We start from the raw sequence: 72,089 nt of genomic DNA on the forward strand, positions 1-72,089 counted from the left end.
CTCCACCACAAGTCGGGCACAAATAGTCCATTTGAACATTGGAGACAGAAATATATCTAGATTTGTTTATCTCACATTTCCTTTGTGCTGCTAAAATTCTTCTTTGCACATAGAGTACAGTTCCTTCTTTGATGCGGACACACTATGCTGGGCAGTCCTTTGCCAGCATCTCCTATGTATCACAATCAATACTAAAATTCTTCAGAGAGACTTTGAGAGTGTTTCTTGTACCACTTCTTCTGACCTCTACGTGAGTACTTGCTTTGTGCGAGTTCTCTGGAAAATAGTCCTTTAGGGAAACAAATGTTTGGTATTTGGGCTACATGGCCAGCCCATTGGAGTTGCACTCTCCGTGGTAGAGTTTGAATGTATGTCAGTTCAGTTTGAGAGAGGACTTCAGTGTCCAGTACCTTATTCTGCCAGGTGATCTTCAGAATCTTACTAAGACAATCTAAATGAAAGCAATTCCATTTTCTGACCTGGTGCTGGTGTATTGTCCAGGTTTCACAGGCATGCAATGAAGTCAGCACAATGACTCTGTAGACCTTCAGTTTGATTCACACCCTAATACCTTTTCTCTCCCACACTTTCCTTCAGAGCCTCCCAAACACTGAGCTAGCTCTGGCAATGCTTATGTCAACCTTATCACCTACGTGTACATCCCTGGAAAGTCTCCTGCCAAGGTAAGTGAACTTATCCACAGCATTCAAAATTTCTCCATTTACTATAACCAATGGCTCCACGTTTGGGCGGTATAGAGCTGGCTGATGGAGAACCTCTGTTTTCTTGGTGTTGATTATCAGGCCAAAATTAGTAGACGTCGAGATGAGGGGACATGAGAAACTTTATCACAATGCAACAGAATAGTTTTAGGGATTAGGTAACCCTGAGTGTCTTTTGTCTGGCAAACCAGGCTGCTGACCTGGTCAAGGAGTTCAGTGAATATGAAAGGACCTTGGTGGTTATAAATCAGTGTCACAAGGTCAATTAGCACCATTCTCTCTTCCTTAGGGTATGTCAGTGTCAGAGTTCATAAAACCCTGACAAATATAAAGAATGAAAAGGTAGGCTGGAGGTCATATTGTAGAGGATCTTGAATGCCCAACCACGGAATTTAGACTTCATTTGCTAGGCAATTAGGAGCTATGGATGATTTTGGACCAGGGGAATAAGATGATCAGTTGTGCTCTAGAAAGACAACTGATTCAGGTAGATTAGAGGTAAGGTTGGTTAAAAGGAAATTGCAATAGTCTGGGCAAGAGAGAATAGCAACTCACATTTTCATAGTGCGTTAAGGTTTATCAAATATTTTCACAACAACCCTGTGAGCTAGGTGCTATAAAGATTACTACTCTCATTTTATAGATGAAGAAATAGAGTCTCAAAGATGGGAAATGACTTGGCTAGGGTCAAACAGCTAATATAACCAGAACTTGAACCCACCTATTCTGACTCTGGATCCACCATTTTTTCAACTATACCATGCTACCTATGAGGACTTTAATGTTGATGGCAACAGTGGGAGTAGAAAGGAGGAGACAGATCAGGATTTGGTAACTTATTAAAATGGGAAAGTAGGTAAAGAAAAAAGATCCAAAATGGCACTAAAGCTTTTAATCCAGGCAAATGAGAAGATGGTGTCACCAATAATAGAAATTATTGTTGTTGTTTAGTCATCTCAGTTATGTCCAATCTTCATGACCCTATTTGGAGTTTTCTTGGCAAAGATATTGGAGTGGCTTGCCATTTCCTTCTCCAGCTTATTTTACAGGTGAAGAAACTGAGGCAAATAAGGTTAAGTGACTTGCCCAGGGTCACATAGCTAGTATAGTGTCTGAGGCCAGGTTTGAACTCACAAAGATGAACCTTCCTGACTTCACTCTCAGTGCACTATCCACTACACCACCTAGCTGCCCCATAATAGAAATAGAGGTATTATTAGGATAGGCAAGATTTTAGGGAGAAGATGGTGAATTTGGTTTTAGCCATGATGAGCTTAAGATGTTGGCAGCATATCTAGGTGAATGTATCTAACGGGTAGTTGGAAATATGGATCTGGCGCTCAGGAGAGAAATCAGGACTGGAGGTACAGACCTGGGAGTCCTTCATATAGAGGACTTATTGAAGCCATGGAAGGATTGGTTTCAAAGAGAATTGTAGAGGAAGAAGAAAAGATTCAAAAGAAAGAGCCTCAAGGAGTAGTGATAGGTCATCAGGCTGCACTGCAATAATAATCAACATAATAATAACAACAACAGCTTACTTTTATATACAGCACTTCAAATTTTATAAAATCGCTTGACAATGACTGAAGTGATTAAGAGAATTTATTTTGGAGTTCTCATTAGAATAGATACAGAAACACACATATCATCCCCATTCACACAGAGCAAGAAGTCTCAGACATTGGAAGAAATCCAATTACATCTAACTCCACAGTCCACAAATCAGTGTATGAATTTGAAGGATTCCATCACAGCACTTTAGACAAGATAGCACTTCAGAGAAAATGGTGCCATCTGGTGGCCATTGATTTTATTGAACAGTGCAATTCAATTTGTTTTGAAATCGTGAATCTACTCACAGAAAATTATTAAAGGGAGCATTTAGTATAGCCACAGAAAGGGGACTGATCTGGGTTATGCCCAAATCAATTTGATGAGTTTACAAGGAGGTGAGCCTTTTGTGGGGGAAATGACTACCTGTCTTGACAAAGGTTGTAGCTATGCCCATTTGAGTCAGTATGGATTGATTGGAAATGCCCATGCCCTTCAAAAGGAAATGCAATCAAAGTCCAAAGCAACTGGGACTTGAGACAAGCTTAGGTTGTTTGCATTTTCTTTGAGCTAAAATCCTCACCCTAGCAAGGTGTGAGTCTAGTCAGCTTATCTGGGATTATTTGATCTTTTTTTTTGGATCCAGCCTATTTGAAAGTCAGGATGGTTATGGGATTCTTTTGTTTTAGGATTGGGATAAGGTAGACTACTTGCCTAGTACTATGTGAGTTAGGAGGACTCACTGAGGACTATTTAATTTTTCTTGGAGCTAGACCATGTGCTGGTAAGGCATGAGTCAGAAAAAGAAGAGACACCTTCAAAATTGAACCACACAAGTATATCTTAGGAACTTGTCCAGCATATCTATGAAGTATAAGTTCATGAAAACATTGATGCCCTAGATGTCTTTAGTAATTTTTGTGGGCTTATTTATTTTTACTTTTTCCTAATTTTTTTAATGGAGAGATGGGTGTTGTAGGGTCAGAATCTTGCAAACACCAAGACAGGCATGAACCTAAAGGAACTTTGAACGATGTGTCAGCATGAGTATAAAACCCAGGTCCATTTAGCTATGAGAGATATGAACCTTCACAAAGTATTGACAATTTAGGAAGCATCTAAGAATTTACTACGTCTGTCTTTTATTAGCTTTGTCAATTTATTGGGTATTAAGAGAAACCTCAGACTTGTTTTTAGCTTTATTTCTATTGTTAGTGATTTGGAACAGGCTTTCACGTGGCTGTTAATAGTTTATTGATTTTTCTTTTGAAAACTGTTTGTTCATACACTTTATAATTTATTCAGTCAGGGATGGTTCTTGATTTAATATGCTTGTGTTAATTCCCTATATATCTTGTCTATCAGACCCACATTACCAATATTTGATGCAAAGTGTATGTATAGTCCTTAGTCATGGAGACCTGGAACAAGGATAGGCAAAATGCTCTTTTTTTGTGACTCCTATATAAACCAGTACTGAGAAGATGTGGCTATATGGATCCAATGGACTTTCTGTTCCTGTTTGGGCTTTTATGATTGACTTGGGCTAATTTCCATGGGCAGGGATCTGAAGAACTGTACCTGTCAACGTATAGTTTTCCTGAATATTTGTATGCAGTAAAAAGTTTGTTTTGTTTTGTTTTAATCTACCTCATTGATGCTATCTTTCCAAATACTTACCCTGTGAACCATTTTGAGCCCCCCATTACCTGAAAAAGGCCTAAAACCTGGATTGGCCAATCAGAAGAAAGACATTTTTGGCCAACTCTGAGCTTAATCTACCATAATGCCTTGCATGCTCTGGCATAACAGACATGCTTTGCTTTGCTCTCTGAGTGAACTCAAAATGCCCCTTCCTGAGTCAGCAGCTACAAGACTGGATGAAGCTGACCAGGAACATTCTTCTGTTTATGACTGCCAAGGACAAGGTGATTTGAACTGAACATTATCTTGAATAATAGGATTTTTCTTATGTTTTCTTATGCTACATTATGTCATGTTAATGATAGAAGAAACACAGACATCCTGAATCTATATATATATTTTTTGAGGCAATGGGGTTAAGTGACTTGCTCAGGGTCACACAGCTAGTGAGTGTTATGTGTCTGAGACCAGATTTGAACTTAGGTCCTCCTGACTCCAAGGCCAGAGCTCTATCTACCGCGTCACCTAGTTATCCCCTGGATCTATAATTTCAATTGACACTTTGACACTTATCTTATAGTATTTACAATCTATCCTATTAAGAAATTCCCTTCTCACTATGACCAGGTAGGATTTATACCAGGAATGCAGGGCTGGTTCAATGTTAGGAAAACTATCAGCATAATTGATCATATCAACACCAAAACTAACAGAAACCACATGATCATCTCAATAGATGCAGAAAAAGCTTTTGACAAAACATAACACCCACTCCTATTAAAACCATTAGAGAACAGAGGAATAAATGGAGTCTTCCTTAAAATAATACATAGCATCTACCTAACACCTTCAGCCAGCATCATACACAATGGAGACAAGCTAGAAGCATTTCCAATAGGACTGGACATCCATTGTCACCAATGTTGTTCAGTATCGTATAACAAACGTTAGCTTTAGCAATAAGAGAAGAAAAAGAAATTGAAGGTATTAGAATAGGCAAAGAAGAAACAAAGCTATCACTCTTTGCAGATGATATGATGTTATACTTAGAGAATCCTAGAGAATTGAGTAAAAAATTACTTGAAATAATAAACAACTTTAGCAAAGTTGCAGGCTATAAAATAAATTCACATAAATCATTGGCATTTCTATATATTATCAACAAAGCCCAACAGCAAGAGATAGAAAGAGAAATTCCATTTAAACTTACTGTAAACATTATAAAATATTCAGGCGTCTAACTCCCGAAACAAACCCAGGAACTGTATGAGCACAATTACAAAACACTTTTCACACAAATAAAGTCAGATCTAAATAATTGGAAAAACGTCAGTTGCTCATGGGTAGGCCGAGCTAATATAAAAATGACAATTCTACCTAAGCTAATTTGCTTATTCAGAGCCATACCAATCAAACTACCAAAAATTATTTTATAGAGTTAGAAAAAATAATAACAAGCTTCATTTGGAAGAACAAAAGGTCCAGAATATCAAGGGAACTAATGAAAAGAAATGCAGGGGAAGGTGGCCTAGCCATTGTAGATCTTAAATTGTACCATAAAGCAACAATCATCAAAACTGCATGGTACTGGCTAAGAAATAGAGTGGTGGATCAGTGAAATAGGTTAAGTATGCAAGACATAGTAGTCAATGACTATAGTAATCTATTATTTGATAAACCCAAAGACCCCAGCTTCTGGGATAAGGACTCACTCTTTGACAAAAACTGCTAGGAAAACTGGAAAAGACTATGGCAGAAACTAGGCATAGATCAAAATCTCACACCACATAACCAAAATAAAGTCAAAATGGGTTCAGGATTTAGGTATAAAGGCTAATACTGTAAGCAAACTGGGAGAGCAAGGAATAGTTTACCTATCAGATTCATGGAGAACAGAAGAATTCATGACCAAACAGGAGATAGAGAACATTATGAAAAGCAAAATGGATAACTTTGATTACATTAAATTGAAAAGTTTTTGCACAAACAAAACCAATGCAACCAAGATTAGAAGGAAGGTAGAAAATTGGGAAAAAATTTTGCCAACCAGTCTCTCTGATAAAGGCCTCCTTTCTAAAATACATAGGGAATTAAGTCAAATTTCTAAGAATACAAGTCATTCCCCAATTAAGAAATGGTCAAATGATATGAACAGGCAGTTCTCAGGAAGAAATTAAAGACATCTATAGTCATATGAAAAAATGCTCTAAATCACTATTGATTAGAGAAACGCAAATCAAAACATCTCTGAGGTACCACATCACACCTATCAGATTGACCAACATGATAAAACAGGAAAATGATAAATGTTGGAGAAGATGTGGGAAAATTGGAACACTAATGCATTGTTGGTGGAGTTGTGAAACGATCCAACCATTTTGGAGAGTAATTTGGAACTATGCCCAAAGGGCTATAAAAATGTGCATACCCTTTGACCCAGCAATAGCACTTCTAGGGCTATATCCCAAAGAGATCTTACAAATGGGAAAAGGACCTACATGTAACAAAATATTTATAGCAGGTCTTTTTGTGGTGGCAAAGAATTAGAAATTGAGGGGATGCCCAACAATTGATGAATGGCTGAACAAGTTGTGGCATATGAATGTAGTGGAATAGTATTGTGCTATAAGAAATGATGAGCAGGCGGACTTCAGAAAAACCTGGAAAGACTTGTATGGACTGATGCTGAGTGAAGTGAGCAGAACCAGGAGAACATTGTACACAGTAACAGCCATGTTGTGTGATGACTAACTTTGATAGACTTAACCCTTTTCAGCAATACAAGCATCTAAGATATCTCCAAAGGCCTCATGATGGAAAATGCTATCCACATCCAAAGAGAAAACTATGGAGTTTGAATGCAGATCGAAGCATACTATCTGCTATTTTTTTTTTTGTTCTGTTTTGTTTCCTCTTTCTGGTGGTTCTTCCTATTGGTTCTAATTCTTACCTACAACATCACTAATGTGAAAATATGTTTAATAGGAATATATATGTATAGCCTAGCATGCCGTCTTGGGGAGGGAGGTGGGGAGAGAGGGGGAGAAAAGTTTAAAACTCAAAAGCTTATGGAAGTGATAGTTCATAATTCAAAATAATTAAAATAAAATAAAATAAAGTAATGAGTTATTCTACAAAAAAAAAAGAAATTCATTTCTCATGTTATGGTTAACACATATGGAGACTATAGTTTTGGTTGACATAGGCGTCCTGAGTTGGGACTGTTCTAAATGTATAAAGGGTATCCTTCAGCTTGTTTATCTCTGAGTTCAGAATTATTTTCTGACCACTATGCAATACATGATTCTCTGGTTTAATAAGAATAAATAAGCACATCATAGCACAGGTACAGCCTGATTCTGTTTGTTTGTTGGTCAAACCTTTGGTAAGGTAAATCCCATTTTGTTTGTTCTTTGGACAAACCTTCAGTTAAGAGGGGGAACCCCATTCTGTTTGTTCTTAGGACAAACTTTTGGTTAAGGGAGAAACTGATTCTGTTTGTTTCTTTGGACCAAACCCTTGGTAAATGGTGACAACCCTGAACTTGGGACCAGCATGTACTGACTTAAACATTTGGTGTAGCCAGCAGGATCTGGTAAGATTGAAGATGAATTGGTTAGAATAAGATTGAATGACACATGTGTTCTGTGTTCAGGCAGAGGGTGGAAAGCTCATTAATTACCTTTGTGATGACCCAAAGTAAGGATAGACAGAGAAAGTATTGGATGGTATCAGTTCCCAAACCTATTTTGATTTTTTGGTCATCCCAGGAAATTAGAGCTGTAGGAAGGAAGACTCCGGAAGAGGACAAAGACTGAAGTGAAAATGACTTCTCTTGCACTGAATCCTACCCTCCTTGGCTCTAGCCCCTGCCTTCGCCAGGGATTGAGACCTAAAGGGTATACTGATTTAAGGTTTCCTTGATACTAGGCAGATCCAGATGGGGCCGCCCTCCCATCTGGCCTGTCCTAAAAGAGAGAAGAGGAGGCTTTGTTTGGGAGCTTTGTTTCTGGTTATTAAAATATGATCTAGATAAGAAGAGTATTGATGGCCAGATATTTAACACCTTACTTAGGAAATATGGGGGAAAGAGGGAAAAAAAAGAGAAAGTAAGACTTTGTTTTGGGCTGACTCATCCCAGACTTTATTTGACATTGAAATATAATGAGGCATTCGTAGGTCATTTAACAGTTAGCCAAAGAACAGTTACTTGGTTGTAGCAAGAGAATTCAATTGTTGTATTCAACAGGAGCTATTCAACCAGTATAGGCATTAGATACACCTTAAGTTGATTCAGCTGAGCAAAGCTCCATTGCCCGGTATTTTCCACCAGCCAAGCATCAAAGAGTGCCTGATGTTCCTCATAGCTATTTTGTACTCAAGTGATCAGGAAATTATTCCAAAAGCCTAAACCTTTAGTTCCCCAAGCCAATCAAATCTTGAGGTTAGTTCCAATGCCTTTTAAGGAAAAACCAGCCTACTTTGCAAGGGGCAAGAGAGGTTAGGATATTGCTCCCACCACCAACCTCCTTCCCTGCCACCCATTCTCTTGTATTCTGATTTCATAGAATTTAAAATAATGTCAAAGTTAGGACCAAGCTCCACAAACCTGTTCAGTTTTTACCATTGGACCAAAAATAAAATTGGAGGCTCCATCCCCACATGACATATTTTTAGGAAGAAAGCAGGGTGACTATGGAAATTCCACAGACATGGAAAGTTTGGAGGAAACCACTACATGGAGGACAAAGCCACCATCCAGATAAAGGTAGGAAGATAAATGACAAGGCATATCATAGTTATAAATCAGCCTGAATATACAGTTTGGATGGATTTGTTGGATTTGTGGAGGGTAGTTTTGGTTCATGCTGTTGTTGAGTTATGCCTGTTATACTAGGAAAAACTTATTGGAAGTTTCTCATTTCAGTCAAATTATCCTTGATTATTAACATCAAGCAGTGCCCTATTCCTGGAGGAATTGCTAAGATGTCTATCCTTAAAATGGTAGACAGGGCCCAGGAATGTGTTAGGCTGATTAAAGTCCCTTCCATGCAATCTGCCCTGGCTACATGGATACTTTCTTGTAAAAATCTGGACACTAAGATTGCCTTGGTGCCTGGTTTTTTGATGGCTCTGACTATATAGGCCTATTATCTGCTGGTAGTCCTTAGATAATTTCAATCCAGTTTCCCATGAATTCTTGAAGGATGAAGGACCTGCATAATTCTAGCAGGCAGAGCTTTCAGCTCCCTGAAAGACCCTGCGATGCTGCCCTATTTATTGAAAGGAACAAGTCATCATTTTTCTTTTCTTGGGCTATTGTTCAGGGCCTTGCTGAGTGATCAGGATCCTGGAGGCTCAATGGTTGGACCCACAAGTGAGTGCCCTTTTGGGGCAGAATTAGTGCCAAAATTTTACTAGTAACCCATTTCACCTCTTGCATTATGTATCCCATAATGTCATTTGGTCCTTCTAGCCTATCACCCTTAGGCTATTGAGGACTTCACTGAGCACATGAAAACACTTAAAGACCAGCTTTATTTACCCACCTGATCCTCTTACATAAGTAGTGAGTCTTCAGGCATAGCCAAGTTTATAAAGAAGATGGTTCATTGCATTCTTAATGTCCCTTAAAAGGACAATTGGGTGAATAATGAAGGTGAAAATGTTTTTGTCACTAGTCAGGCTTTGTTGAGATATATGACAGTAAAAGTATAATAAAAAAAAAATAGTAAAAGCACTGGATGCAGTTACCTTACCCTGCTTAGAGAAAGGGAAGACATTCTTCCTACCCAGCCTATGGCTAAAAGTCAGGTGTGAGCAGTAGAGCCCCTGGAAAAACTCAGGAATCATTATACTCTGTGCAGAAAGTATGGTTTCACTGACCTACAGATGGATATCCTCATAAAGGAGAGCTAGTAGGCAAGAAAATATGGAATAGATGGTGGAATGAAGGTAAGGAAGATATCTCAAACCTTCTCAAAGAGGACCAATGACACCCTCAGGGTGATGACTTGACTTGCATGTGTTTTGGAGTAGATATGTCCTTTGAGTCCTCCTGGTTATGGTAACCAGCTTTCTATTCCTAATTGCTGTCCACCTGATATTACCTTCAATTGGTTTCTGGCTTCAGTGTTACCTTTTTACTAGTTTATAATCTTGGAAATGCCACAACTGTTGGACTTTGGGGGGCAGGGGAGGGGTTGTTGTGGTTTGGGCTATAATTTTTTTCCTTTGTTTAGATTATGCTTTACATATTGTTCTCTTTGAGTATTTTATTTCCAGGATGGAGGTCCAGGTTATTTGCCAGTAGGCATACACAAGGACTGAAATTCTAATCTCTTGGGCATTATTCATTCTGCCCAAGTCTGGAGTCCTAAGGGATTGAGTCCTAAGGGACAAGAAGCCTAAGTCCTAGGCTTCTTGTCATTAGTGATTTAAAGAGAATTTTTACCACTTAATCAGGGAGACCTGGAATGGAGATAGATTAAATGTATTAAAGCCCATTTTTTGGTGAAGACTATATAAACCAGTATTGAGAAGAAGACATAGCTCTTTGGAACTGAAAAACTTTCTTGCTAATTTGAGTTAATATTGTAACTGATTTAGACGCATCCTTGTATGAGAAAACTTGAAGAGCTATATCTATTTATCTATCTCTATACCTTTGTACATCTCTTTCTCTCTCTCTCTCTCTCTTTTTCTTTCTCCATTTATATATATATACATATACATATTTATACATGCACATGTATGTTTATGTATCTATGTGTGTGTGTATATATCCATAAATACGTATGTGTATATATGTATAAATATATGTATGTATAAATGTCCTTCCTGAATGTTTGTATTTAGTAAAAGTTTTCTTATTACCTGTCTTATTGACTCAGTCTCTTCAGACCCTAAACTTGGAACTACTATGTGCCTGGCCTAAATACATGCTCATAAAACATCTTTTTAATAATGTGTTAAAATCAGGACTCAATGTTAAATTTAGGAGGATTATGGCACTTGAACTGAATATTGAAAAGGAACAATTTGACAGGTGGTGATAAAGAGGAAGAGCATTCAGTGAAGCAGGGAGGGCAGGGAGAAGAGGACAAGCTATATGGATGAATGAAGGAGGAAGATATTTTGAGTTCAGGGAATAGCCAATGGTTTAGTGTGCTACAATGCAAAGTGCATGAAGGGGAGTGAAATAAGGCTGAAATGAAGGATGGAACCAGGCTAAAGAGGCTGATTTTATACTCTCAGTAAAAGGTTATCACTGAAGGTTTTTAAGACAGGGAAATAACATGGTCAGATTTGTTTTTCACACATTCCTGTTAACTGTTTTTGTTTTATACTTCTCATTGTAGAGAGAATTCTCTTTGGAATAGAAAGCCTAAAGTGAATTTTAAATGAAAATCCAACCACTGAAACTGAAGTGTCAGCAGGAGAACTCATGAATCTCATGAATAAGGTAATCATTCTTCCTACTGCTCGAGTTGAAACCTATATTTCCAACTGAAAAGTTCTGGGGTGGGGTGGGGGGAAGCAGGATTTTTTTTTCTGTTTTATAAAACCACATGCATTGCTGGTGTTCCATTTATTCATAATAGTTCCTGGGCTTTAAACATCTGAACTCTGATTTATTTTATTTCTCTAACTCACTTAATTATGATAAAACTAGTGACGAGACATTTCCCTTAACTTGTTTTTAAGAAAAAAAGTATTATTTGGAATTAATTGGAAAACCACAACAAATTTTCAGTGACCAAAAAAGGAATTGAAAGGCATGGTGGGCACAAATATATTACAGTGTATTTCCAGTAATGATTCATGTGCAAGAAGTGATAGGAGGGGTATAACTGAGGAAATGTGTGATCCGATAAAGAGATGGGCCAGTCATGGTGACAGCAACAGATAACAGACAGACAACCTATGTGTTGCAGTAATCACCACAAAATGCAAAAAGACTAAAGGAAGGCCTCTAGCATGCTCAGTGGATTCTCTCTGAATCTTTCACGGAAGAACACGGGTAAGAAATCAAACAGAAAGAGAATGTATGGATGCATTGTGGTCTGTACCAATGAAAGGAATACCCATATCAATAAGATCACAGATTTATTCAAGTATTAAAGGAATATTACTATGGTGATTATTTTAAATATAATTTTAATTGTTGTTATAATATACTCTTTGACCTAGGCATTAGTAAACTATTCCTTTATTTATTATTATTTTGTTGCATTATGATATACAAAGGAATTAAGAAGTAATGTGACTTAGTGAATAGACAAGTGATCTTATATCAGGAATTCAAATCCTGTCTCTGATACAAACGAGCTGTGTGACCTTTGGCAAATCACTTAACCTTGAAGCACTGTAGGCGACTTTTTAAAATAGGTTATAAATAAGTAGTTGGTCTGCATTTGCAGACAGTTCCCTTACCAAAATTCCTATATACTAACAAAATCACAAATTCAGACCCTATCCCACTCCCAAATTTTGTAAAGCACAACAGGGGAGTGGCCAATGGGAGTCCTGTCCACGGAGCATATGCAGCTCTGCCTGCTGCCAAACCACATGGAGAGGCGTAGCGAGTCTGCTCATGGAAGTGTGATGTGATGACACTCTCTGCTTCACAAAATACTTGAGCATGACTGTTTTGATCTTCTAATCAACGGGTGAAATTCAAAACGGCTGCTAAGCCAGACCAATAAATGCATACCAAGATAGCAGCAGGGGCAACCTGGTCCTCTTTTCCCCTTCCTGCTCTCCAGCATAGAGAACTAGATGCTGTTGGCTTCTACATGAGGAATGGACCTTGCACATGGAGCCATGGAATCATGGCTCTATGGTTCCTGAAAGAGGTCCCCCTCTCACCATCATCCTACTCCCTCAACCTGAATTAACATGAAGCTATGAATACATGCCCTTCCTGTTAATTATGTCCCTGTTGTGTCTATTATTTCTTGCCTTAAGTGAATGTTGATTAGAGATAAAACTGATAAGCTGTGACCTTGTGAGCTTTAAAAGATCAGGTGATGGCTACCATTAGACACAAATGTGTGAGTTTATACACATATGTGTATATATGCATATGTATGTATGTATATATATACACACACATACATATATAACACCATTCTATACCTTTTTTTTATTTATCAGTTCTTTCTCTGGATTCAGATAGCATCTTCCTTCACATGTCCTTTGTAGTTAATTTGGGTATTTATAATAGTTAAAAAGACTTAATCACTCAAAGTTGTTCTTAAAACAACATCGCTGTTATTGTATACAACATTCTCTTGGTTCTGCTCATTTTGCTCTTCATTATTTCATGCAATATGTATAGAATGGCTTTACATATATATACATATTTATGTCTAATGGTAGCCATCTCTATGGAAAGAGGAAAGAAAAAAAGGGGGAAAAGAAAGTTACATTTTATTATATATTTAAAAAGAATAGCAAATTGTATATAATAGATTTGCAGTTTCATGTACAAATTTTTTCTATGCTATTATGTTATGGAAATGTTTGTTTTATTTCTTAGGTTCAAAAAAAAATTAATTTAATTGAAAAAAAAAAGGTCAGGAGAGCCATGAGAGGTCTGGGAGCTAGAGTCTACAATAGAGTTTGTATATAGCCAAGCCTCATCCACAGCTTGGAAAAATGACCATCACCTAGCCTAGTAGTGATTGACCCCTCACCAAAGAGGTCCAGTCCTACCAGCATGGACTCTGTCCATTGGCTATGCCACATTTGGAAGTGAATTTGGTGGAACTTTCTAGCAAATATTTTAAGTGTAAGCCCACTCTCCTCACACACCCAGGTGGTATAGGGATTGTGTGTCCTCAGAGTGTTTGCGGAATGGTTTGTACTTCTGTTCATCTATCTTCTTAGTAAGTATCCCTTTTAAAAAATAATTGATGTTAATTGGTTAAATAAAACTGGAACATAAATTGTTTTAGGGTATCCATGACATAAAAGAGATACTGTAACTAGTGATTGGTATTAGTAAAACATACCAGAGTAGGAGCTCAAGCTGATACCATTAGAGAAAAACTTTTAAGGATACTCCTAAAATCTTGAGGAGAGGAAAAAAACAATCTTGAAGGAGAGATGTAGCCAGCCTTGCTCAGGGACACAACTTAGAGAGGAGTTGGAATAAGGATTCCCAGAGTTTATAAGGACTTTTATAAAAGGTTTCTGCCTTTCTACATTTGTTTGTATCTATACTATAGAACATGATCAGTTTTCGTGAAAGCACCATGCAGGTTTGAATAAAAAATAATTTCCCTAATATGCCTGTTAATAGATATGGATTTATGTATATGAAATCCATTTTTTCTGCATTCTCTGAATTTTGTTACTGTGTTTCTGATGGTGACATTTGAAATCTCCTATTATTGTCTTTCTTTCTAATCCTTTTTGCATTTCCATTCATTTTTCCTTTCAGGATCTAGTTTTTGGTGGGCAATTTAATATTGAGAGTGTTTGACTATGACATATTTTTAAACATTAAATTGTTTCTATATTTGTTTTCATTTTTTGTACTTTGAATTAAGCTTTGTCCAATTCATGATTGCAACTCCTGATTCTCTAAGTCAATTGAAACACAGTAAATATTACTCTAAGTTATCTTTCTAAATCTCTATGTCAGGACTTTCCTGATCTACCTCCCCCCAGTTTGACAGTTGCTACCCCCATCCCCATCATTGTGTATTTATTTTCTATACATCATCTATTTACTGATCTGTGAATGTTATACTTCCCCAAAAGAAAGCTTTGAGGGAACTCACTTTTGTATTGTATTGCCAGGATCTAGCAAAGTCCCTGGAATAATGGTGTGGAATACAGAGTTTAAAAAAAAAAAGTACTGGAGGAAACACTAACAATGGGGGAATCAGCAAAGGCCACTTTTTTGGGGGAAGGGGGCGTGTTACTAATCTAAACTTCAATGACAGCTAGTTATTCCAAGACGTTGGGTCAGAAGGGAGAGCATTCCAAGTATACAAGAACAATTGCCTATACATATATACTGAGGAGCTAGATGGAATTTCAAGTTACAGCAACAGCAAGGTCAGTTTGGCTAAGATACAAACAGAGTCTAAGGGGAAAGAACATGTAACTAGCCTGGAAGGAAATGCTAGAGCCATCTTGTGAAAGGTTTTAAATGCTGGAAATGTTAGTATTTTATCCTAGAGGCAACTGAGAGCCACTTGAGCTTCTTCAAAAATGTGATAACATGGTCGGATCTATACTTAAGGAATATAATTTGTCAATTCAGTGTAGGATATATTGAAGAAGAAGAAAGACTAGCTGCAGGGAGGCCAATTAGGAGGCTACTACAATAGTCCTTGGGAAAGGTGATAAAATCCTTAAGGAAATGCATTATGGCAAGAGGCAGCCCTTCAAGAAAACACTTGAAACATAAAGATTCATGGAGAGTTAAAAAGAGGGCTGGAGCAAAATCTATTATGCTTCAAGTGAACTCAAAAAAGCAAGGGTAGTAAACATGATTTCAGATGAGGCAACACCAGGAAAGAAAAAAAAAGACATATAAGCAGGGAAACTACATTATGTTTAAAGGCATCTTAGATAACAAATCAGTATCAATACTTACATGTCTTATATATGTATATATAATATGTATGCACATGTACACATATGTGTACATATATACACATACCTTTTCCCTGAATGTCACAGTATATAAATGCTTAAAAGAAAAATAATTGAATTTCAGGAGAAATAGAGGAAAACTATAATAGTTTGAGACTTCAACATACTCTTTCAGATCAAGACCATATAGCAAAGAGACAAATAAAAAAGAAGTTAGGGCCCTGAATAAGAACTTCAGAAAAGTTAGAGACAATAGATTTTGGCAATTACTAAACAGGAAGAAAAAGGAATTTATATATTTCTCAACTGTGCATGGCACTTTAATAAAAACTGATTCTGTATTTGGGCATAAAGACCTCCTGATCACAATGCAATAAAAATTATATTCAATAAAGGACCTTTGAAAATAAAGTTTAAATTAAATGTACGATGATTAATTAAATTCTAAGGAACTGATGGGTCAAAGAACATATCATAGAAACAATGGGAAATCTGATTAAAGAAAATTACAAAAATGAATAAGATACCAAACTTTTAGGGTGATCTAAATCAGTCCTTAGGGAAATATTTTATATCTTTAAATTCATTCATCAACAAAATGGAAAAAGAACAGATCAATGAATTGAGTATGCAACTAAAAAAAGCTGGAAAAGCAAAAAAAAAATCTATAAACCCCAACTAAAGACCAAAGTAGAAATTCTGAAAATCAAAGAAATGATTAGCAGAAAGTTTTAAATTTTATTTTGTTATATAGCATGTCATTGCAATGCAATTATTTGAAAATACAAATGTCATCTCCTTTAAAACTGGTGCACTTAACACTTTTTTTTTCAATAAATACTCCCTCTTCAATTTAAATAACAGTAGTATCAACGGCAATCTTACCCAATTAAAGCAGTGCAATGAAATACTATTTTTTTTTTAGTAGCAAGATTGAGCAATTTATTTTCACTATTCATCTTTGGCAGTGTCATTCAATGTCTGAGTTTTAATTCAAAGCAACACTACTAGAGAGCAATAAATTGTATTGGACAAAACAAGTTGCATCACAGCTATTCTTTTGTTATTACAAAATTAATCTGTCATTTTCATCATTCCCTCCCTTACCCTGCACTAAGCACATTTTTTAAAAAATTGTTCAATACATAGCTACATAATCCAGCAAAACAAATTTCCACAGGGCCATGTCTGAAAGTGCAAGTCTCCTACACATCTGAAGTTCATCACCTCTCCATTATGAGGTGATATCAAAGTTTTAAAGTTTTCAAAGTTGTTTTTCAACATCATATACATTGTTCTATTTCTGATCACTTCACTCTGGATCAGTTCAGAGGTCTTCCCATTTTCTCTGAAACTGTCCATTTCATCATTTCATTGATATATAGAACTATAAGTTGTTCAGCCATTCCACAATATAAGGATACTACCTTAGTTTCCCATTTTTGGCTACCACAAAAAGATTTGACATGAATATTTTGTATATATAAGTCATTTTCCTCTTTCTTTGATTTCTTTGAGGGTAACTCAATACAACTGAAGGTAAAAAAAAAACCATTGAATTGAAAAAATAGAAGTTTTTAAAAGATAAACAGCTTTTAGCAAAATAAAGTTGGCAACTTTGATTTTAAAAAGAAAAGCAAATGTTTTATCAAAATATGAGAAAGGAAAATTTATAACAATTGAAGGTAATAAAACAAAGTATCAGAAACTATTTTGCCCAATTATATGCCAACAAACTGATAATGTAGTTGAAATGGATATGTACAAAGATATAAAGTATCCAGATAAATGAAAAAAAAACTGCATTATTTAAATACTCCATTATCAGAAAAAAAAATTTGAATAAGTCGTTAATGCTCTCAAAGAGAAAAAAAATTAGGACCTGATGGATTTACAAGTAAATTCTATCAACTATTTAAAATACAATTAATTAGACATTATGTAAATATTTTGAAAAAATATAAATAAAAGGAATCCTTCCAAACTCTTTCTATAAGAGAAATATGTTTTTGATATTTAAACCAACTAAAGAAAATGACAGACCAATATAACGAACAATGACACAAAATAGTAACTATTAGCAAAAAGGCTACAATGACATTAAAAAAAGACTATGACCAGGTTGGACTTATACCAGGAATACAGAGTTGGTTCAATATAGGGAAAATTATAAACATAACAGGCCATATTAAAAGCAAAAATAATTAAAAAACATAATTCTATCAATGAATATTGAAAAAGCTTTTAGCAAAAATCTAACAGCCAAATCTATTTTTTGGGAAGCAATCGGGGTTAGGTGACTCGCCCAGCTTCACACAGCTCATAAGTGTCAAGTGTCTGAGGCCAAATGTGAATCAGGTCCTCCTGACTCCAGGGCCAGTGCTCTATGCACTCTGCCACCTAGTTGCCCTGTCAAATCTACCTTTAAAAAAGCATAAGAATAAAGCATAAGAATAAATAAGAAACATAGGAGTAAATGGCCTTTAATATAGCAAGTAGTATCTTTCAAAAACCAAAAGCCAACATTATGTGTAAAGGTTAAAGGAAAGAGGTATTTCCAATAAGATCAATAGTAAAGGAGGAATGTCCATGTATCACCAATACTATTTAACATAGTAATAAAAATGCTAACTATGGCAATAAACAAAAAAAAAAGAGAGAATAAGCATGAGAGGAAACAAATAAACAAACAAAAAAAAACTATGGCTTTTTTTTAACATATTATCTGATTGTCTACTGAGAGACCACCAAAGAATTTACTAAAATTAAGTGATACAGTTTTGATTTTAGAGAACCTGAAAAGCAGATTGGAACTATTGACCAAAAAGGCACAGCACTGTTACTTTTTTTTTTAATCTTTTGATCCTGCTATATCATTACTAGGCCTATACTACAAAATGACTGAAAAAAAAAGGACCTATTGTGAAAACATATTTAAAGCAGCTCTTTTTGTTTTTAATAGCAAAGAATCAGAAATTCAGGGCTTACCCATCCATTGGGGAATGGCTAAACAATTTATGGCACGTGAACATATATTACTGGGTTAAAAGAAATAAAGAAAGGTACTGTTTCCGAGAAATCTGAGAAGACTTGTATGAACTGATTCAGAGCGAAGTAAACAATCAAAATGACACTTCATACAATAATAAAGAAAAACAACTTTTAAAGGCTAGAAACTCTGATCGATGTAATGAACAACCAGGATTCCAGTGAACTGATAATGAATCATGCCTGACAGAGATGTAAAAGACCGAAGACATAGAATAAAACATACATTCTCAGACACAAGTCAAAGTGGGTATTTGTTTTGCTTGATTATGCATATTTGTTATTAAGAGTTTGGGTTGTTTTTTTTTTCTTTTTTCCCCTAATTCAGAGGATGGGCAAAGAGAGTTAAGGATAAGGTAGCTCCCAAAAAGCTCATTGAAGCTTTATATTTCTTTAACGCACATAAAAGTACTGAAATCCAGATACAATCAAAAACAAAAAGGACAACTTTGAAATTCACATGCTGAATTTCCAAGGTAGGGTCCCTCTTTCAGGGCAGAGATTGAGAGATAAAAATATAATTACCCTCCAATTACATGTTAAAACAATTTTTTTTTAACATTTGTTTTTTTTTCAAGTTTTGAGTTCCAAATTCTATCCCTCCCCCCTCCCTAAGATGGGAAGCAATCATATATAGGTTATATATGTGTAATCATGTAAAACATTTCCATATCAGTCATTTTGTACAAGAAGATTCGAATAAAAGAAAAAAATGAAAGTGAAAAATAACATGCTTCAGTCTGTATTCTAACAATATCAGTTCTTTCCCTGGAGGCTGATAGTATACTTCATCATTAGTTCTTTGGCATGATCAGGACAGATATTAAAAAAAGAAAAGCACGTTGTATATAATATTTGTAATATCGTATGCAATCCTCTTATGTTTTTTATTTGCAAATGTTCGTGCTTGCCGCTCTCTGTCAAGTTCAGAAAAATAAAAAATAATTATTAAGAAGAAAAGAGGTGGCACATAAGTTCAGCCTTAAAAGAACCAACTTCAAAAAGCGGAGAGTCATCCTCATCCAAACTGAAGGGACACTCAAGAAGCGCCGTGATTCATTCACATGCAAAGTGCTCTCCCACTAGCTGGCTGTGTTGCTTTAGGCCAGTCAATTGTCCTCTCTGAGCCTACAGCTATTCCGTTCTTTGTAAAAATGATGAGAGTAGACTCTAAAGGTCCTTCCACTTCTAAAGTCTCTGGACCCGGCAAGCAATGCAGGAGGACCTGAGGTCACAGGCTAGCCCCTTCTCTGCCCCTACCCCAAGTCCAGAGGCTCTAGCTAGAGGTCCAGTGACAGACGGCTTCTCAGGTCCATTTCCTCAGGAAAAAGAACGGGGACCGATTCTTTAGTAAGTACTTTGTGCAAAGGACTGTGCTCAGCGCTGCAGATACAACTGCAGAAGCAAAATACAAAGCCCCGAAAGAAAAAGGAGTGAAAACGCTAAACCACAGAAATAAAGTAAAAGGTAGGGCAAAAAGCGCAGGAAAAAAACGTCACCGCAAACTGGCCTCCTCCCCCTTTTCAACTACGGATTCCTTTAAGGCCAAACTTCTTCCTCAACGCCTCCAAGTGAGGTTTATGAAGAAAAGACCCAATAGGAACCCTCATTCTTTCCCTCCGCCCGCCCACTCAGCCTTTCCCCGTCAACCGGAAAACGGAAGTCAGGAAACAGCATCCAGTGGCTGGAGGCAGAGGAGAGGGGAAGGGCGGGCCCAAGAAACTAGTAGCGGAAACAGCCCTGCCAACAGTTCTGTGGTGGCGGCGGCGGAGGCGGCACGTGCGCGGTGAGTGCGGGGTTCAAGCGGGCCTCGCGGTTCTGGCTGGAAGCTTCGCGCGCGCGAGCCCGCCGGTTGTGAGGCTTTGTCTCCGTGGGCTCAGCTAGGGGCGGGGGGACCTGCCTGGTGCTCCGGCGGAGGGCGGTTAGGTCCTGCCTGGGGTCTGAGCCGCGGCCGGCCCCGCAGCCCTCTGGAGAAGCTGCCGGCTCCGCAGGGCGCCGCCAGCCGCCGCCGACCGTCCGCTCCGAAGGACGTGGTTTTTGTTTGTTTGTTTTGTTTTCGCTTCCCGCCAGGGCCGGGGAGAGAAGAAACGGCGCTTCATGAAGCCTCGCATCTCTTAAGTAATTACCCCTAGTCTCCTTTCTCCTGCTTGCTTTCTCAGACTCGGCCGCTTCTTGATAGGGGGAGCGGGGGCGATTTCCGTGAGAACTTTGGGCGGAGGGGCAGGTGTGGCGGGAAGGGGTGAAGGGCGCTGTACTGGAGGTGGAGGCCCTGGGCGCGCCGCTGCAATCTCGTGTGTAGTCAGAGAGTTACCCCATTAAAATGAGGGGGGTGCACTCGGTGACTTCAAAAGAAACTTCCATTTCTAAGTCTGTGAATCTTTGATCTTAAATCTTTGTTATCCAAACTGTTTTCACAATATTACTGTCTTTATAACACGTATATCCAATTATGTGAAAAGGAGAGTATCCTTTAAGAAGGGAAAAAAAAAAGCCTACCCGTTACCCTAACATCCCTTCTTATAGTAGCTCTTCATTCTACCAGAGAGTTTAAACTTGCTATTTAACAGTTCCTGACCGTCCATTCATTCCTCAACTTCTAGTAAGCCACTCGTTTTCTAATCCACCACTATTGAAACTGTTTTCTCAAAGCAGTTTTTCAGTTGCTAAACTTATTGGCTTTGTCTCAGTTCTTGTGTTCCGTCTTGCTGTAGTAGTTGGATACCACTTGCTGCCTTCTTCTGGAACACTTTCCCTCTGCACCTCTGTAATCTGCAAGTTACCTTTTAATGTCTCTTAGCAATTAATCTTCCCTCTGTTTTCCAAAGCACTTTCCTAAACTTTCCTATTCATCTATGTTCTTTCTTGCTAAATTTATCGGCTCCCATGCATTCAGTTATCACCTCTACCCAACTGACTTCAAAATCTGTGTGTCCAATCATTTCTACAGTCCCAAAGCTCTGCCTGTTAGATATCTCAGCCTGCCCTTCCTGCTTATTCTTCAAATTCAACATGTCCATATACTCTTCTTCCTTCCTAAGTCTGACCTTCCTCACAATTTCTCAGTTTCTTTTAATAGCATCTCCATCTTTCTGGTCATCCAGACTAGAAAACTCAGGATCATCTCTTCACTGTTTCCTCTCCCCACCCCCATCTCAATAGCCAACTTTTTGCTAAGTCCTCTTAATTGTACTACTTTCAGTATGGTACAGTACAAAGAATCCTAGATTTTTGCATCAAAGGACCTGTGTTCAAATCCCAGCTCTGGTATTTGCTACCAGAGTAACCTTAAGCAAGTTATTTCACTGTGGCAGTGGTTTCTTCATCTGTCAGGTGAAGGAGTTGGGAAGTGACCTCTATCTAAGCTTTAAATCTGTGATCCAGCTCCTCTTTTTCACTTAAACTAACACTTGAATGGTTTATGTCCATTATAGTTTTTGAACTGGACAATTGTATTAGTCTTCTAATGGGTCTCCCTGTCCTGAGTCTTTCCCACTACAGTCCTTAACACATTTACCAAAAATCTTTCTGATAAGTAATTTTAGTGGCATTCCCTTGTTCAAAAATTCAGTGATTCCCTATTGCCTATAGGATAAAATATAACTCGTTAGCCTAACATTTAAGACCCTTCATAATATCTTCTACCTGTCCAGCTTCATTTCACATTACTCTATTTACTCTCTATTCCTGCCACTCCCTCCTTACATTGATGCAGATCATCCTCTGTTCCTAGAAAGGACTCATTCATCTCTACCTTTGAGGATCCTTCTTTCTTTCTCACATTAGGTGCTATCTCTTCAAAAGACCTTTTTCTGATTCTCCTAGATAAAATCTATTAGCGAACAGGACCTAGCTCTGTCCTTTGTTTCCATGACATTTGCTTTCTGTTATACTTAGCTATATGTTTATCTTATTCTCTCTGATAAGTGGCCTCAGGGGAAGGAATTAGATCTTTTAAAAATTTTTCTATTTGAATACCTAGTACACAGTGCCTTGTATGATGTCGCAGGATAAGTTATCTATCTGTGCTAGTTTTTTGTATGTATACATATCTACATCATGAAATCTCTTACCTTTGATCTGAGACATAGTACCTTGTACCTCACTTATTACCAGTTCACATTAAAACTTGTATTAATAATGATTTTCTACTTGTCAGATCTCTTCTAGGCTCTAAGTTTTAGGTCTTGTTTTATTTATGTCTTTTATAGTGCTTAGTTTAGTGTCTTTTACTCTGCAAATAACTTATTGAAAGAAGTTGTTAACCAGAATAATTTCATTTTGAAAGTTACTGAAACTGTTTTGTACTTCTTGGATACGTTGTATCCATTATCTTATTGATATTGGTAATCCATTTACTGTTGCATCTCACAACCCACCCATGCCTAAGTGTAACAGAAGCTAGATATTATAAAGGTGGTCTTAATATTGTTAGGATTTTAGGATGGAGACAAAACAAATGGTGATACCTTGTTACTCAGTTCTCACAAAATATAAGTAATTATTTTAATTTCAGCCGATGTTACAATGACTGAAATATTGTTTCCATGGTGTTGTAGTTACCAGAATGTTCATATTATCTTATTATATAATACTGTGTTTTATTAATTTTACTTTTTAAATCCTTTAAGGAGAACTATTTAATGTGTCAGGGTCACATAAGTGGGTGCTTTCCCTCTTCTTTGAGTGCCTTATTTGATTATTATAACCTGATTAAATTAGTCCTTTGGTTTATTTTACAGAATTGCTACTATGGAAGTCAAAGGTAAAAAAAATTTCACAGGAAGGGGTGGAAAGACATCACAAGGAAAAAAAAGATTTAAAAAGGACAATGGTAAGACAATTGTGTGAAAATGTGCTTCATAAAGTTTTTTGGTATTAGGATACTTTGGAGGGAAGGAGTATAACATAAGTAGTAAATACTGGACTGCATCATTTATTTGGTAAAAATCAGGATTTAAATGTGTCTGAAATACCAGAATATCATTTGGTATAGCCAGGTTTATTCACATTCAAACCTCGGGATATTTAAATTACTAAAAATAAATCAGTAGTATAGTATATATGGTACCAATTATCATCTCTTGAAGAAAGACATCTAATTGGAATCACAAGTTCTATATTTTTTGGGGGGATGCCCAATGTTATTGTTACCTTTCTACTGAAAGTAATTTATCAAAACATTTTCATTTCGTCTAAATTTCTTAACTCACATTATCTGTAAATATAATGTTTTTAGCTTTTGGCTCATTCCCAAATATCTCTATGGTTCATTGCTCATAATTCTTCAAATTCAGTGTTAAAAAAAAAGAAAGAAAAATCTCAATAACTGTAATTGACCAACTAGGTTTTCTACATAAGCCTTATTTCTTGCAGGATTCTGAGATCAAATCTTAATTTTCATTTTCTTTGTTAATGTTTTTAATTTTCATAATACTCAAACTTAGATATGTATATTATGGACAGTTAGAAATATGAGCTACCTCACAATCTATGCCAAGTTAATGTTACCTACCAGAGTTAACCTCACGGAATTTGAGTTGGCGGTGATCTTATTATAATGTGTTTTTTAAGTTTCTATCAGTTTTGTTCTACCAACTGTGAATGAATATTGAATTTTAAATTCTTCTCTGTAACAGGAGAAAATTAAAGTCTAGACAAGACACATAGTATGGTATTTTTTATCTTCGTTATTGACTTCTAAATGAAAAAGTATTTGTTTCTCACAAAGAAATATTCTTTGTAGTCAGTGGGGAAAAGGCATAATTCTAAGAACTATGCTTCCATTCTAACTATTATGTATTGATAAATATAGATTCTAAATCTCCAAAGAAGTTTCTGAGTAAAGGTGATGAAGGAGGAGGACCTAAATTCAGCTCCAAGAAGTTTGAGAAAAGCAACACCACGCCTGGGAAAACAAGCCTGAAACAATTCAAGAATAAGCAGCAAGGTGATATGTTGCCAAAGAAAACTGGTGCAAAACAGTTCAAGAATAAACAGGAAGGAGACATGTTGCCCAAGAAGACTGGCCTGAAACAGTTAAAGAATAAACAGGAGGGGAGCATGTTGCCCACGAAAACTGGCACAAAACAGTTGAAGAGCAAACAAGAGGGGAACACATTACCCAAGAAAAATGGTGCAAAACAGTTCAAGAATAAGCAAGAGGGAAACATGTTGCCCAAGAAAAGTGGTGCAAAACAATTCAAGAATAAACAGGAAGGGGACTTGTTACCCAGGAAAACTAACCTGAAACAGTTCAAGAATAAACAAGAAGGAAACATTTTGCAGACGAAAAGAAAGTTCCAACCTGAGGGCAGAGGTGAAGGTAAATACTTTGGGGAAGAACTTGCCTTGCCAGGCTGCTAGATGGTGCAGTGGAGAGTGCTGTACCTGGAGACAGGAAGATCTGAGTTCAAATATAGCCTCAGACACTTACCTAGCTGGGCAAGTTGCTTAATCTCTCTGCCTTGGTTTCCTCATTTGAAAAATGGAAATAATATCTACCTCCCAGGATTTCTGTGAGGATAAATTGAGGCAATATTGATTTGTAAAGTACTTTGCAAACTGTAAAGACTTCTATGGGTGCTAGCCTTTGAGTTATCAGATATTATTGTTAAGCTCTAGTATAGCTACTGTGTGTACTTAGTCAACAAGCATTTAGTAATTTCAAATTATGCCAGGTACTGTTCTAAGCCCTGGGAATACAAAGAAAGGCAAAATATACCGAGTGTAGCTAGTAATGGAAGTGGCCTCTTGTTCCAGTTAATCTATATAGAGAGAGTATGATACGCTTTACCTACATTGTATGATTTAACCTTCACAACAGCCCCTGACATAGGTGGTGCAGGTATTATTAACTTAATTTTACAGTTAAGGAAACTGAGGTTTCACAGAGAGAAGTTGTGACTTATCCAGGGTCTCCAGCAAATAAGTAGCAGAGCCCAGTTTTGAACCTAAATCTTTTGGCTCTGAACCTGGTGTTCCTTACACCCTTGTTGTTTTTGTGCCACAGTGGAAAATCCAAATGTTTCCAGAGTGCCAGATAAGCACCATTAATTAAAGATACAGGAGGCAAATTTCAACTTAGTAAATGAGAATCAACTTTCTTTTCTTAAGCTTTGTCTAAAAATGAAATAGACTTCCTCATAAAGTAGTGAAGTCCCTACTGATTGAAGAGTTTAAACAAATCTTTGCTTCAGGATGTGTTAGAGGGTAGTTCTGCATAGAAGGATAGGCTGAACTGAATGACCTGGTCACAAAAGGCTTTACAGTAAAGCATTAAAATTAAGTGTATGCTGGCACACATGCAAATAACAAAGGAAATTTGAAGTTACCTAGATTTTTAATTCAACACACATTAATCACCTACTGTGTGCAGAACATCATGCTAGAAATCTGCAGATAAAAAGTTCCAGTAAGGCTCTAGGCCTTCCCTTCAGGAATCTTCCCACCTAGGTGTACTCATGTAACTGGGCCATGATGAATTAGAGGAACTAGGTAAATAGGGGAATCATGAAAGGATTCCTCAAGGAGAAGATATTTGTCTTAGTCTTTAAGGAGATGATAAGCATTTTCCAAGAGTTAGTGGCAAGGAAAATGCTCTGGGCACACAGCACAACGTGAGCAAAGACCTGGAGGTGGGAGATTGCAGGGTATGTTTTGGGGGACAGAGTAGTGTTCATGGCTTGAATGAAGACTTGGAGGGAGGGTGGAAGCCAAGTAGGCTGATGGCAGGGTCTGAAAGTTCACCAAAGGGCCTTGCGTTTTGTTCTGTAGACAGGAGGGTGTGATCAATTTAAGCAGAAATATTACATCAGCAGATCTGTGAGTTTAAAAAAATTATTTATCCTAGTGGTGGTATGAGGTCGATTTGAAGAGATAGAACAGCTTGTAATAGCTTAGTCAGAGAGAATGCACGAGTAGTGCAGTGAGGAAGGAGGAAAAGGAGGAGAAAGATGGAGGGTATTGCAGAGATGGTGTCTTCCCTCTTTGTCATTGCTTGTTTCTAATGATTACCAATTTCTATTGTCAATTCTAAGATTATACTATTTATATGTAGGAGAACGAGTGAATGGTGATACCATTTTTGAGATGAACAAAACAAAAAGAAAGCAATTTGTAGTTATTATTTCAATTATTTTATTAATGGGGAAGGGTGGAAGGCAATTAGTACATTAGATCTAATAGATTATATTTGCTTTATAATTATCAGAGACAGCAGCTAAGAAACCCAAGTGGGATGACTTGAAAAAGAAAAAGAAAGAACTAAGACAGAGCAGACAACTCAATGATAAAAGCAACTATGACACCGTTTTCAAGGCAAAGCAAATTTGGGAATGCTTAAGAAGGTAATGTTGGTTCAAACCATTGTTGTATCAGCCTTTTGTGAAGATAGAGATCTGCTCTGCATACCCTGTAAATATTGAAATGACTTAAAAATCAAGAACATAGAAATCTATTATATGAAGAGCAGTCACAATCCCAATTAGTGAGTCAGTGCAAAAATTTAGGAATGATTGAACTATTATCAGAAATGTTTATCAAAATGCATGAGCGTTACAATGATTTGTCATTCTTCTTGAGACATCTCTGAGAAAAATAACATTGCTTGCAAGTTTGAATTTGAGTGTTTCCTATTACAGGCTGAGTTTATTTTTCTCCTCTGACATTTCTGACTTGTATAATTTAAAATTTTATCTGATGCCTCTGAAAAAATAACTTTTTTTGGAGTGGCGGTTTTGTGTGTCTTTATTTAGGGATTTACTGACTTCATAGAATTAGTATGCTGCACTGGACAAACACATACCTATTGCAATGTCCAATTTCAGAAAAAGATTTTCTTATTTAGGTTGTGATTTCTTCTTATCTTTTCATTTGCAGAAAAAATTGTGACAAAGAAAAAAGAACAAAGTTGATGAGTGAATTACAGAAGTTGCTTCAGGGCAAGATTAAAAGTGTAAGTAAAATAAAGTCACCAACATAATTTTAAAAACTAAACTCATTAATAGCTCCATGAGATATTAATATTAACCAATATGGCAGATAAAATTTTTGATTCTTTAAGCATCACTTAACTAAACATTTCAGGTATAATTTATTAATTGAATTTCATAGTAAGGAAGGTTTATTGGTGGGTTTTGAATATGCAAAGTGTCCCCTCCCCTTGCTGCTTTACTAGTTAGACTACTAAATTTGGGCTTTCATTTTACTTTTTTTTTTTAATCCAGTCCTGTGATTTCATTGCTGTTTCAAATCCAAGAATGTCCAGACTCACTATATTAATACAGATCTATAACTGTTCTGCAACTTAGTATTAATAAGTTGCCTAGGATACTGAGTGGTTAAGTTACACCCACAGGGTCACAGCCAGGGTGTTTCATAGGTGCCACTTGACCCAGATTTTCTCATTTCCACAAAGACTGGCTTTTATCTATTGTATCAAACTCTTCCTCATTTGAGTAGCCTCTTTTAAATAGGTTGAATTCTTATATAGATTCAAGTGGTTTTTAGTGGAGTACGTTCTCTTAAAATATCTTAGAATTCTATGTAGGTTAGTTTAACACTGACGTTTGTTGGCATTTTAAAAAATGTCTAATACAGGATAGTTTTACAGTTGCTTCTTTCATTCTTCATCTCTTTACTATCATACACAGAGCATTGGTTTGGAATTGGAACAGAATTCAGATCTCAGCTCTGCTTACTCATGGGACCTTTGGACAAGTCCGTTTCCCTCTCTAGCCCATAGTTTCCTTATCTCTGAAATGAAAGGGTTGGAATGTATAACCTCTGAGTTCCTTCCAGCTCTAAATTTGTGATTCTCTTTAAAAACTTGTAGAAGTAGAGCTTAGTATTATGAAGTAATTGATATTGGGACTTGTTTATGTTGTCTTATACAAAACAACTTACAGTATTATGTTTCTGTGGTTGAAAAACATTTGGATAAAGCATTCGTGCCAATATGTGGAGGATTCATAGGGGCAGCCATTGCCATGCTGTCATACACTTTGAAGTGGGAGCATTTCTAGGAAGAATTGATTGATAGATTGTTTTTAACTTTACTATGTACAGTGGATGCCACCAAATGTCTGGAGCTAGGAATATTCAGCAGTTGATGTAAAAAGATTCACCATGTGCTTTACAAATTATACCTGTATTACTAATTTGTGTTAGATATCAAAGATTAGCTAAATATCAGGGAATCAATTCCAATCTTCTTTAGAAGGTCATGGTTTTAAAAAATTGAGCACTGTATGGAGCTGAATTGGCTAAGTATAGGGTCAAGATTAGAAAGGAAGGAAAGTGAAATAAAGGTAGGGATGATGACCTGGAAAGCATTATTGTATGTAGGCCAGTCAAGCAGGTTCAAGGTTTAAAGTGCAGTATGCACTTGTGGACCATAAAGTAAAAACCACTTCACTAATTAAAAATGAAAACAATACTTTAAAAGGATCAAATATTTCTCCCCTTTGCAGTTACTGAGAACTCAGAAAAGCAGTCTGGATGTAATTGAAACTCAGGAATAACCTCGGGTGCCCTTTTCCCCAGAGCTAAGCCTTTTCTACCTCAGGCCGCCTTGTATCTAATGGTCTAGGATAGATCTGAGCAAAGGGACAAGGAAGAACTGTACAAATGAAGTATTCCATACTGGAAGGAATATGGAAGTATCCTGGAGTATTCTAACTGCCCCTCCAAGATCAGTGTGTCATGGGGTGTGAGGGAAGTTAAGATCAGTGCTGGAGAGCGTGGCTAGAGATACAAATGTCATTGAGGGGAAACAAGGCCTCAATGAGGGCAATTAGATGGAATGAGTTTGAAAGAAAGAAGTCCAGAGTTTTGTCTGTATGAAATGAGAATTCAAGAGGGTATAATGGAAAGTGGGAGTTGAGGGTTGGGGGTGATTTGTTCCTTTGTGTCCAGGGATAGAGAAATAGCCATAGAGGAAATTGTTAATATGAAGGGTAGTAGTGATTGGTAGATGAAAAATAATGCTCCTAGTCTTGAGAAGATATTGTTATTCAACAAGGGCCAGGAGTAGACAACCTAAGTCACTCCCTCCTGTACCACTGGTCACTAGGCAGTGTCTGGGTCTGAATTACTTTCAGATTATTGCTCCTGTCGTGGCTAATTATAACAAATCTTTTCCCTGCAGATTGCATTTGCACATGATTCAACCCGTATTATTCAATGTTATATTCAATATGGTAATGAGGAACAAAGGAAAGAGGCATTTGAAGAATTAAAAGGTATTTTTTAATGTTACATGTTCAAGTTGAAGATTTCTAACTAAATTTCTTTCTCTTGTAATAATACAATATTAAAGGTTGGTTAATGGTGGTGTGAAAAACAGCACTGATGCACAGGAGAGAAAGGATCACCCTAACATGTGGCTGTGTGTCCTTAGAGAAGTCCCTTAACTTTTCATTGTCTCACTAAAAGTATATATTGTGCCTGCAGTTCAGTCACAGCTCTGTGTTAGTAGTAGAGGGAGTTTCTTCACAAAGAGAATACCATTGAAAGCACAGGTCCACACTCTCCCAAAAGATACTGTGCCCTCTGTCTTGTATTTCCAACTTTCTTTGGATAGAAGACGTAAAGTAATGTCAACTGGACTGCAGCCGGCTTCTAACCTGTGGTTGGCTGGAGCTGAACAAAGCAGTCTAGAGACAAGAGAGTCAGTAATCAAACAGAAGTTTAATTTCAAAGTGAGGGAAATGGCTTGCAAGCAAGGACACATGCCAGAGCCCCACCCTTAGAGGGGGGTCTGAGGCAGTGTGGGAAAATCTCAATACTTTGGCCTATGGCTACGCAGTGAGTTGTAGCCCTGACAATGAAAGGTAACAGCAACAATGTGACAAGTTTGATTGATAGCAGGGCTTCATGACCAGAAAGAGTTATGGGATTTTGCTGTGGCTGAAATCATCCAGAGGCCGAGCATGGAGGATTGTTATGCCAAACTCGGGGCACAGCTTGATTGCTGGGCCTTAGCTCTGGAAATCGGGGTGTCTCCTAATATCTTGACAGTGGGTATTAATTTATACATGAGTCCCAGTCTCCAGGATCGTGACTTAAAATGTATATGGCATTTTCTTTGTTTAACAAGGATTCAAATGAAAATACCAAAGAATTGTAATTTACTTTGTTTTTCAGAGAATTGGGTTGAATTGAGTAAGTCCAAGTACTCCAGAAATGTTGTTAAGAAATTTCTCATGTACGGGTAAGTAATTTAGAGGTTTTTTGGTTTGATTTGGTTTGGTTTTCTAAAAAATGAAAACATGCCAAAATTAACATAAAATATGGTGATGCTTCTCCAGTTCTGGAAGGAGTATCGTATGTCCTGAAGGGCTGATTGAAGGAAGAAAATGGAATGATTAACTTGTAATTTTGTTGCTGCTATTTAACCCATTCTTCATGTTTTCCTTCAGAACTCAAATACTTAAAATTATTTAAGGAATTTTCAGGAGGAAGTTGGACCAACTGAATTGAATGAGGTCAGTTTAGTGCTTACTACGTGCCAGGAGCTTTTCTAAGCACTGGGGTGGAGATACACAGGCAAAAACAGTCCCTACCTTCCAGGAGCTCACATCCTAATGGGTGCAAGAGTGTGCAAACAGTTATGTACATGGAAGAGTCCGATGGAAGGTAATATTAGGGAGGGCTCTGGCAGCAGAGGAGTGAGAAAGAATTTCAGTGGCTGGGAAAGCCTGAGAAAAGACTCTCACACAAAAGGTTGACTTTGAGCCGCCTCGAAGAAAGCCAGTAAGTAGAGGCAAGAAGAGAGAGTCATGTGTAATTGATAGCGTATTCCCCCCTGCCCTCCCTGCCCACCAAAAAAAAAAGTTGGAGTCTTATACCAAAGATCATTTAAATGATTCATTTCTATATGTGTGCTTCTCTTTGATCCTATTGATTTAGAAGAGCTGGTTTATCTCTGTTGTCGTTTCCCGTTTCACTTTTTCTTTCAATTCTCCTACACAAACTGAAGAGTTAGGTAAAACTGAGGTTGTAAATTTGTATCTTGAACTTATCTTGGCTGTCTTCCATTTCTTTTTTTCCTTACGTGGTGCAGAAATAAATCACAAATTGCAGAAATAATAAAAAGTTTTAAAGGTCAAGTGCGGAAGATGTTGCGCCACGCAGAAGCATCAGCAGTAGTGGAGTATGCTTACAATGACAAAGCAATTTTGGAACAGCGGAATATGCTTGTAGAAGAGCTCTATGGAAATACGTTCCAGCTTTACAAGGTAGTTTCTTATGTGTTTTTAGGCTTTTTCCTCCTTGCCTCTTTTAAGAATGCTTTCCTTTCTTGTTTGGTCATTTAGTGGATTTTATTGTAACTACTTTTCTAAAAGTTGTTTTGTCTTTCCTCCAGGGACTTCTTTTTAAATTAAACATTTAATTACCCACCCTGGAATCTAGTTTTTAATACTTAATTCTTATTTGTACCATTGATTAGTGATTAAAACTCTCAAAATTACAGTGTTTTATCTCATACCAAAAACTGCTTTTTTGAAACTTCATTGTCACAGAGAAATGTCCTTGTACAGATGACATTTGTCCACATTTTAATAAGGATAGGGAAAACTTAGGCCAGGGGTGGGGTCATTGTAGGTATTGGACCTGAGAAAGTCAAGAGAAGGGGGTAGGAAAAGTGAGAGGGGAAGAGCCAGTGACAACTCCAAGGAATACATAGTAAGAATAATTTTATTAGAGGTGATTTAGATTTAATCCCTAGCCTATTTGGAACTGAGTTGCAGGGTTAAAAGTAAATATTTTAGTGTCTTTCTAATAGCCTTTTTATTTTTTACTTGTGGCTATGGTATCTGATGCACAAAATGAGTCATAGCAAGCTTTTGTCAACTTAACTGTTTTTATGTACTCTGTTATAGCTGGTAGTAATTTTGTGATTAGTTTGATTTGCTTGGCACATTATGTACACTGATATAGAGAGGAAGGAAAGGTAATTAAATAACTAGGAACCGGTATAAATGTACACAAATTTTACTATGTAATGCAAATATTTCTCATCACCCTGGACTTCTGGAACCTTTTTTAAACTTGTTACTGGTTTCTTTTCAGTCTGCAATTCACCCGACTCTGGAAAAAGTGTTAGAGGTACAGCCTGATAAGCAAGAGGCTATTATGGATGAAATGAAACAGATTCTTACGCCAATGGCTCAAAAGTAAGGAAAAAAAATTTTTTTTCAAGAACTAATACCTGGGTAAAATTTATCCTTTTGGTTGAGGGGAGGGAGTGAACCTTGCCTAAATATTGTACTAAAAAAGATTGTTCTACATTTGATGCTTCCCGTTCTCCATCATCCATTGGTTTCTCCTGTCCTATAATCTGGCTTCTGACCCCCACCACTTGACTGAAACTGCTTTCTCCGGGGTAACCAGTGATCTTAATTGCTAAATCAGTAAGTATTAAGTGCCTACTATGTGGCAAACTTCATGCCATGCTCTAGGGATACAAATATAACAAATGGAACAATCCCTGCTCACAAGGAATTTACATTTTAACAGGGTGAACAAGAAGTACATATGTGAGTAGTACAAGGTAGTTCAAGAGGGAGGGCCCTTTTATCAGTCCTTGGCCTTCTTGACTTTTGTGCAGCATATGATCTTGTTAAATATCCCTTCCTTGGTGCTTTTTCCTCCCACCTTTGGTTTACATGACACTGTTCTCTCATGGTTCTCTCATTTGTTTGACTACTCCTTAGTCTCTTTCACTAATTTATTTCCTAATTTAATTCATAATTTCTTCCCTAATTTTCCCCATTTGAAAATAATTTCAAATTTTCTTACAGAGTACTCTCTGGATTTTTTCTTTGCCGTTACCACATACATATTTGTATAAGTCTCATTCTCTCCATCCCTTGAAAACAGAGAAAGTATCTTTTTCATCTTTCTAATTCCAGTGTCTTTGCACATAGTAGAATCATAATTAATATCTGAAGAGTTGAATTGCAGTTTTCTTGTCTGCCCACAGTATCACAGTGGAAAAAAGGCTGGAATTTAAATTAGGAGACCTAGGTTCAAATCTTAGCTCTAGTATTTACTACCTGTGTGATCTTAGGAAAGTCACTTTATCTCTACTAGCCTCAGTTTCCTCATTTGTAATAATACTTGTATTGCTGACTTCAAAGAGTTGAGAAGATTAAAATTGATCCAGTATCATTTTCTTATTGATCCTATTCACAAATAATTGATTTTGCCCTGTAACTACTTTTGTAAGTCATGGTTCTTTGTCTCTGAACTTAGTACAGAGATTAGCTAGCCTATAATGGGTTAAGTTTTAAAATCCCAGCTTTCTTGCCCCAAGGAATTTAACTGACCTTGGAGAATGGGTGTGAACATAAAGGGAGTTTGGGCCTAATGTGTTTATGCTACCAAGCTATCATTTAAGAATATTGGGGAGGAGGAGACGCAACTGGATGGTGCAGTGGGTGGAGTACCAGCCCTGGAATCAGGAGGACCTGAGTTCAAATTTGGCCTCAGACACATAACACTTATTAGCTGTGTGACTCAATTGCTTCATGGGCGGGGGGAGGGGGGGGGGGGGGGGGGGGGGTGTGGAATATCTGGTTTATTCTCCAAAAGTCTGGGCTGCTACCTGGACTCAAAGAGCACTTCTTAGTCTTGTGAAAGAAGGAGGTGGGGCAGGGTCGTTGCTAGTCCCCATGACCAAATTTCTAACCAAGCATGTTATTCCCTGCCCCTCAGCTCTGTAACCAGTCATGTTGCCCTTAGTTCCATAATGTCATTACTTTGCTTGGTTCTTTGTTCTGTGCTCCTTAAAATCCTGTATAAGGGGAACTGTCCTCTTGCTTTGGGCGGGGGCCTTTTGGCCATAATGGAGGCAAGCCTTGGACCCATTTATTGACAGGACGCATGTACCTGTTAATAAATGTTATCTTGCGTAGAGATCTGCCTCAGTTTACTCTTTTATTAAAATCTCAATCGCAACAGAGTTGTGAGGAATTAATATTTTAAACTTTAAAGCATCATAGAAATGTGAATGACCATATTTCATATAAAAAGAAAATTTGTCAAATCAGTTCTCAGTAAATTATATCTTAGAACAGAATCATAGCATATTAGAGCTAGCAATGTCTTCAGTGGTCATTTAGGCCAACCATCCATCCCCTATATGCCCCCCCCCAAAAAGTGGTAAGTAGCCAAATAGAAACTCAAAGTAAAGTCTTCCTGAAATCAAGTTCCATGCTGTTTCCACATCAGATCACCCCCTTACCAGGTGCCTTGTTAAAGGTCTTTTGTAAATCTAAGTGACTCCACTTGACTGTTGCCATGTAACTATTGCCTTTCTAAAAGAAATCAGGTACTATAGCCGCTTGTAAAAACTATGTTGCTTTCCACCTCAATAAGCTTATTTTTATCTTCAGTGATCACCTTGTACTTTTATTATAAATAAAATTAGTTTGTTCTGTATTTCTTGTGATTATTTGGGACTTTTTTGAACCAAGATTATATTTGCAGTTAGCCAAAACTTGAGCACAGTGACTTCTTGTAACATGCCATATATTTTGGCTTACAGTTTATAATTTCACCCTTGAATTCCTTGAAAATTTGAGTCACTTTCAGTGATTTGTCTGTATTTTATTACAGAGCATTCCAAGTGTTGACCACCATTTGATCTGATACCTTCAGCCTATCTCTTTCAAGGCAAAATTTGGCAGTTGCAGTTCCCATAATTATTCTCTGTGCCATCTCAGTTGTTTCTTCTAGGAATAGCTCTCACTTTTCTAATTATAATAGACGGTTTCAAGGTAGATGAGAAAACAGTTAAAATAAATAATTACTTTAATAATGCTGTTTTGTTTTCCTGAGTCAGGTTAGGCTGGCATTTAAACACTAAGAAACTAAACTCTGAATCTAGTTTGGGGATCAACAGATTAATAGAGCGGTTATGGCATTTTTGTAACACTTTCCATAGGACCATCAATTTAGAAGTAAAAGGAACCTTAAATTTCATCTAGTCAAATCTCCTTGTTTTATAGAGCCCCAGACATATTGAATGACTTGCAGGTAGTAAGTAAAAAAGAGTCTTAGGTCTTCTGACTTTAGGCATAGCGAATACTTGTGATATAATGGAAAGAATGCTGAGTTTAAAGTCAAATGATCTGAGTTAAAATCCTGACTTTTCCACATAAGCAGAACTTGTATAATCGGGTGCCAAGGTCACCTGTGTGACCTTGAGCAAATCATTTAACAGTTGGGCAGCTAATTCCCAATTTGACTCCAGGAAGATGGTAGTTCTAGGAACTCAAGGAAAAATAGTAGTAAATCCCACTTTTCTGTATCTTGGAGCCTAGAAGAGTAGGCTGGTTTAATTAAGACATATCTTACCTGCCAACTCTGAATTCCTAAAGTCCAAGCAACATATCAGCCCTTACAAAACAAGGTCAGGAACCAAATCAGGGGAACTCCTCCCCTTTTCTTTTTTGCTGTTTTAATATTAAGAGAGAACTTTATCTAGTAAGGTGGCAATGTGATGTGCCACTCTATAGCTTTTTGTGGGGGGGGGGGTGGAGGTCACCTAGGCAGGGGTTAAGTGACTTGCTCAGGGTCACTCAACTAGTAAGTGTCAAGTGTCTGAGACTGAATTTGAACTCAGGTCCTCCTGACTCCAAGGCCAGTGCTCTATCCACTGCACCACCTAGCTGCCCCCACTCTATAGCTTTTTCATAGATGTAGTTTTTTGATTTATTATATTGCAAGCTTCTAGATAAGAGAGACAGTATCTGTTACCTGTTTCATATAGCACAATGTACACATAGTTATGGAAAGCCATTTAATCACACTTAAGTGTACATGCAAATAAAATACAGCATTGTATTTGACTTTGAAAGCCAGTCCAATAAGGTGGCTATCTTTGTAGCAACTAGTTCATATATTCTAATTAAACACTAGAACTTTAATTCCTTGGTCTCGTTATTCATATTGAGTTAAAAAAAAAAGTAGTTATTGCAATATTCCAAACATGCTACATTAGACCTTGCTCTGTTGTTGCAATTAGCAAAACCGTTTGCCAGTTTATTTTAAATGGTGCCTGACACTGTTCGTTTTAGTGTAGAATAAATTCTCAAAGTGATTGGCCCCAATTTTTCTTGTTTTTATTTACAGAGAAACCGTAATTAAACATTCACTGGTTCATAAAGTATTCTTGGACTTTTTCACCTATGCACCCCCAAAACTCAGATCAGTAAGTTTTTCCATAATTTCATTGTTATTTTTAGACTTACCATGTAGAGTTGAATGTTAATAAGATTAATATCTTTTTTTTTTTAATTCCAATTCTTACTTATTTGAAATAAAGCAGTCGGGCAGGGTTAAGGAGGTGGGGAGGAAGGAGAATGAATGTTGCTCACTCTATTGAAAGAATTAATAGCAAGTCATTATAGAATTCTATTCCCTAGAAGAGTATTCTCATTCTCACCCATTTGAGTAGTTTGTGCATAGACCATAGTGACCTAGAATGGTATTCCCGATAGATTGAAAGGCATCCTAGAACATAAATAGGCTTTGTTACTTTTATAATAATTCACCTGACTAACCTGCTCTCTAGATAAAAAAAGGACTTTTAGCATTCAAGTAGGTTTTTAGTTCTAGAAAAATTACTTTGGAGTCAACGGGATAGCAAGAACAGTAACAGGGAGATACTATACAATTGAAAAAAGGTGAGGCCTAAAATATCGAGCTAATAATAAATAATGAATTTGCAGGAAAAGGTAAGTTCCACAGCAGGCATTATTTAGTACTTCCATAACAGTTTTCCACATTGCTTTATTAGAATTTATAATTTCTTTTGGAATCATTTAGTTATCAATCCTCATTGTACAATGGGAAGGTAGGTATAGTCACTTGAACAATAAACTGTGAACCAGGAGAAGAAATACATTTGTTAGGACCGCCATAAGGCATAGATTGGTTGAAATGGAGAATAGGCACCTCATGCTAAAACCGAGCTCAGAGGAGATCTTGACTGCCTGGTCTATGTAGTTCCAGAGGACCTGGAGTCTCTAAAAAACCTAGATACCAATCTAAAGCCATAGTGTAGTGAAGCCAATTTCATAAGTTAGGGTATAGCTATCTTTAACAAGTGGCTAGCAAATTACTACTAAACTCTCTTTTCAAGGAGCAGGGCTGGAGAGAATCTAGATTGAGGAAATGTCAGGTTCAAACAGGAGAAGTTATGAATAGCAGCCTAGAATCATAAATAGATGTTAGTTGGGTAAATCCAGGAGACCTGTTATGTCGTGGAGAGTGTATAAATATGTATGTGAGTGGGTATAGCCAAATGAAAATTTAGTGTTTAATCCTCTGAGCTTTAATTTAACTTTATTTTTCCTCATTATACAATCTCTTTGATCATTGGTTCCTTATTTACATGATTATTAGTAATGTGACTGATTTTTAACCAACTTCTTTCACACCCTATATACCTATAAATGAATGTTTTCCCCTTTCAAATTAGTCAACCTTTGGAGCCTGTATTTTTATCACAACAATGCTACCATTATTCTAAGCAGGTTTGGACCTCTTTAACTGCTCTGGTTATCATTAAATTACGTTAGTAAATTTGTTAAACTTTCAGGTAATGTTTCCTGATACAAAACTGTTCCCTTAATAGAGTAAAACTAAATTCTTATCCCTTAGTTTTCCTAATATTTAATTTTCATTTTTAGTTCTCAATTATAATTTCTTACTATATCTTGTAAAATCAAAGTTATGCAATCTTAACTGGTAGAAAATAATCTTAGATTATGTAATCCAACTATCTTGTTTCACTGACAGGGAAATTGTTACCAAAGAAGTTATTTTGCTAATATGTGTTCAACTAAGGTAAAAGTAGCATATTCTGGAAAATAGTTGTCTTTTTTTTTATAGTAAATGGCCATGTACTTTAACTGCAAATTCAAATAGCATAGGAATGCAAATAAACATTTAAAGGAACATGCTTCTACTTGGGTGCCTAATCGTTTTTTATTTTAGTTTTTTTTTTTTTTAAGAATATTTTTATTTTATTTTTTCTCAATTGTATGTAAAAAACAATATTTTTTTTAAATAATTTTTGAGTTCCAAATTCCTTCCTTCTCCCCTCTTTGAGAAGGCAAACACTTTGACATAGATTATACATGTCAGGCAAAACATATTTCCATATTAATCATGTTACAAAAGAAAACACAGACAAAAAAAAAAACCTAAAAAAAATATGCTTTGATCTGCATTCAGACTTCATCACGTCTTTGTTTAGAGGTGGATAGCATTTTTCATCATAAGTCCTTTGGAATTGTCTTGTATAATTGTGTTGCTGATAATAGCTTAAGCCATTCATAGTTGATCATTGTACAATACTGCTCTTACTGAGTACAGTGATCTCCTAGATGTCTTTGGTTTTTCTGGAACCATCCTGCTCATCATTTCCTGCATTTCCTGCTCATCACAGTTATCTACCACAGCTTGTTCACCCATTCCCAATTGATGGGCATCCCTTCAGTTTCCAATTCTTTGCCACCACAAAAGAGCTACTATAAATATTTTTGTACATGTAAGTCTTTTCTTTTTTCTTTGATCTCTTTGGGATACAGATGTACTAGTGGTATTGCTGGGTCACGGGGCATGCACAGTTTTATAGCTCCTTGGGCACAGTTCCAAATTGCTCTCCAAAATAGTTGGATCAATTCACAACTCCACCAAAAGTGCATTAGTGTCCCAGTTTTTCCACATCCCCTCCAACATTTGTCATTTTCCTTTTCTTGTCATATTAGCCAATCTGATAGGTATGAGGTTGTACCTTACAGTTGTTCATTGCCTTTTTTTAAAAGAAGAAACATATATGTTAAAACATAAGTAGTTAATGGACAATATCTGCCACCATATGCTCACTTAGGATATTTTTTTAAAAGAATTCAGTTTGCCATATGACAAAATGCTCTGAATCATTAACAATTAGAGAAATGTGAATTAAAGCAACTCCAAGGTTCCACCTCATAGTCATCAGATTAGCAAAAATGACCACAAAAAAGGAAAATAACAGATGTTGAAAGGGCTTCAGGGAAGTAGACAGCATAGTGTATTGTTGGTAGAGCTGTGGTTGGTATAGTTTTATTCTGTAAGTATTTTGAAGCTATGCCCAAAAAGTTAATAAATTGCAAATATACATTGATCCATTGATACCACTATGAGGCATGTATCCCAGAGAGATCAAAGAAAGAGGAAAAGAACCCATGTGGAAAAAATGGTTATATCAGGTCTTTTGGTAGAAGCAAAGAACTGGAAACTAAGGGGTTGCCCGTATCAGTTGAGGAATGGCTGAACAAATTATAATATGTGAAAGTAATAGAATACTTGTGCCGTAAGAAATGATGAAGGGGATAGGAGTGTTTCAGGGAAAGAGTCCAGTTTCACACATGGTGAGTTTGAGATGTCTCTGGGTCATTCAGTTTGAAATGTCCAGTAGTCAGTTGGTGATTCAGGACTGAAGCTGAGGAGAGAGACTGAGTTCAGGTACATCAATATGAGAGTGATCCATTCCTAACACCATTTCCACCCAAAAGAATAAAACCATAATTAATATTAAATTTGAACAATAGTTAATCAGTTGGGGAAATCAGGAAAGTCTTTGTGCAGAAGTAAAATCATTTTCTTTTTTTGTTCCCTAGGAAATGATTGAAGCAATCAGAGAAGCTGTAATATACCTTGCACATACGCATGATGGAGCTAGAGTAGCCATGTACTGCCTGTGGCATGGCACACCAAAGGTATGCTGTACAAACTCAGCAACAAAGGGGGCGAGAATGTAACATATCCGTGAAGTTGTCACCAAGTTTCTTTGTCTCTTATTTAGGTTTAAAATCTCCTTTGAATGTTGTCCTAATGCACATTGATAGCATTTCATTTATATGCATCAGCAGTTGTCTGAGTGTAGAAGTTTTGCAGAGTTTGATATATTTTAATTTGAATGTTTTATGGAGATTGTTATTCAATAAAACCACTGCTGTGTTTGACATGACTATATAAAGGATTAGTGTTTGCCATGCTACTCCATTCTGGTCAGTTTCACTGGAGCAGAGTATAAGTTCTTAACATGTTGATAGATCAGAAAAGAGCTCATTTATTGGGAAGACATGATGAAAAGCAAGATGCTTGGGGATTATCTATTTAATTATTTGAGATAAGGGGTAAGAAATTAGACAATGATAATACCTATATTCGTTATTTTAGAAATCAATAGATGTGAGTAGATGTAATCTTGTTTTGATTCAGGGAGGAGCACCACATTTGGGAGAAAACTGCATTTTGTTCACTCTATTATTAGTAGTACAAATTTGTTCCTTCAAATAGATATATTGAGTTCCTGATATGTTAAGCATTGTGGGGGTATGATGAAGATCCTTATTGATATTAGAGTGTAGTAGTAGAGATAAAATATTCAAAATGACTATGATTTAAGGTGGCAATTAAATTACTAGAATGGTGAATAGTCTTATAAAATATCAAAAATGGTCTCTGTGTTATAAGTTTGTAATAATTTTGTCTTCCAATTCACAAATTAAAAAGTATGATCTAAAATTTAACATTTTAAATGTTGAAGCAAATAAACTGAGCCACTTAGTATTATATTTAGTGATCAGATCTATTAGAAACATTTTTATTCATGATATTAAAAAAACTGTTTGAAAGACAATTGCTCAATGAAGATGCCCCTCTCCATTAACTAAGTGTCCTAGTTTAATAAAAGAAGTTTGGTTCATATATACTGTTATGAAAGTACTTCAAGAAAATTATAGAAAATAACTTTGCACACATAGCATTAAAGTTGTGAGTCAAGAATAGCATGTTTATCCAACAGAAAGGGGGAAAAAAAATCAAAGGTACAGTTTGTGCTTGTTAGCTCATAACAATTAGTTTCATATAGCTTTAAAGACTCCCAGGATGAGATAAAGATACCGCAAATACAAAGTAGTTTTATGAAAACAGATAGTTTTGGAAAGAAAGAAAGAAAGAAAACACAGTTTTGTCCATCCATATTTTTAGAAATATTTTCTGCTTGATAACTTAAAATGTATGTTAGTATTTACATTATGCTACATTGTTTTGATCAGTGAGAACTTTTAGAATGCAGGGGCCTACTAAACCTTAACTAAGTCTTATACATTATTTGATTCTAGTTATCTATAAATTTGGGGCCCATTATTTTACTTCAGCATTGGATCTTGCCTGTATTATTCCAAAGAATTTTGCAGCTTTTTGGGTTTGTTCTTGGACTTGTGACCCTAACCATTAGGCTTGATCTATTTGCCTAAAGCTCTTCACAGTAGCAGTAGCACTCAGTTTCTAGTCTCATAACCAAACATTCCTAGTCTCTGAACTAAAAATAGCCTGAAGGAAAGGGTTGGGTTGCATAGGAGTAGTATAATAGTTGAAATAATGTTAGGTCAGGCTAGATATTGATAGCCATTCTTCATCATTTAGGACTAATAAGCCATAGACTAAAAAGAGAACCAAGAACTTGGCCAGTAGGCTTTGGAAAGAAGTCTTGTATTTGTCTCCTTTTATCTAAATTTGGACCATTGCACTCAATTTAGAGTTATTTCTAGTTCTTAGACTCTTTGAAACATATTTTGGCTAGCTCTCAAAATGGTTTTATAGTAGCTTGAATGTATTGGAACCACTGTCCATTTTTTTTTTTTCATATTTCTAAATTTTAGAAGAACCTAAAATAAAGATTGTCTCATAGGATGGTAACTGGCAGCCCTGCCTACTGTGAATTTTAACTTTCTTGTTCTGGATCTAAATGCGTCTGACTTCAAGATCCAAATGTAAAGTCATCATTTATGTTTGTTAAGAGTATTTATATGAATATCCTGTGAGAAATCAGCAAATGAAAATATAATAATGTACATTGGGGAAAATACTGTTTTATTAGACCAGATTCACTGAAGGATTTTTCTTTTTATAGGACAGAAAAGTTATTATTAAAACAATGAAGACTTATGTTGAAAAAGTAGCCAATGTAAGTAAAATAAAACTTTAAATACATTTCTGATTACAGCAGATTAGAGAAAAATTATATTTATAGCATTTGCTTAAAATAAATCCTACTTATGATTATGAAACTGCATGTCTTCTCAGAAAGCTGTTTGTCCTGAACTCATACATTTACTCAATGTAACTAGTTTATGTATGCACACATAATTTGGGGTACGTGACTGATTTCAAAAAATATATTTTTTGGTCTGAATCTGATTTCAGCCAATTGCGGGGAGGAAGATTTATGTAAATACCCTTTAGCAATCAACTAACAGGGAGAGGAAATAAGTATTTGTTAAATGTCTACTGTGTAGTAGGCATATACTAAGTGCTTTACAAGTGACTGATGGTTTCGGTTAGAAATATGATAAATTTACTGAGATAGATGATATAAATATTTTGTGATAGAAATGATGTCTGAGCTTCCATTATTCCTTTGTTGTTACCTCTAATGTCTATACAAATGCTTTTGGGATAATCTGCTTTAACTGGGTTTTATGGTAGGCTTTCTCCATTCTTTACTGTTTTTGTGAGATAATGCTACTCATAATCCATTACCATCCTCCTCTTGCAATTTTATTGATATAGCTACTGATGAAGAAACACTTTCTACCCATGTAGATTGGCACTCAATTTAAAGTTGTCTGTGGCTCTGAGATTAAGTGACTTTATATAAGGTCACTTAACCAGTATGTGTGAGAGGTGATAACTGAACCAAGTTCTGATTAATAGGGTAACCTCTATCCACCACACCATTTCTGTTCTCCAAAACATTTTACAAATGAGTTTATATTTTAAATTAACATTGACCTCTGTTCCCATGTTGGCAAGGCTGTTTGTTAAATAGTCTTTGCTTATCTAGGTGCAGCTTGCCCTTTTTGACTGACTTGTTATAGTAATTGCTTTAAATTAGCTTAACTACTGGAAGGTTGATCATCTGATTCAGTGTCTTAGCAGTTTCCCATTTTTTATCAGCAATGGTTTGTTTTTTTAATGTATTAGTTCGGAGCCATTGCTTAACCTTTGTTATTTTTATCTTCCCAGTTTGGTATTGATTTTCATCTCAACTTTCCTGTTGATAAGGTGGTTTTAGTTTTCATAATGGTATTTGGTGCTTACCAAGTGTAACATTATGAATCTCCTTCTCAATAAAACAAACTATGCCAGAGGCTGGGGTACGAAGATAAAAAGGGGTAATCCTTGCTTTCAAGGAGTTCAAATTCTGTTTGGGGATATAGTATGTACAGAAATAAATTTATGGTAATTTGAGGAGAAGAAAACTCACTGAGGAATCAAAAGGCTTCATTGAGGAGTTAGTACCTCACTGGCCCTCAAAGGGAATAAGAATTTATAAAAGCAGAGGTTGAGAAAGGATTGGGAGGCAGTCTTTATGAAACCATGAAGTTAGGAGATAGAATTTGAGATTCAGGGAATCGTTTTGGTGGAATATCGGAAGAAGTGAGTTTGGGGTCAAATTTTGGAGGACTTTATGTGGTAGACTAAGAAGTTAACATTTTATCTAAAAGACAGTAGGGAAGGTTTCTTATGGTCTGACCTTTGTCTCTCTTGAAGCAAAGTCTTATGGTCTGACCTGTGTCTCTCTTGAACAAAGTATTAATGGTACATAGTTATGAGACAACTGTATAATACAGAAGCCTGTGGCTTTTTTGGTTTCTTACTAAAAGAGGCAGCTAGTAGTACAATGGATAGCGCACCAGGCCTGCAATTAGGAAGACCTGAGTTTAAATCGGGCCTCAGTCACTTATTAGCTGTGACCCTGGGCAAGTCACTTAACTTCTGTTTGCCTCCATTTCATCATCTATAAAATGGGAGTAACAACACCTACCTCCCAGAGTTGTTGCGAGGATCAAATGAGACAATGATTGTAAAGCACTTAGCACAGTGCTTGGCACAGATAGGCTATGTAAATGTTAGCTATCATTCTTATGATTATTATTTCCAAACACATTTTGCAAACTTTTTAAAATCATATTTCCCCTATAACTCACATTCATGTTGAAATCGCTGAGTATCAGTATACATTCCTTCATGTATATATATACTCACATACATATGTGCATAATATATGCATGCATACACACGTAAGGTTTCAAGAATCTTAGTTATTATCAACTGTTACTCCCAAAGGGGAAGCTGAAGCTTCATGGCGTAATTGGAAGTGGAGTCTAGGTCTTACGACACCCCTTTCAATGTTCTTTTCACTGCTCCATTCTGGAAAAGTTTGTATTTTTATATAACATAACCCTGTGTAACCTAACAAGGTTTGATGTTTGTGTGCTGTGTTGTAGTTTATTAAAATTAGGATTCCTTGACGATTTGAGGTGAATGACTAGAAATGACTATTTAGTCTAATAATTCTTTAGTTGACATTCCTTAGTGTATAAATGACAGGTGAGAAGAGGGGGTTTTGAAAAGGAGCTTTATCTAAAACTTGTGATCTTAGATTGTTTAAGAGGCATTGAGCATCCCAAGATGACGATTTTGTTGCTATTCCAAGAAATAAATGAAGAGCTCTGTGTTACAGGATTAGGTAATTTCTTTCTTTCTGTTAGTCTGTCTGTCTGTCTGTCTGTCTGTCTCTCTCTCTCTCTCTCTGTGTATACATATATATATATATATATATATATATATATATACACACACACACACACACACACACACACACACACAAAACCACATAATGATGGTGAGGTTTTCCAGTACTCCCTCATATATTAGAAACCACCTTCACTTTGGTTAGGGTCTTAGTCTATGCCATTTCTCTTGAAAATGAGTAGTAAACCTATTGCAGGACAAATCCTTTAAAATAAGAGTTTATTTGACTTTTCAAAACAATTTGCAATTTCATATTTAATTTATCATCAGGAAAGTAATCTCATGTAAGTTAGTATTAAGCACCAAAACCTTTTCTTTTTTTTTGCCATTTTGGATAGAAATGTTTCCAAGATGTATCCGTCACCCTTCTCAACCCTCCTAAATAAAGGGTACGATATCCTTGCTTTACTGACCCAGAATCATTATTTTGAGCACTAGCTATAGTTTTATGTTGAAAAGCACAGTATTGTTGCCCTCAGATGTTATTAAGGAACATAGCTATCTGCTTTTACAATATATGGGCCAAAACCATTCTGAACTTATGTCTGCTTTTTAGAAATCTTCTGTCTTCATAGTTATTATTGGCTATGATTTCTCTATGGTATCAATTTGCTCTCTTTCCACTTGATCATTTGCTATGGGCTAGCAAATAAGATAACCAATTTTATTAGAATATTCTATAAGAGTAAATGGTTTATGATTGTGAACCTGAGTATAGGAAATCAGGGAGGAAATATGAGGAGAGACTGTCATCATTAGTAGCCATCTCCCAAGGCTCGCCTGCAGCCCCAAGACCTTATGTATGGACAGGAAATGTTTTCAAAGGAGATCGTGACTCCGGAACTTTATGTTCTTCATGTGCCAAATGTAAAGTTAGGAGATCTAGCCTCCATGACTCTTGGGATAACCATCACCTACAAGATGGTGAGACTAGAATTGAGATTGAATGGGGAGCTGACTATGGAGAAGGACATTTCAGCAGAAAGAGGATCACTGGCAAAGAGGTTCTAGACATGAATCAAAGTTTTCAAAAAAATGAAGGAAGATTTCATATTAAAAAGTATGAGGTATCTACTACAGTTTGAAGGATTTTTGATGATAGACTGTGTCTGTCCTTTGAGAACCAGTGTAACTACCTTTAGAGGCTCATCACCAGGTTGATTGAAGGAGAGTTGAGTTTTTAGCATAGCAGTTCATGAAGACCATCTATGGAGCATAGTGAGAAATTTTGAATTAGACTTCTGGGAGCCAAGATGGCAGAGTAAGCAGTTAATCACCATAACTCTCCCATATTCACCTCCAAACAACCATAAAATAGCACCCCAAGACAAATCCTGGAACAGCAGAACCAATAAAAAGATGGGGTGAAACAGTCTTTTAGCCAAAGAAACTTAGAAAATTGGTAAGAAAGGTCTGTCTCACTTATGTAAAAGGGGAACGCAGTCCATGATAAGAAGTATCCCAGCAAGCCCTGCTTAGCAAAACAGAGGGAGATACTGAGCCCCTGTGTGGTGGAGCAGGCAAACGCCAACACCAGTCCTTCACTCCCCCTTCCCCGTGTACCTCAGCATAGCCCCCAGTGACTAGACACCAGCACTAGGACGCTGGCTCAGCACCAGGTAAACTGCCAGACCCCCTACAGCCTCCAACAGCACCAGTGAACCCCCATTCCCTCAGCACAGCACCAGACATGAGAGTCCCTCATGGGCCTCAGGGTAACATCAGTGCAGCACTAGATAAACAGCCAGGAACTGCAGCCCTTGGCACAAGAAGCCTGAGATAATGCCCCTTCCACCCCAGGAGCAGAGCTCAAATTTAAAAGAAAGGAAACAGGCCAAAAAAGATGAACAAAAAACAACAAAAGAAGAATCTGACCATAAAAAGTTATTATGGTGATAGGGAAAATCAAGACACAACCTCAGAGGACAATGAAGTCAAAACACCTATGGGCAAAACCCAAAAGAAAAATGGAAGTGGTCTCAAGCCCAGAAAGAACCCATGAAAGGGCTCAAAAAGGAGCTTAAAAATCATGTAAGAGAGGTAGAAGAAAAACTGGGAAAAGAAATGAGAGTGGTGCAAGAGAACTATGAAAAAAGTGTCAACAGCTAGAAAATTGTTTCGCTCCATCTTCTTGTGGGTTCTACCACTCCAGAATTTGTTTTGAGGCATTATTTGAAGTTGTTCAGAGCAGTTTTGGAGAGAGCTCAGGCAAGTCCCTTCCTTTTCTCTGCCATATTACAGTCCCTGCTTTCAAGGAGACAAGTTTTCATTCTCATTTCTTTTAGAGTCACACTTCATACATAATTCAAGGAACTTATTTTGGTTATTAATTAGCAGATTGGTAATGTCACTGCAAAGGATTGGGAGTTAGAAAACCTGAGTTTAACTACCACTTGCTGTTCATGTGACCTTCAGCAATTCACTTCCTCTCTGAGCTTCAGTTCCTCATCTGCAAGGTGAGGAAGTAGCTGGATTAGATGACTTCTAGGGTCCCTTCCAGGTATAAATGTATAGTCTTATTAACATTGCCTGCAGAAAGTAATTATTCGGGCCTGGTCATTCGTTTGATCTATCTTAATTGCTTGGTTCATGTTAGATAGATGACATAGGTTGTCATCACTAATGACTTTTATAAAATACTAATCAATGGACTAAGGGGAAAATGCATTTTTAACCTTTATTAATTTTTCATTTTTACAGGGCGAATATTCTCATTTAGTTTTACTGGCAGCATTTGATTGTGTTGATGATACTAAGCTTATGAAACAAATAGTTATATCGGTGAGTAATAGCTCCATAAATTTTTATAAGTTTATATTCTAAATTAACTAATACCAAAAAAAAATGCGCATTTCCATATACTAAGTAGAATATAAGAGAAGTTTATGTATAAAATCACAGCTCTCTCTTCCATATAGCTTATCTTTCTTTTCATGAATATAAGTGAAAAATGTTTTCAGTGACTTCCTTCCCCTCTGTTTTTAACATCACTATTGCTAGCCTTTCCTTCCTCCCCACTTAAAAAACTTGTCAACTTTTGAATATTATTTGGCTACAGATCCATATATAGTTTTAAATTCTGAATTTAAATAAAAGGATATTCATATACAAAAATCAACACTAATATTCCTTTTCACTTGAATTGGTTAAAAGTCAAAAATGGGAAGAGGTAGCTAGGTAGTGCAGTGGATAGAGCACAGGCCCTGGAGTCAGGAGGACCTGAGTTCAAATCCGGCCTCAGACATATAACACTCATTAGCTATGTAACCCTGAGCAAGTCACTTAACCTCAATTGCCTCACTTTTAAAAAAAAAAAAAAGAAAAGAAATCAAATGGGAAAATAAAGCAAATCTGTCAACCATGAATAGTTTCAGGTTCTTAAATTAATTTTTCAAAAAAAAAAACAAACATTTTTAAGAACGTACTAAGAACCAAGCACTGTGCTTGGCTTTCCAAGTAGCCCTTATATGTGTACTGAACACAGACCCTGTCATCATCTAATTTACTTTTGAGTGAGATACAGACAAAGATTTCCTTTGCTTTTGATGATTATTATTAATTAACTAGAAAATAAGATTTTTAATCTTGGATGAGGTCAAAAAATGTCATTTCTTGTTATTGGTAATTGAGTATTCAGTGGAGTATGACTGTTTTTCCTACCTTTTAAATACTCCTCCTGTCCCCGTCCCCTCCCCAACTATAAACAAGCTTAGTTTTCATGACAAACATCCTAATTTTACAAACTTTTATCCACTTGTTATTTTGGTGAGACTTTTTTTATAATAGCCCATTGCATGTATTTCAGTAACCAAGTTCTAGGAAAAGTTATTCTCCACTGCCTGTTCTTACATTTAAATGTAGCTGCAAATTAACAAAATCCCATCAATAGTCCCAGCATGTAGCATCCTTAGTAATTGTAATTTAAACTGTGGTCATGGTGAATGAAGATTATTTCTTGAATTTAGAAAAGTCCTTTGTGTTGTTCAGTAAGCTACAAGAGAATTGATCTGTAATGTTCTTTACATAGGAGATACCTAGGGAATCCTGGCTTTGTTTTAAATATTTTATTTATTTAATGAGGAATTAAACTTACACTTACTTTCTTTCACTGTTAAAATCACAAGCCCAATTATATATTCAGAACACAAACAAATGATTGCAATTTGATTTTGATTATTCATGTATTCTTGTAGGAAATCATCAATTCCCTGCCAAATATAGTGAATAATAAATATGGAAGAAAAGTTCTGTTGTATTTACTAAGCCCTAGAGATCCTGCACACCTTGTACCAGAAATCATTGAAGTTCTGCAGAGGGGTGATGGAAATGCACATAGGTAATTTGGGTAACATTTTCTATATTTAAAGCCTGAAGACTAGTCTAAATTATTTTCCCTTCTTTATCTGTGTTGTCCAGATTTATTCTTTGTTTTTTGAACTGGAGTATGCTTATCAGCAATTTTCTCTGAAATTGCGCATGTACAGCTTCACCTTTAAGCTGTCGAATGGATTCGTAATGTTTTTATGACACAGAAATAAACATTTAGGTGACATGCCTTCCATATGGTAGTCTTTAGAGCAAATATGTCTCTTGCTCAGTTTTCCTAGGTACCTTATTATTTTCACTCTGCTTGTCTCTTTCCATTGAATTCCAAATGTTTTCAGAAAACCTCCCCTTTACCCATTATCTCTACCTGTTGAAGTCCTTCCTAGTTCAGTTCAGATGTTTTCTTTCATTTATATAGACTGAAGTAATTCTTCCTCGGTATCTTTCTCAGAAGGTAGCATGGCACCTTGTACTTAGTAGGTGCTTAATAAATATTTGTTGGATCTTTTAATTTGTAAAAAAGTTTTGATGAGAACTTTTGCCGTAAACTTAGTCAGGAAAATTGCTTTTTCTAAACCAAAATGATTCTGGAAAACCTGGCATATATTACAAATATTTGCCTTACTGTAAAATTTTATGCTGCTTTTCCTGAGTTCCAGAATTCACCATTTTATGCCCTACTTTCTTTGGAAATATTTTATTTCCCTACCCCCCCCCCCCCAAACTCTTATGTTGTAATACAAAAAACTTTGCACAAGCACCCTAAGTCGAGAATTGGTAGGGACGCAGTAGCTGTTTAGTCCAACTCCCTCACTTAGAGTTGTGAGAAGTGAGGTCTGGAAAGGCTAGCTGACATACTCAAGCAAGAAATGCTCAGGACAACTTTGTTAAACCAGATTATTGATCTGGAGTTAGAGACGACCGTAAGAATGAATGCCCTACCTGGCCATTTCATCTGGCTTTTATATTTTCTCAGATGCTACCTTGTGTGGTTCTGTTTCCAGATGTACACTCCCCCAAGGGTCAGTGTGCACTGGATTTGGAGTCAGGAGGCTTGGGTTCAGATGCTGCCTTTGTCATTACCTGTGTGACATCGTTCAAGTCATTTACCTTCTCTGAGCCTCTGGTTTCTCATCTATCAAATGAGGAAGTTGGACAAGATTGCCTCTGAGGCCCCTTCCGACTTTTAAATGTTCTCCCTCTGTCATGCACAGGGATCAGGAAACCAGAGTAGAGGCAGCACATATTGAAGAAACGTGTCTCAGGCATTCCAGGTAGCTAGAGAGACAAGTAGATAACCTGTTTCCAGGTGTGTTTGTTTTTTAAAGCCCAAATGAGGAACATAAAAGGAAGGTATTGATTATATAAAATCGGGCTTTAATGAAGAAGATTCATAATCTTTATTTTCTTTTCAAAGATCATATAAAGTTCCAGGGTTCTGAACATGCTGAAATTTACCTATCCTATTATATCCTAGCAGATTTCACTGGAGTTCTGTTTGAGTGCATTACCTAAAGCAAAGTGCCTGCAACAATAAAACCATCATCTCTCCTTTGTTCTCTCTTCTGACAGTAAGAAAGATAGTATAATCCGCCATAAGGAGCTCTTGGAGTCTATTTCCCCGGCCCTGTTAAGCTACATGCAGGAGCATGTCCAGAAATTGATGACAGACAAATCGACATGTATATTTGTCGTTAATGTCCTGGGATCTGCTGTTGGAGATATTCAGCCCACTCTGGATACCATTGCCAAATTAGCTGCTCCTGAAATGATTCCTGGTGGCAAAGATGGAGAGGTAAAACATCAAATTATGAAACAATCAGAAGAAGCTTACTTGATTTTCAAAATCCCAAGTCGGCCGAGATCAGTACAATAAAACAAACAAAAGTTACAACATTTTCTTTTGTGAACCGACCACACATAAGGCAGAATTTTACAGAACAATATATCACAATCCTGATTTGTAATATCTCACATACAACCCCTTCTTTCTGATACTGCCACCATCCTAGTACAGGCCCTCACGACCTTGTACTTGGACTATTGCAATAGTCTGCAGACTGATTACAAGTCTCTCCATACTCCCAATTCATCCTCTCAGCTTTCAAAATGATTTTCCTAAGTTGCAAATCTTACAGATTCCTCTGTTTGGTGTTCAGAGCCTTTCTCGAACCTTTTCAATCTTCTTATACCCTACATCCTCCCATGTAGACGCTATGATTCAGTAATACTGGCCTTGCCTATGCTGTTGTTCACACAAGGGCCCTCTCCCCTCCCCCCACGCTCACCATCCCATCTCCCAACTCTGGCATTTTCTTTGGCTGTCCCCCAGTCCTGGAGTGCTCTGCCTCATCATCTCTGTCTGCTGGCTTCCTTCAGGTCCCAGCTGAAAACCAGCCTTCTACAGGAAACTGTTTTTGATCCGCCTTGATTATAATGCCATCCCTCTTTTGATTATTTCCAGCTAATCTTGTATATAGCTTGATTGCACATAGTTGTTTGCATGTTGTCTCCCCATTAGTCTCTGAGCTCCTTGAGAGCAGAGACTATCTTGTGCCTTTCTTTGTATCTCTAGCACTTAGCACAGTTGCTTGGCACATAGTAGGTGCTTAACAAATGTTTGTTGACTGATTGTCAATATAATTCTAAAATGTTATTGTAAAATGGTTCCTACAAAAACAGCCAAGAGTACTTTAGCATGTGTGGTAATGTACCTTCAAGTACCTAACTGCCTTCTGATAGTCCTGTTGTCTTCAAATACACAGATGACTCATAGTATGGAAATTATTATAGGTATAGTGGATACTCTTATTCTATTCTACATTGTTGCAGCTTACTTAGCCTTTATCTAAGTAGTGCTGAGCCATATGCCAAGTCACGGATGAAAACCACTTCTTAAGTTAATAACTTTATGATTTCTTTGTAGCTCCACATGGCAGAACATCCAGCTGGACATCTAGTTCTGAAATGGTTAATAGAACAAGATGAAAAAAGGAAAGAAAATGGAAGAGAGGGTAAGCTATGAAAATTGAGCTTTTCTTAGAGATTTTGTAGAAATTCATCAATTTCCAGCTGACATACCTTAAATTATGTTGTTAGAATGACCATATTTTAAATTTTAAGCTGAAGTGGAATTACTCTCCCTATTTTCACTCTTGAGATCTAGGCAAACTGGCCTTCTTTATTTTCCTCATACATAACCTTCCATCTCGTGTCTCTATACCTTTGCAGTTCCTATCTCTCATCCCTGGAATGCACTTCTTCCTTACCTCAGCCTCATAAAAACTCTTGTCTTCCTTTAAGACACAGCTCAGACACCCTCCTCCCCCAACTGCTAGTGCCCTCCCTCCCAAACAACCTTGTATTTAATTAACTACTTTTTATTTGTTTTTTTTCCCCTCTCTTCAGTATAATATATGTAATTGTTGTTTTCTCCCATTACAACATAGGATGTTTGTGAGTAGGAATTGTTCATTCTTTCTGTTGGTATCCTTAGAACCTAACACAATGCCTGGTATTCAGTAGTCACTTAAAAATACTTGATTAATAGTTTTTTATACTGTGTCAGACCATTAAATGATACCCCAAAAATGCATGTATGGCCTTGTCTCATATCTGTGAGTGTTCTGTATACTTTATTGTGACTGTTGTTAATTGTTCCTAAATACCACTTGAGAGTTGAAGCATATCGACCAAAAAGTTAACAGTATCAAGTAGTAATTATTTTAAAATAGAGTCCAGGGACCATTTCATACGGAAAGTGCCTAAGAACTTTATTGCTATCACATCATTGCAGATTTTTCATAGAATTTTCTTTTGGTAAAGTTTACTGACTAATTTTAAATCTGTCATTATAGGTTCTTTTGCAAAAACATTGGTAGAGCATGTTGGTGTCAAGAAATTGAAGACCTGGGCAGGAGTTAATCGGGGTGCTATTGTTCTTTCTCGGTAAATATTATTTCTTGGGATCCATCTTGGTCCCCAAAGCTGTGGTTCTGTTCTTATTGACAGATTCTCTTTCATGTTAACAACAGATGAGAGAATGCACACATGCATGCAAACAGAGAAACAGATATTTGTTTTTTAATGATAGTTTTAAACTTTTATTTACTAAGTTTAATAATCAAGGAAGGCTCCGTTCTCACTTCCCAGCACTCCATACTTTTCTCAAGATATTAATGACATCCACAAGTACATTGCATGTTAAAAAGCAAACAAGTCCTCTTCTCCTTCCCTCTCTAAGCCCCTTTTTTAAAGAATGTTGATGAAGGATTCATTTCTTTTTAAAAATGAGAAAATCATAGTTGAAATGAAGACTGTTTTTAGATATTATGCATTGAGTTTATAATGTATAGGTCGCATAATTATTTAAACCAAATTGAATTATTTAAACCAACATTGAAACAAGTAAAAAACCAATAGCTGTGAATTTTGTCTAATTAAGTTTTTGTTGGACTTTTGTAATAAGTATCACATGTAGACTAGGCTTTCTGGGGTCTCTCCACATGCAGCCATCTGGACTGTTTTTCTCTCCATTTGTATTTTTCCTTCAGCACACATATTATCCTCTTGTCCCTGAATATAGGTAATAAATTGTAATCAAGATTGTCCATCAGTGAGGCAGGTAGATGGTACAGTGGCTAGAGCACTGGCCGAGACACAGTTAAAATAGAGCCTGGTTTATTTTAGTGTTCTTTTATTTATTTGTTATGGGATTTGTCATTTCATTAATGGAGAATGCATCTGGTGAAGAAATCCCCCCTAGCAGTTCAAATCAGCATCTACTTTTGCTCAGAGTCACACAGCCAGTATGTGTCACATGTAAGACTTGAACTCAGATCTTCCTGACCCAAGGCCATCTCTCTTTCCACTATACTACACTGCTTCTTGTTTGGTTTTTTTATTTGGTTTTTTTTTGTTTGTTTGTTTTTAATTCTGAATTTCAAACACGTTTCAAATAAGCTTGGTTAGAATCTGCCATTAGGAATTACACTGCAAAAAAAAAAAAAAAAAAGACTGCCATTAAGGAATTGCACTCAGCTCTCCATTATCTGAGTAAAGCTGGAAGACAATATTATCTGTTCCAACTCCCAAGTTTGACAAATAAGTAAACTGAAGCTCAGGGAAGTGATATGACTGAACTAAATCTTCAGAGTGTCAGAACCCAAATCTAATTTTTCTGTCCATTCCCATTCTAAACAATGGATGATACAAGGATCATTTATATTTTGGTTTTGTAATGCAATATATAACTACTAGTTATTTTTACCTTTATGTTTACATTTTGCCAAAATTCAAATTCATTTTCCGGTTTTTGAGCACGTACTATGTACCATAAGTGGGCATGCGCCAGAAGCTTACTATTGTCTAGAGAAAGGTAGCCTGGAACTGATATTATCAGAACCTGATCCACAATGAGATATAACTTTAATGCGTATGGAGATAACAGGGTTTTTACAATTTTATGACTCTTTAACCAAAACATGAGAAATAAAACATCAGAATTGGACTGAATGGCAAGTTACAAACAAAATTCTGAAGTCATTGTGCTAAAGGTTGCATTCGATCTATCTTTTATACCAGTTTGAATAGTTAAGCATCATAGGGCTCAAATGAAATAATGCCTGTAAACACCTTGCAAACCTTAAAAAATTACATAAATGCTATTTTTATTCTTCTTCATGATGGTGTTTTTGGGAAATGAATTATGAATTACCTTTTTATCTTGTCCCTTTTGCCTATCTTTCTTCTTTTTCCATTAGCTTTGTAAGTAAAGTGATCCTAATGCAAAAATCTTTGTGTCAAATAAGTTTTCCCCATCTGTGGTACTCATGCTAAGCCAAACCTAAGTGTTTCAAAGCCATGGTTAACAATCCTATTGTAGGAATTTGAGCTGTGAGTAAATTTAGAGTTCATCCAGTCCAACTCTCTTCTCTTACAAAAGAGGAAATTTAGACACAGAGAGGGAAAGTGATTTGCCCAAGGTCACAGAATAATATGTAGCAAAACCAGGGTGTAAGGCAAGTCTCCAAATCCACTGGAATGATATCTGGTAGATAGACCAGTCATTGAAGAATAAAAGGATTGTCGTGTAGCCTTATCACTATGCCTTATATTGCTGGACTTTGAATTATACTTTTGCATACCTGTGTTACAGTTCGGGTTCTCCAAATCTGTGTGTAAATAGAGATAACTGATTTCTAGTCTATTTAATATATGAAATGTGGCAAAAATACTAATATGGATTATAAAGTCCCAAAGGATAAGGGTCTGTGTTAAATATAGTTAATGCCTATATTTTCACGTTGTCATTCTTTTTTCCCTGGAGCTTAGCCTTATCTCCTTTACTCACTTGTCTTTCCCTCTAACTATTGCCCACCAATTTCTGAATATGTTTAGGCCACTCTTAACTAACCCTTCACTTTATTGCCTGCCACATTAGTTATGTTTCTTTAGTGACCGTAACTAATGTACTATGGCTCCGTTTTAGGTCAGTGACCTGCCTTTTGGCCATGTAAGCTATATATTTATTTGCTTCTTGTTTTCCTGATTCAGTGATTTTATTATGTCTCAGCTAAATTTTTGCCCTGACATACAGGGATATACAGTAACATTTTTTTTCTTCCTTATTGATATAATGATGTTTTAATTCTTAGTAGGGCCAAAGACTTGGAAAGACACTTAGACTTAGCAGTTTATCCCTTGCAGTTACTTTTCAAGATGATTAAAAATACACTAGACTTGGGAAAAGTTAGCACTTTTTATTGTCATCCAAAAAAATCAAAAGAATACTGAAAACCCACAGGGCAGTGTTCTGTATGTTAACCTTTAACCACTTCCTACAGCAAAATAAAGGCAGTCATAGGATACTAGTGACTCATGGCAGCCATACATTGCAGTATAGTGATACAGAGAGACTAGCCAAGACATAACCATTTTGTATTAGTCAAAACTCAGTGAAAACATCTTCAGGTTGTGCCTCCCCCACCCCCCAGTTTCTTCCCATTCTTAGCCTCTTACTTGCCCTTCTTGTATATTTGTTAATTTACCATTCATTCAGAAACTTCACTGAGCACCACAGGATTGCGGAACAAAGCAAAACGAGGCCTTTCCTTTTGTGCTGAAAAATACAGTAAAGGAGACAAGATAACTTATGTGAAAACCAGTCTCACATCATTATCCAACAGTGCACATGGGCAGTCTGTATAAATGTGAAGTCACCCTGAGAATGCTTTCGCTTGAGCACTTTTTCGGAAAAAAAACCATAAATATCTGTTTGTGGTTTTAGAGTTTAATGCTTGGGGAAATACTAGAATTCGTCTTTATTGAGTTCTTAGCAGTCCTTTAATGAATTGTCAGTATAGCCACAGATCTTAAAAACCAAATGGGTTTCCTTAAGGAGGCTGTGTGGTACAATAGAAAAGGTACTGAACCTGGTGTCATGGAACCTGTGTTTTTATAATGTCTCTGCCATTTTATACATGTGTGACCTTGGGCAAGTCACTTAAACTCTCTGGGCCTCAGTTTTCTCATGTAAAATTGAGGGGGTTAGATTAAGTGACAGCTCTGGGTATCTGACTTAGGAATTTTGTCACTTGACCTTAAGGAGGTCATTTGAAATTTCATTAACTTTTTTTTTCCCCTTTTTTATGCAGTCTTCTCCAAAGCCCTGATCCGGAAGTGGTAAATAAAGTTAAATCTGGACTAAAAAGCCTCATCCCCACATTGGAAAAAGAGGAAAACAACAAAGGCGTGACTGCTTTACTTGAGAAACTAAAAGCTTAAGTGGAAAATAATAACAAAGAATGAGAATGAATCACTTTTCCTGCTGATTCAGGTGAAGGTTACCATCTAGTTTGGTCTTTGGGGGGAGCCTATTATATAATATATATAAAAATGTTTTTTGTAGAAATATCTATTTCCAAAATAAATAGTTTCTAAAATATAAATTGTCTTCTTTCTGTACCAGATTCTTCAGGTATGTATTTGTTTAAATGGTTATTCATTGGTATCAGCAAATCCTGAGCATCTACCAGCATCTTCATAAGAGTTTGTGGGGAGTAAAAGCAGTTTAATGCATGACCCTCTACGACTTCACAGACTAAAATAACAAAAAGCACAATTTAGTACTTAATCAAAAAAGAAACATTTATTAATTGCTTTGTACTATTGGACACTGTAGATACAAAGGGAGAAATCAAAGTCTCTGCCCTCAAGGAACTGGCACCCTTTCAGAAACAACATGTACAGTCATCTCCAACATTCACAGGCTACACGTTTTGCAGTTTTGATTATTCACGGGTCATTGATAATTAAATGGCAATTTTTTGAGATTTGTGGCATACTTTGGAAAATTGCAGACAATGAACATAGATAAAGAAAACTAAAAAATAATAGTCAAATGAACAAATAACTCTATTTTATCATTTACTACCATGAGTATACATACATAAATTTATTATAAACTTTTAAATTTTGTTAATAGTTTCAGTGCACTAAAGAACTATGGGCTAAGCACTCTCTTTGGGAATGCTTCCCCTTTGCCTGTACCATCCAGACTCAGTCACATGATTTTCTCCCATAATGATGTTGGTATGTTCTTTTCATAAGAAAAGGAAAAATAAATAAATAAAAAGAATGAAATCCGTGAAGCAATTGCTGCAGCTATACCAGCCACTCCGCATAGTGTGAAAGATACTGCTCTCTCTTGCATAGAAACTGCAACTTTTTTATGGGTATACTGTGTTGTTTTACTTGTTTTGTGTGTTAAATATGATCAGAATTATTAATAAAGGTTTAGGGTGGGACCTAGAGTTATTCCCAGTTTTTCATATTTACAGGAGTCTTGTGTCCTTAACCCCCAGGAAGGTCGAGGGATGACTGTATATGTATAAATATATACAAAGGAAACACAGTGTGCTTAAGAGAGGGAAAGGCAATAATAACTGGAGGCTCTGAGAGGCAAGGATCAGGAAAGACCACTAGGAAAAGGAAGCCAGGAATTCTGCGAGTTAGGAGCGCAATGAGGAGAGCACATTTCAGACATGGTGGACACTAGTGTGAAAGCAAGGAAATGAGTGTTTTCCTGCCCTGTAAGAGGAGCAGTAAAGCCATTGTGACTGGGCTAAAGAGTGTGCAAAGAGGAAAAGATACATAATAAGTTTGAAAAGATAAATTAAACCAGGTTATGAAGAGCTTTAATGCTCGAGATCATCTTGTTCATCTCCATCTTTTATAGAAGAGGCAGGTGAAGGGATTTTTACCTAAAGTTACAAAGATGCTGAGTTCCAGGGCCAAGTTGTCTGATTCTAAATCCAGCATTACCTTATATAAGACCTTTATGTCACAAAGTATTAATAGATGCAAGACCCTGGAAAGCACAGCACCTTGTGCTTAGTTGGCACTTAATTATTTTTTTGTTTGTTTAGTACTTTATTTTTCCCCAATTACATATGAAAACAGTTTTTAACACTTATTTTTAAAACTTTGAATTTCAAATTCTCTCTCTTCCTCCCTCCACCCTTCTGAGGTTATATATATTTAGTCATGCGAAACTATTTCCATATTAGTCATGTTGTAAAAAAAAAAAAAAAACTCAAGAAAAATAAAGTTTAAAAAGTACACTTACATCTGTATTCAGACACCATCAGTTCTTTCTGTGGGGATGGGATAGCATTTTTCGTTAAGTCCTTCAGAGTTGTCTTGGGTGGTTGTATTGCTGAGAATAGCTTAGTCATTCACAGCTGATCATCTTACAATGTTGCTGTTACTTTGTACACAGAACATGTCACTTTGTATCAGCTTCTGTAAGGCTTTCCAGGTTTTTATGAGAGCATTCTGCTCATCATTTTTTATAGCACAATATTCCATCATAATCCCATACCACAGTTTGTTCAGCCATTCCCCGATTGATGGACACCCCCTCAATTTTCCAATTCTTTGCCACCAGAAAAGAGCTGCTATAAATATTTTTGCACATACAGATCTTTTTCCATTTTGTTTCTGTCTTTTGGGATCCAGAGCCAGTAGTGGTATTGCTAGGTCAAAGGGTATGCGTGGTTTTACAGCCCTTTGGGTGTAGTTCCAAATTGCTGTACAGAATGGTTGAATCAGTTCACACCAAGAGTGCATTAATGTTTCAGTTTTCCCACATCCCCTCCAACATTTGTCATTTTCCTTTTCTGTCCTATTAGCTAATCTAATAGGTATAAGGTAGTATCCAAGAATTTTAATTTTGTATTTCTCTGACCAATAATGATTTAGAGCATTTTTTTCATATGGCCATAGATAGCTTTAATTACTTCATCTGGCAACTGCTCATATCTTTTGATCATTTATCAGTTGGGGAATAGCTCTTATTTTTATAAATTTGACTCAGTTCTAAGTTTAAGAAATGAGGCCTTTATCAGAGAAACTTCAAAATTTTTTCACACTTACTATTGCTACCTATTGCTATTCTACCTTTTCCTTTCCCTTTCTTCTAATGCATTCCTTTCTCGCCCCTTTATTTTATTTTTTTAGATATCCCTTCATATTCAACTCACACCTGTGCCCTCTATATATACTCCTTCTAACTGCCCTAATAATGAGAAAGTGCTTATGAGTTACAAGTATCATCATTTTCCATTCAGATCTGATTTTTTCATCAAAAATGCTTGAAAGTCCTCTATTTCATTGAATTTCCATTTTTTCCCCTGAAGGATTATACCCAGTTTTGCTGGGTAGGTGATTGCTTGGTTGTAATCCTAGTTCTTATGCCCTCCAGAATGTCATATTCCAAGCCCTCCTATCCTTTAATGTAGAAGCTGCTAAATCTTGTGTTATCCTGACTGTGGCTCCATGATGCTTGAATTGTTTTTTTCTGGCTGCTTGCAATATTTTCTTCTTGACCTGGGAGCTCTGGAATTGGGCTATAATATTCCTGGGAGTTTTCATTTGGGGATCTCTTTCAGGAGGTGATTGGTGGATTATTTCAGTTTCTATTTTACCCTGTGGTTCTAGAATATCAGGGCAGTTTTCCTTGATAAATTCTTGACAGATGATATCTAGGCTCTTTTATTGATCATGGCTTTCAGGTAATCCAGTAATTTTTAAGTTATTTTAAATTAAATCTCCTGGGTCTATTTTCCAAGTCAGTTATTTTTCCAATGAGATATTTCATATTGTCCTCTATTTTTTCATTCTTTTGGTTTTTTTGTTTGTTTTATTGTTTTTTGATTTCTCATAAAATCATTAGCTTCCATTTGCTCAATTCTAATTTTTAAGGAATTTTTTTTCTTTCTTTCTTTTTTTTTTTTTTTTTTTTGTTGGCTAGGCAGTGGGATTAAGTGACTTGCCCAGAGTCACACAGCTAGTAAGTGTTATGTGTCTGAGGCCAAATTTGAACTCGGGTACTCCTGAATCCAGCGCCAGCGCTCAAGAATTATTTTCTTCAGTGAGCTTTTGTGCCTTTTCCATTTGGCCAGTTATACTTTTTAAGGAGTTTTTTTCTACAGTGAATTTTTGTGCGTCTTTTTCCATTTGGCCAATTCTGCTTCAGTATTTTTTTGTGTCTCCTTTACCAAGCTGTTTACTTTTTTTCATGATTTTCTTGTATCACTCTCATTTCTCTTCCCAATTTTTCCTCTACTTCTCTTGCTTGATTTTCAGTATCCTTTTTGAGCCCCTTCTGTGGTCTGAAACCGATTCATATTTTTCTTGGAGGCTTTGAATGTAGGAGCTAAGACTTTGTTATCTTCTTCTGAGAGTGTGTTTTGATCTTCCTTGTCACCATAGTAAATTTCTAAGGTCAGAATATTTTTTGTTGTGTGATCCTTTTTCTAGTCTTATTTCTTGACTTTTAACTCTTTGTTAAAGTAGGTCTCTGCTTCCAGGAGGGCACACTGTTGCAAGCTTCAGCGGTTTTGTACAGCTGTTTTCAGAGATCCTTCTAGGGACCTGTAAGTTTTCAGTTTTTCCAAGGTGGTATGATCTAAGGAGAAGTGTTTAACTACTCTTGGCCAATGTTTTCTGCCCTGGAATTGTGACGAGAGTCCCTGTTCCACTGCAGCCCACAAGCTTTGGTGTGCTAATGCTCCTCCTTGCCCTGGGGCTACCACCCAGAACTGGGACCCAGATGTGAGTATGGGCAAAGCAACAGAGTCCTGCCTCCACTGCCAGCAAACAGACCCCTGTAATCTTCTTCTGATCCCCTTAACATCAGTGGGCTGGGAGCTCCAGAAGTAGCCACCGCTACTGCAGATTCAGTGGCTCCCATAGCCTGCTCCTGGTTTGTTGAGGCCTGGTCTGCATTGGTGCAACCTGTGCTGGACTGTGCTCCACTCTCAGCCTGGTGCAACAGACCTTTCCTACTGACCTTCTCAGTTGTCTTTGGCTGGGAAATTATTTGCCTGCCCTTTTGTGGGTTCTGCTGCTACACGAATTGTTTTATGGCATTATTTAAAAGTGTTGGAGGGGTTTGGGGGAGAGCTCAGGCAAGTCACTGCCTATTCTCTGCCACCTTGGCTCCACCTCCACTTAATTGTTTATTTAGTAATTGTGTTAAATCCTTAGTTTCAGAGGAAAGAGAGACATTGAACTGGAATGGTTAGCAAAGATTTCATGGAGGCAGGTCAACTTAAGCTGAGCTTTGGATTTGGAGGGGATGATGAAGGTATTCATTCTTAGTGAAAGGAATAATGTGAGCAGGAGTGGACACTTCCAGATGGGATCATGGGTTTAAGCTGGAACGTACCTTGGTCGTCTATTTCCTTTGCAGATGAGGAAACTGACGTCTATAAAGGTTGCCCTAGGTCACAAAGAGAATATGGCAGAGCTAGCATTTGAACCCAGGTCCTCTAAATCCAATATATACCACTCTGGGTGATGAAGACCAGCCTAGCTGGAAAGGAGAGTTTATGTTTCACGGATCTGATCATATTTGAGGGCATATTCATGACCCACTTTAAAATATCAACTCATTCTAGTAGAGCTCTAAACCCACTATAAAAGGTTTAAAGTATAAATCTATACTTAATCCCAAGGATAACAATGGTGATAGTAACATGCTTACATGGTGCTTTTTTGTAAAGGGCTTTCTACACAAAAACCTGTAAAAGACTGAAATTGCCTACAGTTACATGGGTTCTAAACCTCTCTACCATGGTAAAGATTTTTGTCCATATAAAATAAGCTTGGAAACTTAAATCTTAAATAGTATTATCCCTGCAATGAAAATGCTGTCAATAAGGAAATTTATCAATAAGTGTTAGGATATCAAACACCTACAATGCAAGACAGGGTGCTAGTATTAAGTGTGTAAGATAAAAAGAAAAATCCTTTCTCTCTAGAAGCTTACAGATGGGGAAGTAAGGGCATGCAGGGAGGGGTGAGCAAATACAAGGCAAAAGAGAAGAGAGAGTTAACTTTGCAAGAAGGGAGAGATGGGAAAGTATGTTGGAGGAAGAGGCAGGTACTTGAGCTAAGAGCCTTGAAGTACGCTAAATATTCCAAGGAGCAGAAGTGAAGAGAGAGTACTTTCCAGGAATGCCTTGTGAGAAGATATGACAGGCAGAATGCTGACTTTGGGAAAAGATTGTGAAGGTGAATAATGTGAAATAAGTCTAAAAAAGCAGGTTGAGAGGTACCACAGTATAGTGAACATAGCTTAGAGTTGGAGAACCTTGGCTTCAAATCCTACTTCAAACACCTATTGCTAATAGGATCATTGGGAAGACTGAACCTCAATTTCCTCATCTCTCAAATCGGGGTGGTACTTGCATGACATGCCTCAAAGAGTGGTTGTGAGGAAAACATCTTCCAAGCTTTAAAGTACTGCATAAAAATGAGTTGTTATTGGGTTGAAATTAACCATGGATGGCTAAAGCCCTGGTTTTAAAATGCCAGGCTAAGATGTTTGATCCTAGAGGCAATAGTGAATTTCTGAATGTTTTAGAGCAAGGTGATGAATGGGAGCAGACCTCCCTCACAGATTATTTTAGCAGCTGTGTGGAGAATGGATCAAAGAGGAAAAAGACCTATTAGGAGACTATGTTTATATTCCAGGCAAGAACTGATGAGGCTGTCTGAACTAGAACAGTGGGCATGTAATTGCCTGGAAGAAGACTGATGCCAGGAGATATTTTAAAGGCAGAATCAAGACCTTGGAGATGAGGTTAATACAGTGGAACTATCTAGGATTCAATTCGACACTTATTTGGTGCCTACATAGTTTGCAAGGTCTCAAGGATACACAGACAAAAAAAAACAAAAAATCTATGCCCTCACAGAGCTTTCATTCAATTTCATGACTGAGTTGTGATTGGGAGGTTCATAAGATCACAGATGTGGAGCTGAAAGGGACTCAGATGTCTTCGAGTTCAATCCTCCTCGCTTTACAAATGAGAAAACAGTCTTGGAGAGATGAAATGACTTGTTTCAGGTCAAATGAGTAATAAGTGGCAGAGGTGAGATCCAAAGGCTGGTCTTCTAATTGCAAATCCAATTCTCTTTCCACTGTACAATGATGGCGATGCCCTCAAAAGAAAGAGGTATTTGGAGGAAGAGGAGGAGAGTAGTTTTGAAGGGAAAGATAAGGAATTCTCTTTTGGACAAGACTCTGAAATGCTGAAGATCATGCAGCAGAAGATATTCAGATTTAATTGGAAGTAGAGGAGGATAAGGAGAGGATAGATTTATGAATCATCTAGAGTAGAGGTGTCAACATTTATGGCCAATGAACCGTAAGTTTGACCCCCTCTTATCTAAAAGACCAATAAGGGAAGAAGAGGGTAAGCATTGTATAGTGCTTGCTATGTGCCAGGCACTGTGGTAAGTGCTTTTCATTTGCTCCTCACAACAACCCTGTGAGTTAGGTGCTATTCCCATTTTGCAGTTGAGGAAAATGAGGCAAACGGCAATTGAGCGACTTGCCCAGGGTCACACTAAGTGTCTGAGGCCAGATTTGAACTACAAGCCCAAAGCTCTGTCCACTACACTACCAGGGCCACAATAATTTTATCAGTGTAAAGAGTTTCCCATGAAGGAATTCCTACCAATGCAGTCTAGTCTCTGCTCTGCAACTTATAATCTAAAAGAGTTGCCTTATGAATCAAGTCAACAAACAATAAAGGGCTTACTTTCCGGGCACTGTGCTAAGCTGATCAAATAGCTTCACGGGGGAAAATACCCAGACTGATCCCAGAATGGTATCATAAAGAAAAAAATGGGAAGGAAGAAGTGAATTGGCATTTTTTTTAAATCACAGGAAAAAGTTATTCAAACAAAAGGAGGAGACTTTCTGAACCATAGTCTTAAATGAGCTGGGGAAATACAATGTGAAAACTACATCAGTAAAAGTGGATTAAGAGATCAAGAACTGAACAGGACTGTGTAAAGACTGGGGTGAGGAGGAAGGATTTCTATCTGTGAGAGTGAGACTGGGTTTTGTTAAAAATTATCTGAAATAAAAAGGAAATCGAGGACAGAGTTACCAAGCCATCTACTCTTTAATTTGCAAAGCTAGCATTTGCATACCAAATCATGTCACCTGACTCCTCAGAGGTCAGAGACTAATAGAAGGAATGCAGAAACTTGTTTTGAACATAATTCAATTGGACAAGGCAGGACACCTGTCTAGTTAGCTTCTCCCAGATTTTCTTAATCCTATCCTGGCAGTCCTTGCCCTACTGGTAATACCTTTTGTAACCAGAAAATGTACAAAGAAAGAGGAACTTGTGGTCAGTAGTTACCTGTCACCCCCAATCTTCCTTAGAAGATTCCATTAGTCAACTTAGACTCTAGCTCAAGAAGAAAAGGAGAGCTTATCCAGTAAGACTGAAAAGAGGAACTTAACCTCTGACTAACCTTTCTCCAGCTGCCAGAAAAGGGAATAGCCTCTTATCACCCCCTTTCTGCTGGAAAGAAAATCCTAGCCTTTTAAAAAACCTTATAATAAATTATTTTGTTCTTTTAAATTTATCTGCTACTAAATGATAAAGTCAATCTATCCACTAAAGCTTTAGGACTTAAAAGACTATGTTAGTCTGGCTGAGTTGTGAGAGTTAGTTTTTCCCAAAGAACGAAGTTTAATCCTATAATCAAACTAAAACTAAAAGTAATCAATACTAATCGATTACCTTTTCAGTTTGTAGTGTATCAGGCAAAATGAGCTATGAGATGCCTAGTACTGATTTTTTTTAACATAATAGCTTTGATGAAGAGAAAAATAATTCTAAATTTTTATGTTAATACCCTAAACTTGTCCACAAAGTGGAAGTATTGAAGAATGGATTAGAAAACAGACCCAACAAACTACTGCATACAGGAAATGCATGTAAAACAAAGAAACAGAATTAAAGCAAAGGTCCAGAATGAGATTTATTAATGCTTCATATGAATCTAGTAAAGCAAGAGTTTCAATCAAGGTCTTGGATTAGGTAACAGTAAAATAGATACTGTCAAGAAAGAGGCCAACATAACAACTACATTATGCCTGAAGGCATCATAAATAATGAAACAATATCAAAATTAAGTTATGTGTGTATGTTATGTGTAATATTTACAGATGTACACCACAAATAGGATGGCATATGAGTACTTAAAGGAAAAACTAAATGAGATGCAAAAAGATGTTCATGGAAAGACAAAAATTAAGGTGACTTTTATGTGCTTTTTTTCATACCTTGACAAATATAAGCAAGAAGGAAATTACGGATCTGAACAAAATGTTGGAATTTGATAAACCTTTTTGTCTATTTATGGGAAAGAGTAAGTAAATGTCACAGAATCACAAAATCCTTATCATTACAGGGAACTTCAGAGTATCTAGTCTACCATGTTCTTTGCACCAGCAGACAGAACTAGAAACATTGTACCTAATGTAATGTAATGTTGCATTGCACAAGGAGTCAGAATAAGGCACTGTAAGCCCTTCAGTAAGCATAGGTGCATGTCTGGCTTCCACTAGGTGGCATTCTCCATCCCAATAGCATGTCAGGAACTTATTAAAAAGGGTAATGGCACACTTGAACCATTCCAGCATCAAGGGAAGTAGGACTGCTCTTTGGGAAAACTGACAAACAATGAATTTAATCCTATCACTCATTCCATTTAGTTTTTTAAATGTTTTGGGACATCTGGTGTAGTGAGAACAATTTTAATTGCTGGTAGGAAATAGAGCAAAGGTCAACAGCACTTTTCTTCCTTTTCGACTCAGCCCAGCCCCTGTAATTTGCATGGAACACAATGTATGTGTGTGTGTGTGTGTGTGTGCATGTGCAATGGGGAGAAGGGAAAAGTGTAAGAAGAATCTCATCATAGCTCCTTTGCAGTTTTTCTAAGTGAAACCCCTAAGAATAATTTTCTACATCAGGGGTATGATAGGAATTAAAATAAATGTTCTGACCATAATTCACAATTCAAATATGACTTACATTCAGTTTCAAAGAGAAGGGAGAAGAGTTAGTTAAAAAGACATAATTAAAGATGCCTGAGGGCCTCTCTACCTAGATTAAATGTGACTGTTTGGGGTTTATATCACAGAAGAGCTAAGCTCCTCTTAGAGCCTATCAAGTTAAAGAATTTACAAGACCTCCCTTCCTGTGTGGTAGCTGATATCAAAAGAAGGTAGTAGAGGGCAGTATTATAGATGTCCAACAGAGATCAAAACAGAAAAAGCTGCAGCAATACTGGAATCAACAAATATGTCCAGTAGTGAGCAATGTACAACACTGGGGGTGGGGGTGGGGGGTGGAGTATGGAACACCAGGTCAGCTAAGAAAAAAGCTTAACAAATAACACATCACCAGAGGACCTTGACAGCTCTGCCGTGTTCGAGTTTCTCCAAGAATATGTGTACTGTAGCCATACATATTACCTATTATGTATACCCTATCATTTGTGTTTCCTGGTCCTATGTGTTACATAGACATCTTCTCCTTGATAGTGGTAGTAGCAAACTGATAGAAAGCATAATCCTGTGTATATGGGGGAAATCTTTCTCATAAATTTTCTTACTATTATTTTCAATTATGTCTTCCTTTGGACTAATGGGTCCTTTGTCTGATTTATAAAAAACACATTGGTGGGGGCTCACAATCTGGTTTTGAATAGATACTGACACATACCCATGACATACCTTGCTCTTGGAGTAGCATTCAGAGGAACCCACATGTGAAGGAGGAGGCACTAGGTGCTGCAAGGTTTTCTTAAACCAAATCAAAACCATATCAGCCTTTCCCTTAAATGTACAATACATTGATAAAATATAAAATATCCTACTAAGTAAGAGATACTGCATTTTACTATAGTCTGTCATTCAAACAATATTTTAAAGTGCTTAATGTGTATAAAGCCCTGTGCTATGTGTCCAAAGAAGTACAAATTTCACTCAGGGAGTGGGGGACTCAAGCCATAAAATCACAGAATCTTAAGATTTAGAAGAAGCCTCAGATGACATCTACTTAATGAAGAATTTCCTCAACATGTCCCTGACACGTGTCATACAACCTCAACTTGAAAAGCTCCGAGGGTGACTGGACGTGGGAGAAAGGGACACAGAATTCACTAGCTCTAGAAACAACCCTTACTTTGATACAAGCTGTACAACAGAATCAATTCAACACTGCAAGGAAATATTCATTTATTAAATACCTACTATGTGCAAGGAACACTTAAAGTAAACAATCATTTATTAAATACCTACTATGTGCAAGGAACTGAGAATACAGAGACAAAATAAAACGGTCTCTGTCCTAAAGGAACTTAAGAATTCACTACAGAATATAATTAATAAACTGTGATCTTGTAAATCTCACAGAAATTTTACCTATTGCCCCTCTCCTCATTTAATTGTCTCTGATTCTATATGTCTTTTCCTGTCTGCCCTGGCACTGTGTAGGCCAACAGACTATGGAGTCAGGAAGAGCTGAGTTCAAATTCTGATTTAAACAATAACTAGCAGTATGACAAGCGGCAAGTTACTTAATCTCTCTTGGCCTCAGTTTCCTTATTTGTAAAATGGGAGAAATGATAGCACTTACCTCACAGGGTCATTGTGAGGCTCAGATAAGATAACGTGAAAAGCATTTTGCAGATCCTAATGAACTATATAAAAACTAGCTAGTATTATTATTATTACGTTTCTGATGCTACAACAATACCGACATGTATAGAAGTCACTTGTATTCTATATTTTTTGTTGGAACACAACTGTGATTATATTTAAAGTTTAAGCACCGTGAAATCAGAATCCAGGCTCTACTGTTTCTGAAGCTTTAAATTAAGGCAAGAGAATGGAGGAACTATGTTGCTATGCTGTGCTTCTACCTGGACCTGCCTGCAGAATGAGCGGAAATCAAGCTTTCTCCCTAGCTGTACCCAGATGAGGGGAGCTGATCTTCCAGCAGATCACGTGCCACTTCCCCCTCACTCCCCATGGTAATAACCTTGAATACCAGGGCTTCCTCGGACATGAACAGATGGCACTCTCTATCGTGGCTATAGCTGCTGGTTCCCGGGGGTGATTAAGCCACTGGGCCATGAAGGAGAAATGCTCCCCCAGACTGTATGCCACAAAGAGTTCCTCTTTGAAAAGAGAGTCCACCTATTCTTAACTTTTCTTTTCAATCTGTTTTCTAGGTCAGTTGTTTTTGCTATGGGATACCTTAGTTTTCTTCTCTCTCTCTCTCTCTCTCTTTAGTATTTTGACTTTGTTTTAATATTTCTTGTTGTCTCATGGAATCATTGACTTCCATTTGGTCCATTCTGAATTTCAAGGAGTTTGCTGCTTGGGCAAGGTTTTGTACTGTTCATGCAAAGCTGTTAATTCCCCTTCCAATTCTTCCATAATTTTCATTTCTTTCCCTATTTTTCCTCTAGTATTCTCATTTCATTTATGAAAAAATTTTCAAACTTGTTTAAACTCTTGCTTTATCTCTTTCATAAACTATGGTTGAATTTGTGCCCAGACTGTGTTTTCCATTGAGTTTTCTCTTTTACATTTTTAGAATAATTTTCTTCCCTCAAAACAGGAGAGTCCCCGTCACAGTAAGAGTTTTTTACGGTGGAATTTTTGTTGTTGTTGTTGTTGCTTACTCATTATTCCAATCATTTTCCTGACTTCAGACTTGATGTTAGGGGGATGGACTCTGTACACTTCTAGGGAGAAAAATCTAGGCTACTTTCCTCTTGTTGCTTTCTTGGAGTATTGAGTATTATGTTATTCCAGGATCTCAGGTACAGCTTAGGCTGGGGACCTGCAGGCTTTCAATGCTCTGAAAGTGGTCTGATCCAGTGCAAAGTCTGATTACTGCCTCTCCCTACCACCACCACTCCCAAATTGAGTATATAAGTTCCTGATCCGGGTTTGGGTTTGAGCAACAGTAAAAGTACTGTGGACTCAGCTACTAATCAGCCAGCTTGGAAGCTCTGCTGGTTCTGAGCCACCAAACTGCAGGAAGCGCCTTGGTCTAAGATTCCTGTCCTGGTTACTCCTCTGCAGAATTCAGAATGAGCTAGAAGTTGGAACTTAGGTCCTGTCCTGCTCCTGAGTTGGAGTTATACTGCTGCTATTTGCTTCTGAACTTGTTCCTCTCGGCTTAGGGCTTGTAGTGGCTCTCTACCCTGGAAACGTGTAGTTCCCATTCCACAGTCCACCCTGGATCTGTGATCTGGAACTGGATAACGAATAGCAAAGCTTTCAGTTATCATTTGTTCCTGCAACCTACAATGCTCTACAATATGGGTCTGGGACCTCTCTTGCTTTGCCTTACAAGCTGGAGTGCTATAAGCACTGCTGTTCTTGATTCAGACCCTGTCCTTGTTATCTATTCGCATATCTCTCAGTATGTTTCTCTGTGCTGACCTGGGCTAGAAAAAAATGACTCATTGTGACTCTTTCTTGGATTTTGCCATCAGGATTCTCTAGATGCATTTTCTAGATCTGTCTGGAAGAATGGGATGTCACTGTACTGCTTCCCGCTACTCCATCATCTTTTGTATATGCTATGTAAATCTTAGCTGATTTATTATGCACTTACTCTGTGCTAGGTACTATGCTAAATCTGGGAATATGAATACAAGCAAAAAGAAAGACAGTCCCCACCTTCAAGGAGTTTACATTCTAATGCGAGAAGATAGCACATAAAAGGTAGATAAAAAGTAGGGGCTGATTGGATCATCATTAGGAGGAGGAAGCCATTGAAGTGAAAGCCTTAACAGAATGAAGAGGCTTCTGGACTAGAAGTGGAAAAGTAGTCAGGGGAGTTATGGGCTGAGCAGGGTTTGAAGAATAAATGTATTCATTTGCTTTCTTTCAGACTTTATCTCAGGTTGTGGGGCCTGGGACTTGACCGAAGCAGGCTGCTTTTGGATGAGTACAAAGCAAAATGATCTATTAACAAATAGGAGTGTGCATGGTCACTTTTGTAGGGCATCTTAAGTACCCCTTTATAGCAGTGTTTCTCTAAAATGGCACATAAGTCATTACTTAATTGCAAAAGTACAGTGTCTGCTAGGTAATATCTTGTCAGTCACTCAACAAGCATTAAGTACCTATTATGTGTCAGGCACTATGATAAGCACTAGGGATATAGAGAAAGGCTAGAAAAAAACAAAAGCCAAAAAACCCCAATCCCTGCTCTCAAGGAGCTCACACTCTGACAGGGAGACAACATACAATCAATTATGTCCAAACAAGATATCGACAAGATAAATTGTCAACAATCAATAGAGAAAAGGCATTGGCATTAGAGGGGATCAACAAATCCTTCTTGTAGAACAGTCCTGCACAACCTGCGTCCTGCAGGCACACCAAAGGATTTCAGGTGGCCCTCGAAAAATGTAGAGGATATTTTCCTCTACATTTTTCACGGGCTCCCTGATAATCCTTTGATGGGCTGCAGGTTCTACAGGCCTGTTGTAGAAGGTGAGATTTTAAGTTGTACTTGAAGGAAGCCAGCAAGTCCAGGTGGTAGAGAAGAGGACAAAAAGAGTTCTAGGAATGCTGGACATCCAGCAAAAAATGTGCTGAGTTGGGAGACGGAGGGTCTTGAACAGCCAGGAGGCCAGAGTCGTTGGATCACAGAATACATACAGTATAAGAATAAGAAGCCTTGAAAGGTAGGAGGGGGCTAGGTTATGAAGGGCTTTGAACAACAAACAGAAGATTTTATATCTGATTCTAGAGGTGATATGAAGTTTATTGAGGGTCAGACCTACATTTTAGGAAAATCACTTTGGCAACTGAATAGAGCATGGATTGGAATGGAAAGAGACTTGAATCAGGCAGACCCACTAAGCAGACTAGTGTAATAGTGTGTACCCCAGATGTGAGGTAATTAGGGCCTACTCCAGGGTGGTAACAGTATTGTCACATGAGCTAGTGTTTGATAAGTACTATGTATGCTATGTGCAGGGTATTGTGATTATTTGATTGAACACAGCCTGGATTCAAAAGCAATGTGGAGTATTGCTATTTCAAAAACTACTAAAATTGGAGAAATTTGTTCTCTAAAGGATTTGCTTCCCTCCTTA

General features: G+C 37.0%; 1 protein-coding gene across 1 annotated transcript; it reads left to right on the plus strand.

The window, feature by feature from the left end:
* The first annotated feature begins 20,290 nt into the window (after positions 1–20,290).
* PUM3 (pumilio RNA binding family member 3) lies at positions 20,291–57,526 on the plus strand. The gene is made up of 18 exons (XM_027863295.1): positions 20,291–20,370; positions 23,324–23,415; positions 24,397–24,906; positions 26,794–26,929; positions 27,462–27,537; positions 29,731–29,824; positions 30,729–30,795; positions 31,648–31,822; positions 32,658–32,761; positions 36,726–36,804; positions 40,265–40,363; positions 42,565–42,618; positions 47,952–48,032; positions 49,445–49,587; positions 51,150–51,372; positions 52,504–52,591; positions 53,435–53,525; positions 57,233–57,526. The coding sequence occupies exons 2-18, from the start codon at positions 23,334–23,336 to the stop codon at positions 57,360–57,362; spliced, it is 2,232 nt and encodes a 743-aa protein (XP_027719096.1). The 5' UTR covers positions 20,291–20,370; positions 23,324–23,333; the 3' UTR covers positions 57,363–57,526.
* Positions 57,527–72,089: the final 14,563 nt, after the last annotated feature.

Source organism: Vombatus ursinus, unplaced genomic scaffold, assembly GCF_900497805.2.
Source record: "Vombatus ursinus unplaced genomic scaffold, bare-nosed wombat genome assembly UNPS02014770.1, whole genome shotgun sequence".
Classification (NCBI taxonomy): domain Eukaryota; kingdom Metazoa; phylum Chordata; class Mammalia; order Diprotodontia; family Vombatidae; genus Vombatus; species Vombatus ursinus.

What these genes read in the sequence shown, in the direction of transcription:
- PUM3 (XM_027863295.1), top strand. Translation starts at nt 23,334, where the DNA reads ATGGAAGTCAAAGGTAAAAAAAATTTCACAGGAAGGGGTGGAAAGACA. An exon ending in CTTACGCCAATGGCTCAAAA is followed by an intron (nt 32,762 to 36,725) that starts GTAAGGAAAAAA and finishes TTTTATTTACAG; the next exon opens with AGAAACCGTAATTAAACATT. An exon ending in TGTGGCATGGCACACCAAAG is followed by an intron (nt 40,364 to 42,564) that starts GTATGCTGTACA and finishes TTCTTTTTATAG; the next exon opens with GACAGAAAAGTTATTATTAA.